The sequence below is a fragment of the Sceloporus occidentalis genome, unplaced genomic scaffold (genome assembly GCF_023333645.1).
Source record: "Sceloporus occidentalis isolate IW3139 unplaced genomic scaffold, rSceOcc1.0.p SCAF_12, whole genome shotgun sequence".
Taxonomy (NCBI): Eukaryota; Metazoa; Chordata; class Lepidosauria; order Squamata; family Phrynosomatidae; genus Sceloporus; species Sceloporus occidentalis.
In genome coordinates, this window is record NW_028316992.1 from 4,301,194 (window position 1) to 4,373,282 (window position 72,089).

Here is a 72,089-nt window from a genome sequence, read left to right on the forward strand (position 1 = left end):
TTCCCATCCCTGCTTTAGCAAGGAGGCCCCACTTCACGTAAAGTTTTATGTAATTAAACCAAGTACTTTGGACTGAGCATGAAAATGAATTGGGAACTAATTGCAATGAAAAAACCCACTGTAGTATGTTGATAATGCCAAATACCAGTTAATTTCTTAAGAATTATATATTCAGCTTCACAAACATAGGCTGCATCTACCCTTCAGAAATAGTGCAGTTTGACAATGCTTTAACTGCCATGGCTCCATCCTATGGAATCCAGAGCTGTGTGACAAAGGTGGCTAAATCTCTCATGAAACCTACAAATCCCAGAATTCCATAGGGTGGAGCCATGATAGTCAAAGTGGCATCAAGCTGTATAATAATTTTCCAGCGTCTATGCAGTGATAGACAAAGTACAATGTGCCAACATGGTGTAGTGGTTTGGCTGTTGGACCAAAATTTGCATCTTCTCTCAGCCATGAAAATTCACTGGGGGGACTTTGGTAAGTTTTACTCTTGCAGTCTATAAAGGCAATGACAATCCCTTTAAATAAATCTTGCTTTTAAAAAATGAGTGATTGGGTCACCCTGAGAGAAAGTTGACCTGAAAACACATCTCAACATGTTACGAGAATAGTCATGGAAGTTAAAGTGCTTTAATTCTGCAGTGTGGTTGCACCCTCAGTAAAGCTTACTTCTGAACAGCCATGTGGGGGATTAGACTGTGTGTTTCACACTGGTATGCTGTTTCCAAAAAGAAAAGAAAATGTAAAATGTAATGGTGTACCTTTAGATATATACTTACTATTAAGACAGCACTCTGATATACACTTAGCTGAACATAAATCCACTTTGCTCAATGAGACTTACTTCTGAATAGATACACAAAGACAGGCACTGTGAAAGATTTACGATGGAATCAATACTTGAATTAAGTGACTGTATTCATCAGGAAGAAAGATGAGGAAGAGTAAAACATTCTTATATGTGAGAATATGCTAGGGAGGGAAAGAACATTTGAAAATATTTGAAAAAAGGGATTGAAAAATCAGGTGTCACCAACCCTTGATGGGAAGAACCCTGGACTGATGAGAATCTCCACAGTTCAGCACCTATTCCACACACACACAAAAATGCATGTGGGGGGTTTTCATGTGTGCACATGAAACAATGGTGTTTCCTGCACAAAAATGTGCAAATTTTGAACAAAGTCCTGAACTACAAATAGGCTTCAAAAACTATGCAGTTTTCACAGACTTTCTTGCACAGGGAAGAAAATTGTTAAAATCATTTCTAATTTCCTTCACGAATGGAATTAACCATTATATTCCTAGCGTATGCATTGGGCATAGTGATGAATAATAAGGTGTTCTTTCAGGATGTCTATGGGCATATGGGAGGTTTAACCTGTTCCAGCAGACATACCCCTAACCCCCCTGAAATACTTCCCCCCTCCCCTCTCAGCAGCATTGGAAGCTGGCTTGAGATTTTTCTTGGGTGTCAATGTAAACTATGTTTTACGCTTATTTTATTGCTGATTTTATTGTATTTGGATGTTTTAATTATGCTGTTAAACCGCCTTGATCCTTGGAAAGGCGGTATATAAATAAAGTTTTATTATATTATTATTATTAACAAAAGATTGGTAGGTGTTCAAAATTGAGAGTGCCTTGAAGAATTTGTCAAGAATTTGACTTCACTTGTCTATCAATATAGTTTTAGATATGTAGATATGCATACTCTTTCTAATCTCATAATACTCCCCATCATCCCTATGGTTAAAAAAATATTGTAATCTCCTTCAGAAATTATTAATATTATCATACTTAGATTATTAAGTGTTTAATTTTTTTCAGTTGACAAAAAGGAAAGCCTCTTCTGAAATACTGTGTTGTGACATGTGTGCCAAATGACTTTTTCCCAGAGCTGTGGACTTCCTTGGATGGAACATTATATTGAGACTAACATTAATAATTAGAAAACAGAAAGAATAATCTAGCAATCATAGGCTAGCCCTAGAAATATCGTACAATATTTGACTCATATGGAGTACAGATGCAGTTTGCATTCCTCTTCTATAATCTGCTCCTCTGTAGTCACAGAATCTTCCCCTCACAACCCTGAACTGCCACTGTTTACTCTTAAAATTTTGTTCCATATTTTAAATGTTTATATACTGCTCAATGACAAAGGTTGTCTGGGTGGTTTACAGGTGGAAGAAGAAGTGGTAGATACAATTTGTTTTTCTTGTTTTTAATTACTGCATCTGTTCATTTTGTGAATGCATGCACCAGTACTCTCATTCATAAAGTCTAGTTTATTGAAAGTTGATGCAAGTCAGTTGATACTAAAACAATGCAGTATAAAAATGTATCTATTTGAAAATAACAAGATATATTCACAATTTTATTCTTACCGATAAAAATGTTGACATGTGTAATATTCCATCTATCAGTTCTCTTTGTCCACACACTGTTGTATATTTTGCTTAACTTTTTCTAATAGAGTTGGCATTCTGTACTATAGATTTATAAACTCAAGTTATGGGTCTGTAACTGCTCCATACCCAATAAGGCTACACAGTCTTATTGTAACTGTATTTTTACATAGTAACTGCCACCTTGAATCCCACCTTAACAGCCAGCAGCCACAGAAAGCAAAGGAGTTCTGTTCACCTGTTGATCGGGGAGCAAAAGACTGATGTTTCCAGTTCAATTCCACCAACAAGTGAGGCTGTGATATTCAGAAGCACAACCTTTGTTGCAGTTCTTTGTCACAGCTCCACTGGCTGGTGTAGAGGGACTGGATATGTCATCCTGCTTGTGCCCTGATCAGCAGATGAACAGATCTTCTTTGTCCAGTGCAGATAAGGGCTGTTCAGGTGGGCTGGGGGGCATATATAACCAAGTAGTTGTTAAATACGTTTGTATCTGTTATAAAACTTGCTTGAGTGCATGTTGGGGGAAAGGCAATATATAACAATGGGACAGAACAAATTAAATTTTCATTTATTTTTATACATGTGTATTTCACTAACCATATTATCACACCAGAGGAAGCTTATATTTATACTTAAATATAAAAACATACATGTTTCATTACATTTTTGAATACAAAAACATGAGAATGATGAAACCAACTCCTATTTATATAGAATTCATAAATCCGGGATCTGCCTTCTTTGGACAGAAGGACTAAGCTTATTAAAGGCACCTCCATCATGCCAAAGTCACCCCATTCAGCACAGTTTCCTAACCTCTGTGTAAAGGCATGCTTGAGGGAAATACATTTCTGCCACTCCAGTTACCAAATCCTAAATCTGGATCCAATTTTTTTTTACAAGTAAACAAGGTTCTGACAAATTCTCTGATGAGAAAGAATTTACCCATCTAACATAAAGTTTCTCCTGTTTACACTGATGGAGTTCAATCATTAACTGTAGTCAGTTCTGCATAACTGCTGGTGATGCAACTATCAGTTAAAGAAATGGAAAAAATAATGAGGTCTTTCAGGATGCAAACCAGCAGGGTTACCTGTTGGGGAGAAAAACACCAGAGAATTGGATGATCATACATATTGTCAGAAGGTGGACCAGAACTTGTTGGGAGAAGGTAATTTCTGTAACACCGATTCAGTCAACCACAGTACTAGTGGCACATTGTCAGGAGATGGGAATTATCTTGCTTTGGCCAGAGGAAGTGCACATTCTCCTCATATCATGAGGTATCACTGGCTAACAACCTATGTGAGGGGGTTCCCATCTGGTGGGATGCCAGATTGCATTTGTATCTAGCAGGTCCTCCCTCTCAATACAAAATCTGGAGCGAAGTAGAATATAAACCTTTCAAAGCTCATATTCTGCTTACCAATCTATTCTTCAGGACATATAGTATGGGCTTGCATTCAGACCCCTAGTTTCCTCCTCCTTCCCCCTGACCAGCCAGATGACTGGACAGATTTCAACAATTTAAAAAGGGCTTTATATGCTCTTATCACTGATCTGTGCACATGTCTTTTGATCAGAATGCCTATAACTGGATATTATTTTTTCATGTCCTTTTTTCAGTACTGTGCTCAGAAAGTAGCATCTGCATAATTATTTTATGCATAATGTAAGTAGACTTTCCATCTAAGTGTAAAATGCCAAAGAGAGAAATTAGGTTTTGTAAAACTAGTGCTTATTAACTTTGGTTGCTGTCACAAAATTATTTCCTTTAAGAGCCCATCACCATCTCCAAAATAACTAAAAACAGTTCTATGTATATGTATAAAACTGAAGGATGCCAACCTTATGAAACAGAGAGGACTGTCTGTAAAGTAAACAAAAAGAACGGCAGGGCAGAGATTGTACTGAAAACAGTGTTTTTCCATATTGAGGCTATTTTGAAGAAATGATTCAGATTCTTTATATAGGCATGGACAGCACATTAAATTGGTTTTATTTTAGGGATTCGGCCTCCCTGTAAGCATCTTAATAGGGTTTCTAAACATTTCAAACCACGAACAGTGTGTTATGCATACCAACACAAAGGTATTCTCTATGATTAATAGGCTACTGAGCTGTGGCAGAGAGGGCAGAAGTTGTAGTTGCTGATTTCTTGGGCTTGCACACAGTGTTTGCATATATTGCACATCCAGAACTGATACTCTGTAATCGGTCTTCCTGTAGCAACACATGTTGGAAGCTTTCCTTCTCCCCTGTTAAACACAAGAAAGAAAAGCAGTTTGAAAAGTGTCTCTTAGCGTGTCAGCACTATAGGACAGACCTACGACTAATGAACATGGAAGCAGTTATGTTCAGACTTGTGAACAGAGTTGTGAATCACATAATATTCCATCTGTGCTAGAGCTCTACATTCTGTAAATATCTTAACACTAAGCGTAATACATGCTGATAGTTTCTTTTAGCAACACTCAGTTCAAAGATGCAATATATAAAGGGCAGTATCCAATACCATATCAATGAATGTTCACTTCTGTAACAGCTTCCCCATCCTCTCCTCTTCCTACACTCCACAAATCTTCATGTGCAGATTTTTAAGGTGTGCTGGGAAGGGGAGGTCTCATTCAGCAGTGGCAGATGGAAAATGTTGCATTTCACCCAAACAAGGGATATTCAATTACAATCATAACTAGAATGAAAAAAAGGAAACCTACTCTTCAAGAAGGCTATCCAGTTCTGACTTTTTGTTATCTTTAGGGTAGTGTTTCGTGAATATCTGCAGAGCAAGTTCTTCATACTGCTGCCTTTGCTCCTGGGTAAGGTTTTCTAAAGATTCCAGTTTAACAAAAGCTTTTGAACAGGTACCAAATGCTCTGTTAGCACATGCACAGAGAGCCAACAGGGAATAGATCTCCACGGCAGGAATAATGTCTTCATAATCCCTCAAATGAATGGCTGTAAAGAAGAGGAGGCCACAATAAATGCCCTTATTACAATATTCAATTATTAATATTTTACACTCAGTCAACTTCTTCCGCACTAAGACGCACATAAAGTTCTGTCCACTCTTAAAGAAATAGTTTTCTGCAGTCAGAACAGGCCTAGTAAATGCATTAGCCTGAAGCAGCTGCTGTGCAAAACAGAGGCCTCAAATTTGCATTGCACTTTAAGATTGGATTTTCTAATATGCATACAATATGCCCTGAGTTAGAAAACCTAAAAGGGAAACTGAATATGTTTGCTTAAGAAGCAGCTGTCTACTTCAATGCTACTCAAATTGGTATTCCATGGATTCCTGTTGGACCACAAGCCATCAGCCTGTGGAGAATTTTCTGGAAAAACTGTGATCAACGTGCCCAAACGTTGTATTAGTTCCTGGAATATTTGAGGGAAAAGTGCCAGTCTACATGAGATAGTTCAAGAAACACTGATCGAAAGCATATAAAGACTGAGATTAAGCTTTGGGAACATAGTGGGCTGTGAAGCTGAAATAGTAGTTTTTAACACCATGTAATCCCACCTGTCTTCATTGCAGTATCTACATAACCTTCATACAGCTGTCTCTGGGCAAGTATAAAAAAATGGTAAGCTTCAGCTCCTCGCCAAGCATGATCAATTAAACGACTGTCTGAAGAAAGAACATCTTCCTCCAGCAAACCAGCCAATGCTGAAGTAGCCTGGAAATAAAATATAATAGAGAAAAAGCATGAAAGCAAAGTAGTTTTTTTCTATTCTTAAGCAGAGCTTGGGAATTTTATTTTTTGGACTACAACCACTGGCTAGTTTGGAGGATTATAAGATTTATAGTTCAAAAAAGTGATTCCCCCAACAACTCTGCACTTTAGTACCATGCCTTTCATCTCCTTCATTAAGAGCTTTGGATAGTCGAAAAATAAGTTTCATACACTGCAATAATGTACATTTTTTCAGATGTGTGGAGTCAACTTTATAGCAACAGAATACACATAAGAGGTAAAGCTTTCAAAAGCAAGTACATTATCTTTTCCAAACCCAAATTTACCAAGTTATGTGCATCCTAAAACAACACATTTTTTCTCTAAAAATGTGCTGTTTAGAACATTGCTTATATAATATTTCTACAAAAGTATAAGGCAAAGGTCTTAATGGTCTTAATAAATGTGGTGCTCTGATGCACATAATAGCTCCCTTATTTATTCCAATAATGGTAAGCCATACTAACCAAAACTACTTCCTTTCACCTCATATATTTTAGTTCTCTTCCTTTCACCTCATATATTCCTAAATGTTACTAGCGGAGTTTGATTTACTATTCTTCAAAAGTTACATGACACTTTTCTTAGTAATACATTAAATAGTGTTACTGTTTAAAGTATCATAAAGAAAAATGTAGTGTTACTTTTTAAAACGCTGTTTAATTAACTCTGTTTAACGTGTTACACTTTGTTAATTTAAAAGTAGTGCCTTAATAACATGGTTCAAATGTATTAGTTTTTAATTAATTAAAAAAACCCTTAAAATAAATGTTAAAAATCCCCCAAATGACTACCCAAATGTTTGAAAAGTAACAGTAAATGCTACTGAACTTTTTAAACTTATGCCACCCCCCCCCCCCAATATTAGACGTGACAATATTTTTCAAAAATATGTTGCGGCTCCCTCTTTATCCTTAAGGCACTTGAAGATACTATTCTTACTTCTAAAACATTGCTTCCAAGCTTTCATTGCTGCAAATCTTTTTAGTGAATTTTGTTCCATTTTTAAAGGAGATTTAATCAGAAGAGGAGGCTGTGGAAGGCCTATGAGATTACTGCCTACGATTATTAAGACCTTTGCCTTGGTCTTATACTTTTGTATAAATATTTTATAAACAATGTTCTAAATAGCACATTTTGAGAGAAAAAATAAATTATTTGTTACCATCTGTACTATGAGAATTTTCTGTAACATCATCTCGAAAAGTCCGACTTGATTTCATGTTGGTGAGCGATCAAGCATTACAACAAGGTACCTCTGAAGTTTTTCCTTTCACTTTTCCCCTCTGTGCATTTTTCATTTGTTCGTGATACTGTTCCACAAGTAAAGCTGACATAACATACAGTTTTTTGACACGCAATGGTTTGGTCCTTCTTTTAGCTTCCTCATCTGAAATCTTTTGAAGATAAGACAGAAAATATGGTAACAGAAAAAAAGGAAGATGTTTTCTGTTTACAACTTGTGGCTCATAAAATAGAACAAAAACAAAACAAAATACAGTCGCATATTCCATTAATATAATCAGCTAGTCTTGCTACGAATCCTTTCTCTCTTTGCCGGGAACTGGAAGATAGACCAAGGGAGCAGTTGTATTAGCACTGGTGTTTCTCTGCTGCTGAATCAAGGCATCTGGCCAGCTCAGAGTAGGAACAAAGAACCAGGACAAGAACAATGCTCTATTCCAAGTTCATTCATGTTGGAGTGAGGATTCGCTAAGGTATGGATTGCACATTTGATCTGTGGCCACCTGCAGCTTCTGATAATAACTACAAGGGTATGAACAGCCTTCCAATTGTTTGATGGGGGAGAGGTCTATAGCAATGCATGAAGGTGCATGGCACAACTGAGTGGATCATCTCTGTCAAAACACTATGTTCTCCAATGGTGTTAGCCAAACTTCAAAGTAGTTTAAAGGAGTCAATAGGCTCTAGCCAGCTGATGGATGCTATACTAGACTCCACTGAGATCCAAGGTGCATTAAGCAATTTCCTTTTCCTTGAACAGCCACATCATTGCCAAGAGTTCTCTGACTCTCAGGAGGCTTTTCAAGTGCAGCAGAGTACAGAGAACAGTGGATTCCCTAGCATTTGGATTCCTCAGGCTCACATTAGGTCAGTTGGAAGCAACCCATAACACTTTCACCCAGAATTCAAATTACTGTCTTTTTGATACAAACTAGAAAAACTGTTTGAGAAAACACAAATGTGCATGCTTGAATAATCAGAAGAAGCTCATTACTACATATTAAATTTCTTCACTGGGTGAAAGATGCAGTGCATATACATCAGTGTAACAATACCTTGAACATGAGCTTAGCAGCATCAAAAAAATAGTTGGCTTTCCGATACAACTCAACAGCATCAAGAGGTTTGTTCTTTTCCAGTAACTGAGAAGCATATCTAGCTAGAAGGGAACCAATCTCTTTCATATTGTGTTGCTTAGCTAGTTCAACAGCTTTACTCCACTGGAAAAAAAGGCAACAACCATTAGTCAATTAGATATGAGATAAAATATAAAAACTTAGGATCTTGAGCTAAAGTATGTTCTTCATGGGAGAGGATAGTTTAGGCCTTACAATTTCAAGGCCACTAATAAATCCCAATTTGTACTGATTTACTGAATTCAGACCTGGCAGAGAAAACTACTGATATTTGCACTAGCAAAATAGCATGGGCATAAATGTGGTCTGCTGCTGAAGTTTTAATTTTAGTTCAGGACTGAAGGAGTCCTGACAGATAGAGCTTTTGGCGGAATGAATATTCTTTACCCCTTGTGCAATATGATGACTAGAAACTGGAATTATGTTCTTATTTAAGAAATGACCAATTAATACAATTTGTAATCGCTTGAACAAGTCAGTATTTACTATGGCTTGAATCCTATCCTTCCTTGAGTTAAGAAGAGCTCACGTAAGATGGCTTTCCATTGCCTCATTTACTCTACAGGCAGAGCCTGTTCCTTGGCACTGGACTTTTGGGACTGTTGGAGATGGGGTTTGTAGCCAGATTGTGAGTAAACACAAATCCCTTGAAGTGCGTATGAAACAACTTAAACCCAAGACAATGTTGCTAAAGACATATAATAGTAAATAAAATGATAATAAACACTATTTTATGTTTTCTTAAATCTGTGCTAAGTGTGGCTGTAATAGAAGAAAAACTGATCAAACCTTGGAAATATTTAATAAATGTTATCTTCATCCAGCTACTATTTACTTCTTAGGACCAAACTGTATGTGAGACAGGACAGGACACCCGTTTCTGGGATTTCTTTAACACTACACAAATATAGCACTAGAGCTCTCTGAAAGAGAATTCTACAAATCCCAGGATTCAATTGGATGCAAGCCAAGAAATAGTGTGAAACAGATCAAGGAATCTCACCTCCCAGAGCTCCTTACCCATGTTTGTTCTCTGACTAATGCTTGTGTGTTGCCTTGTTTGGTTAATAGCAGCTTCAGAACGTGTGTGATTTACACCTGGGATTCAGCAAAGAGGGAAAGAATAATGGATGCTATGGCCGTGATCCAAATTTTATCCCCAATGTACTCTCTGCTTTTAGGAAAATAAAAAGACACTATGAGATTCAATTGCAGATCTCTTATATCATTTGTGGTTTGGCCCTCAGACTCACAGTACAGGAGGATATAAACTGCTAGGTTGCAATATAAACCCCTAGGTTGCTATTTTATAATAGCTCTTTTGGCTACCAGATAAATGATCGTTAGAAGGGCAAAGAGAAAATTATATTAAAATTAACCACTGAAATAATATGGAACAAATTTCCAATGCAGCATCCCCGGCGCTGGGCTTATACTTTTACCTGGTTGAGATTTACGCAGATATCTACTGCATCCTTTGGTCTGTTACATTTGAGGAAAGCTGTTACAGCTTGTTCGCACATACCCACAGTAACAAACTTGTGGGCTATATCCTGCAAGAGACATCAAAGGTACCATTAATCTCTAGAAGAATGGCATCCTTAATCATTAGTATAAAAACAATAGAGTTATTTTGCACCTTAAATATTTACACATTTACTGTGGTATGTGCTGAATAACAGGTTACTGTGACAGGCATCAGCCTTATCAGATGCATGCAGAAACAAGATGCTGTCATGCAGCGTAACTATTGGAAACTGTAATAGCATTAGCATCTTTTCCATATTTTACTGTTCATAGTTTTGACATATTGATCAAATGGTAAATTGGAATATGCTATTTTATTCTATGATGTACAGTGTGGCACTTTCTTTTATACCACCCCCATCATTCTTCTTACTTGCAGTTGACATTCTTTTGCCTTGAATTTGGCATTTAAATTTTGAAAATTTAGCATTTAAAAGAACTCTAGTTACATCTAAGGTTATTTTTGTCTTAAAGACCATATGTGATGAAAAGAATATTCTTGAAGATGTATATGCACTGTCACTATTTTGTAAAACTTGAAACAGAGTTTAGAATGAATAAAATCCAGGATCTCTTTTCTATAGTAAGTGACTAGCTATTGGATGACACTAGATTATTCTGAGTTACTCTAAAAAGGGATTCCTTTTGGCATGTGGCAAAAGACTGTCATCTTTCTATAGATGTTTTCACTATTGCTATTTTCAGTAGAATCAAATCAAGGGGAATATCAAGGTTTTTTCACCCAAAGGGAAAACTTTATTTCTGCCTATTTAGCAAAGTAGATACAATACAATCTTGCATATGTCTCATTAGAATTAAGTCCCAATCTCATTTATCCCCAGCTAAGTGTGTGTAGGACTAAAGCTGAAAATGAATAATCACAATGAGGAACTTTTTGTACTTACAGGAAGCAATTTGTTGTTTTCTGGAAGTGAATTAGCCAAATCCTCTAATGCCTGATAGTCTTCCAGCATATAGTAACATTCAGACAAGCGTTCATGATTTCTACCTTGTACATAATAAGGAACAGCATTTGCCCTAAAGAGAAGAGAAAACCGGAAGTAAGGGGCTCTACAGACCGCTCCTTTTCACGCCAGATCAGGGCTGCAGCAGCTGCATGCCACAGCCCCAATCAGGCCTTTCAAGGGTGCGAAAAGGAGCTACAAAAAGCCACGGCGGCGTGCTATATGGCACTCTTTCAGAGCTGCATCACATGGACACAGCGCTGGAGGAGTATCATGATGCTGTCTGCCGTGTGGAGTGGTGTGCAGCATCATGGCACCCTGGGGGTGGAGTCAGGGCATGCGTCATCTGAACACGATGCCCCAACTCTGCCCCCAGACCGGCCTCTGAGGCTGGTCTGTAGAGAGCATCAGTGTCTGAAAATCTGTTGATATTACCACCTTGCTACAGACATAGAACAGTAACTGTACAACTCTGTAAAATGGCAATTTATTTAATCTGCTAATGTCAATGCTGCAAAAATAAATAAATAAATGTTACAACTGACAAAGTGACAAAACAGTGGATAATGTTTCTGCTTCAATTATTAAAAAGAAATAATTCTTTGTTTCACTTACAAATCAAATACAATTATTAAAATTACAAATAAAATTATATGAAGGTTTAATGTTATAGGAGACACCTATAATCATTTCTGGTTCCAAGTTATGTCCATACCATTTCTGTCTGTCTGCAAAGTAGTCCCCAATTTCATTGTGTGCTTGCTCAAGAAGATTATCATCTCCATGTCCTGAGCCTGTCTGCAACAGCTGCACTACTCGAAATCCATTTCCTAGCTTGAGTCGCAAGTCAACAGCAAGATCTCTACAAATGTCATCACAAACACACAACTTTAGCAGACACAAAAGAAAGTTACTTCTAAGATTCTTGAAAGCTAGTGTGGTTAATTTGGTAAAGGACTGAACTGTGAATCAGGGTTTTGTGGCTGAAATCTTACCCCAACCATGAAGTCACTGGACAAGTTACTATTGCTAAGCCTTAGCACTTATTTGCAAAATTAGTGTCCTGTCTTTATGGAAGTGATTTAAAGATTACTAAGATTATGGCTGAGATTCTGCCCCACACTGGCAGACTGTAAAGTTCCACCAAGTGTAGCTATGTGTCTTTCTCCTTCCCTGAATACTTGATGCACTCATCTGCAGTCTTCCCACAGCCACTAAGCAGCCAGGGGAGGATGATGGGTACCCAGGTAGCCACGTGGCTCTGTTTCTCCAACCAGCAGCACTAAGAAGATGTCATCCTCCTAGCCCACTGATGGACTCCTGGGAGATCCAGAAGGATGGGTCTCCCACCCCCTTTCTGTGGATAGGAACAGAGGCAGCTGGCTGTGTGGCTATCCCTTGTCCTCCCTGTCATCCTTCCTTGGCCATTGAATGACCACAGGCAAAAGTATCCTGTCAGAAAACAGTTAAGTGGCTTGGGGAGGGAGCTGTATTGGATGGAGGCACTGAATCCTTCCATTCACCATAACCAAAAAGGGTACATATAGAGGCATAACTGTCAGTTATGCCTGCACATGTCACTAACAGGCTGCCAGCCTATATTTGGAAATATATTGAACATTCTAATTCTTTATATAATGCAAACCATCATTATATTTGTTTTCCACTTTTGAACTGTGGACTTCAACTTGGGAAATAAGAGCGATTAGTCTGGTACTCAAACGTCTAAACCAAACCACTCAAGAGAAACACTTCTCTCCACTATCAGCTGTTGCTACCATGCACTTAGGATTTTCCTAGTAGTTCAAAGGAATGCTATGCAATTACCTTCTGTCCATATCCAAATACATTCTTTCAGCCTCTTCAAATCTCCCAAAGTAAACAGCCACTTCAGCTTGCCGCAGTAATTCGCTTTGAAGATTTCGAAGACGCTTTACAAACTTAATGCCTTGATAATTTTTGTAGCGCACAAATGCTTGCTCAGCAGTATGGAGATCAAGTCTCTGGAGGGCTGTTTCAGCCAACAGACGCCTGAATAAAGAACACATGTTTTGCCTAGAACAAGCAGCTTTGTTAAGAGACAGGGATGTCAACTTCTTTCATGCTTCCATAGCAGAGGAACTGCTAGATCTCGCCTTCTATGTGAGGGAAGAGTCTTCTGTGTAGCAAAGATGTGTCAGCTTTAGATCAATTTCTAGGGAGGTGAGAACTCCTAGAGCTGCATTGTTGTCTACACCTACCCTTGCAAGGAGAGAGAGGCTTTTGTGTTTGTCCACATTCCTAGATGTAGTACAGGTAAGGGAATAGTGCTTCCTATAATAATTACCTGACAGCCAGTGTGGGATAGTGATCTGAATGCTGGACTAGGATTCCAGAAAACCAGGGCTCAAACCCACAGAGCAATCTCAGTCAAATCACACTCTCTCAGCCTAAGAGGAAGGCAATGGCAACCTTCCTCCCATGTAAATATTGCCAAGAAAAACTCATGATAGGTTTACCATAAGTCAGATCACCCTAAGTCGGAAACAACTTAATGGCGCACAACTCCTTCCTTGGAGGTCTTTAAGCAGAGGCTAGATTGCCATCTGCTGGGGATGCTTTGATTTGGATTTCCTGCATGGCAGGGGGTTGGACTGGATGGCCTGTGAGGTCTCTTCCAACTCTATGATTCTATGAACTATAAAGAATGATTGCCTATTTCTCAATTTGCCCCTGTAAAGGAGAGAGAGAGAGAGAGAGAGAAAGGAAGTGGACTCTCATTGAACTATTCTTAAATTTCACTTTAATCCATCCAGGAGTTTTGGATTCTTTGACAAAGGGTGAATGGGAATATGTTTTAATTCCAACGTATCCTTTGTGGTGGGAAGAGGCATCAGTTTTCTAAATCCAATACTTTGGGTTTTTTAGACTTAGCAGGGATCCATGCCCCAGTTTAACATCTTTCCAAATAAGCTAATAGAGGAAAACTAGGTTGCTGCTCTTTGGTGCTTCAGTTGGTGGCAGGGGAAACAGCCTAAATGTTTCTCATAACCCTCCTGGCTTCCAGGGAACAGGAAATAGCCCCTTCAGTGACGAATAAGATGCTTAATCTACAGCTTCTGTCTCTGATTTTTATATATTTGCTCTCTCCCTGGGCTTATTTGGCTTGCTGAAGGATCCTGACTGTTTGTGATCAGGGCAAAGAGCACACTGTGAATCAAAAATTGTGACAGCTGCAGAATGGTTTTACAAACAGAAATTCTGAACTCCAAAACACACTGCAGAAATAATCCAGTTTGAGACTATTTTAACTGCCTTGGCTCAGTGCAAGAGAAACCTGGGAATTGTAGTTTTTTGTAGCACCAGAACTCTCTGACCAAGAAGGCTTAATGTCTCACAAAACTACAGTTCCCAGAATTTCCTAGCACTGAGCCAAGGCAGTTAAAGCTGCCTCAAACTTAGTAAGCAGTCAGACTTTCATAGGTGAGACATTTAACTAACAGCTCTTGGAACTTCTATTAAAACTGCTCATTGGCTAGTTTGTTTTCCTATGTGATGGCTACTGATTTAATTATTTTTGCTACAAAAAATTGTCATATTAACCCAGGAATTAAACCAGAAAATTAATATGAATAAATGCATTTGTAATACACATAAACAAAAAAAAGTGACATTTTACCAGAGTCTTGGATGTGAGTTTTCTTCAATGAATTGGGTAGACTCTGCAATCCCAGCTTCCTTAAGAATTGCTTGAGCATCTCGTAGTGATCTAATTTCAAAATTAAGTATATCATCCTTATTTGGATGTTCTGGATTCTACAAAATATGCAAATATAAACTTATTTTAGCTACTGTTCATTTTTTTTTAAAGAAAAATTGTTTTAAAAATTGCAAAGAGGAAATGTTCTTAGAAGAACAGATCATTATTTACCTTAAATATGTCGTCCAATAACACTGATTTAATTTCTAAATCTTCAAAGTTGCAAATGTATCCAGATGTTTGAATGGGTTCCTTAAAATAAATTTAATATGTGTAATTTAATATGTGTAAACTTTTTTTTTGTATTTGAGGTTCTTCTTTATAATCCTCCCATAAAAACCTGTTTATAAATTTGAATATGAAATATAGGAATACTTTTTTATACCACTATATGACATATAAATATTATTTGATGATAGGTTGGTTTCCCTAGTTCTCTTAGGTAAGGCTAGAACTCAGAGAGCCCTCTCAGTGTGCCATGTTTGTTATGTTATGCAGAATGTGCTTGCAAAAGGGCAATGGTCAGCACTGGGAAACCAGGCCTGAAAAGGAGAGACAATGCAAGGCCCTTTAGATCCATGTCAAAGGACTTATCTTTATCTTCTAAAATGTTTATTAATAAATGCATTTTATTTAATTACAGTGAAGCAAGAAGAGCTTTACCCAAAAACATATGGAAAACGTTATAGAATTCTATACAATTAACACATAGTGATCTTTCCCCTGGCCTCATTTTGATTCAATTTTCCAAGGTACTAAACCATTTACTCCAGTCCTATGCTGCATGTTCACATTCCCATTCAGTGTAATTGATAATCATTTATCAATAAATATATGACTGAATATATGACTGGTCTTACTTATACTGAAACCAGAGCACCACTTGTTCACTCAAAAGCAAGCTCCACTGATTTCAACAGCACTTATGTTGTGTGTGCTTTCGAATGCTTACTAGAGAGTGATAGGGTTCTGTTCTCATATCCACATTAGAATACAGACTGCAGACATGGGGTACAACATCAGTGACTCTCGTGCCACCTTAGCTGAACCCAACTATCTGTGCATCCTTCTGCAGTCCTGCTCTTCGTCTTTGTTTGAGGAATACAGAAAGAAACTGCAGATTTCCAAAACCATCATCCTATGTTACTGTGTTTTTTTACATCTGCAACTTAAATGCTCGAGAGACGACAAAGAAAGTAACTTGACCCTCTATATCTTTGCACTTTGAAAGAAGCAAGACAGAGAGACAGAGAGAGAGTGTATACAAGAGACAGGGAACAAGCAAGTAAGCACAAGCACTTCATTTAGACCTTTGTAACTAAGGGCCTGAACAGACAGGCCAAAAGAAAGCTGCTTCGGGTCACTTTGGAGGTATGCTGTTTAAATGACACATGCATCTTAAGAGACCAGAAGCTGTGGTCCAGTCCTTAGGACTGGAGTGTGGCTTTGGCGTGGCTTCCAGCATCTTAGGACACATGCATCATTTAAACAGCATACCTCCAAAGTGACCCGAAGTAGCTTTATTTTGGCCTGTCTGTTCGAAACTATATTTCTAAGTTGTTTCTCTCTACTCCTCTTATGCCTGAAGAAAAGGGCTGTCGTAGTATTAATCTTTGTTAGCTGTTCTGAGAATCTTTTTCTGATGAAGAATTCTGTGTGAATGTCTAAGCAGATACACATATCTGGTTGTCATTTGACTTCTTTCCCACCCTGCTACTAAAAGATACAGAGAACAGTGACAGAGTCCATCTTTTAGTTCAGCTAAAATACTCTTTATAGTTATTGCTTATTGCTCTTACCTCAGGATCCAGGTTTCTGAACACATACATTCTTGTTTTCTCCATCATAGCAAATAGGTCCGGATTATCTTTGGCCCATTTCATATCCCAAACATCTTTGCGTTCCAGTTTGAGTTGTTCACCTATCACTTGGCTTCCTGAAGCATCTGTTACTCGACTCTCCAAGTCAAAGAAAATCAGCATTCCTAACATGTCTATGATAGCAAGACGACTAGAAACAGAGTAAAAGAAGAAGGATAAACACACACACACAAGGCAGGAGAGCAGTTCTATTAAAACTGTGGTACACATTAAAAATAAAATAACGTACTGTGAAGACCTTTCTCAAAATTTCACCAACAGTTTTACAAGCAGTACTTGGGCTTCCTTTGTAAAGTTGGTGTCAAAAGGAGCAGTACTTATCCCAACTTCCATCGTTCCCCACCACCACCTACAACTTCTCCCCTGATTATTGTCCCATTCCCCATTTGCCTAATACCTATTAAATCCTCAATACAATATAATGTTGTCTGTTATTAACTGCGTTCAAATAAGCTCTGACTCCTGGCGACCTGTAGATGAGACATCTCCAAGACCGCCTATCCCTCCTGTAGATTCTGATCCATGACTGTCCTGATTGAATCTAGCCATTTGGCATTTGGTCTTCCTCTTTTTCTGTTACTGTCTGTCTTACCTAGCATTATTGTATTTTCTAATGCCTTCTCATGATGTGAACTAAGTATGGCAGCCTCAGTTTCATCATCTTGGCTTCCAGGAGAGTTCACACTTGATTTGTTTTAAGTTATTTGTCTTTTTGGCTGCCCATGGTATCACACTTGCTCAGCCTGAGAGGAAAGCAATTCCAAACCCCCTTTGAACAAATCTTTCCAAGAAAACCCCAGTTTGGGGTTGCCATAAGTTGAAAATTATTTGATGCATGCAACAACAACCAAAAGTGCATCAATTTATAAGATCTGGCAATCAAAATTGAGAAGCTATTTTATAATGCCTTACCTGGATGTGCAATTCAGAGACAGTTGATAAGGTCGACAGTTTAGAAGATACTTTCGAATTAAGCCAACATTAGGAAGCCTGTAACTCTGAATGGTGCCAGATTCTCGTCCCTAGAAAACAAACAACATTTTCATTGAGGCAGTGAGAGCATTCTTCCCTTCCTAATAGCAAATGTTTAAGACAATGTTCTTTATAGGTTAGGCTAATAAAAATGACTTCTAACAGGAAGAAGCAGAAGAGGTAAGGAAAGCACATCAACTTGGGCATTTTTATTGGTTTTGATGAAGTGGTATACTGTAGTGAAATTAGAGACTTTTGATTTGCTTGCTGCAAAGTGAGAAGAGAAAGGACTGTGGGTGTTGACAGAAAACTTGTGTATATTTCAGCTTCTTACTCTTAGATGTGATGGCCTGATTGTGTCAATAATTCTCTCTATGGGGTTTCCACTATGACCTCCATGTGAATGGAAATGATTTATAGTTCTACCTCTGAATTTCTGAACTGCATTTTTCTGCACTAGGAGAAAGATGTGTAAGACTAGTCATTTATGTGGCTAAAGCACCGGACTGAACAATGTGTCACTTTCTCCAGGTTAATGATCCCATGCCTGATATTTGTTGTCTTGCTGCTTGATATAGGTTTAACAGACAAAATGAACTCAGTTGAAATCCCAAACTGTCTTACTTTAATGTTTCCAAAACTACCATCTGTTTTCATTGCATATCACGATTTCACTGGCATCTTTTCCACTGCAGAATGTCATCCCACTCATTTCCTTCTTTATATATAATTGTACAAAGTCATGTGACCATTACCTTTTCTGCCCGCAGATATAGTACTGATTCAAATATGGTACCAAAATATTATTATCCTATTATATTTGACTACTCTGACTTTCTGCCTCAGATACTGTGTCCAAAACTGCTCTGATGACAATCCGTACTAAACTGACCACAATCCGTACTAAACCTTACATAGCAATATGTAGTGAATGGAACACTCCATTGCTTATACATGTATTACTTACAGAAACATAAAGAAATTACTGCTCTGGAACCAGTGAAGCAATAGTAGTTGCAGGATGATGGGGAATATTTTTGAAAAACAGGTTTTTTTTTATAGTTCTGAGAGTGATAAGAAAAAGAAAAGGAGATATTGTCTACTGAGAGAAATGGCTGCTGCAGCAGGAATGCCTGCTAGATAGGACTGTTAGACATAGGTATTCCTTACGACATGCACTGCTCTGCTGTTGTTCCATCAAGGAAACAGAGCCAGAAGCCATATGACATTACACTCTGATATTGTTGAGAACACTTGGTGTCTTACATATGTCACTGGAATATCATCTAACTATAAATCTGACTTATGTGAATAAAGAAAGTCACTGTGCTTCAAAAGCATAATAAAAATATTGCAAAAATATATTTCATTTTTGGTACTTACAATAATAAGTATCTTATCAGATGCTGTTATTGTACAGATTGGATCCCTTGTTCCCTGAAACCACGTAAATGACATTAGTTTAATCACCAAAATTAGTTACCCCCTCCAATACAATTGCAGAGCAAAACTACTAGCAAAATACACATTCCAAAGTGAAAACAGTCCTTAAAATATATTTATTGTTACATCAAAGTATTGTATAATTCCAGAGCTTACTTGTAAGACTTTAGCATAGTCAAGGATTCCATCACCTGCTCCAGAAGGGCTATCATCTACATGATAAATCCTGAAAGAAAACAAATAAATATTACAGCCAAAGACGAATGGAAGAATTACCTGCTGTTTTGAAAAGAGATACAGTACAATCATCTGACTGGAAGAAATTTTCAAAGCAAAGCAGTTTTGAGCTGCAAGTATTATTCTTTAAACTAGCATCTTTTTTGTAAAAAGATGTAATCTAACATAACTTGATTTATGGAAGAAAATTATTCTGTTCTCTCCTTTCCATTGCAATTACTAGAAGGAAAAATATGGGGTGAATTTCCTTCCATGAATTTCTTTACACTGACATATTTGATCCACTCCTCTTTCCATCACCACCCCACATCCTGAAACCTGACCCAGAAGTCTTGGAAAATATCTGTAGCTGGTTTTCAGAGCTATGGGGGTGGGTGGGTAGAACGTTCTATCACCTTGGAAGTTGAGCAGTAGGATAATGTTAATTTTAGGTGGAGGGACAGTTCTTTTGGCAGAAAAGAAAAATTCAGGAGACACTGACTGATTATAGGGGTGTGTGAAAATTGTGGCAGAAAAGTAGCATCATAAAAATTAATTACCCACATTTCTAGGAATGTGACTAATACTTGTGTTGTACTTCACAGGGAGAAGAGAGACATAACTTGCAGTCCAAAGTTCAAGAAGCCAAGGAATCAGTCAGTAACTGAGAAAACCAATACAGGGAAAGGGAGGCACAAAAGAGTAGCCATGATCCAGTTCTAAGTGTCCATAAAGCAGGACACAGTCTCTGAGCTGGCCAGAGAGTGGGTTTCAAATGTTGCTTCTAGAGGCTCTTGAGTGTTTGGTGCCTTATCTTATATAGGCAAGGTGATTGTTAAGTGAAAATGGCAGAGGTAACACCAACTGAGCTGAAAGTGTGCTGAGCCCCTCTCCAAATATACTTGTACTGCTGCCATCCTGGAGGGAGGCATGACAACTTGGGCTTATAAACTAAATATTAAAGAGATTGGTATGAACTAAGCAATTCAGGAAAAGAAACTACAAAATCAGGAAACAAACCTCTCTTTGCCTTCTTTTCTAGTCCTTGCCACCTGGTTAATTTCCATTGCTGTGAGCTTCTTGTCTACACGATACTGCCAGATATAAAATGCTTCCTTTGAAGCTGCTATCACTTGGGTTTTATTCATCGTAACAAACAATGGTGCTATTATAAAATCCAAAAAAGAAACACAGTTTGAACAGACCCATTAAATGGTTTGATATAAGCTCATTTTCCATGGTGCAAGATGTCACTGGATCTCTTTATATCAGAGACACGCACACCTCATGTACCTGTTATGCCATTCACTTCAGTGCAAATATACCATCTGTGTATCTTGCTTGCTTTTGTATGGAATAGATCACATTGGCGGGTTACAAACGGCCCTCAAGGGGCCGTTTTCCCACCGCTGCCATTCGCTGCATAGGGAAGCCCCAGCGGCCAGACCGCGAGGCTTCCCCGCGCAGCGAAAAAGGAGCGCCAAAATGGCGCTCCTTTTCGAAACGCGGAAGTGGCACCGTGAGGGGCGGAGCGTGCCCTTGCGGCGTCACTTCTGCCGCGACACGTCTGGACGCACAGTGTCCAAGACATCAAAATGGCGGCGCCCATGTGGATGGGCGCCGCCATAAAGTCCGCGCTCCGCGCGTACTGGGAGGAAGGGCCGTCAGGAAGGTAAGAACCTTCCTAACCCTAATACGGCCCTTCCTAACCCTAGTACGCACGGAGCGCGTACTTTATGGCGGTTTATAACCCGCCTTAATTTTTAGATGCGAAGCTCTTGAAGGAAGGGGAAATTTATGCACCTTTCACAATTCTCAAGTCTGCAAACTATTGCAATATCCCTGTATCGAACTATAAGTTTCAAGAGCATTTTGTGGGATTCAAAAAATAAAACAAGCAAACAATAAACTCACCCCGACAATCAGATTCTGAATGGTAATGATAAGTAATTCAAAAGGAATGTAAAGCTATATTAGAAGCAAAACAGAGAAAAGCCTTGTATACAGGACTAATCTGGGGATGGCCACATTGTGTAAGCCCTGTCTCAAATGATGACATGTGCTTGTAGCTCCGTGGATTTCTGCACATTGAATATGAAGGTCTTTATAGGGCTCTGAAGATGGTTATAGAGCCACTGCTAGATTACAGTATGTTTGAGAGCATGTACCCACATTCTTGTTCCCAGTTTAGACCTACATGTGCGCATGTGGACACCTGCATAGGTCTATAGAGACCATGAGAAGTAATGCAGAATATTATGCAAGACTGATGTTAGAAAACCTATACTGCACACTTGGCTTAATTATCTTGTATTACTTCATTTCTTGTTTTGCTTCCAGTCTTTTTATCTTTGGGTTAAAGACAAATAGTGTATAGTGTGACTAATGGTGTAATGAGTGACACATGAAGCTTTTAAAATTGAGGGTATACTGTACTACATTTCTTCTGCTATTATGAAAACAAACAACATACTAATCCCTGAATCTTTGAAGAGATGTTGATGGCTGCAGTGGGGAAGACAGGACAGAAAACATTCTTTTTAAAAACTTCCTGCGTTTCTGAAAATTCATGCATCAAAATGTATATACCTCACACACAGATAGTTACCTTTAAAAAGTTGCTTATAATGTTGAATTTAGATATGAGTATTATTCTGTCCATTTAAATTATCCAGTTTGACATTCATTGTTACAAATTAATTTTAGAATGTATAGCAAGCATTTCTAATAATGGAAAATTATATTAGTGGAAAATTTTGCATCTCTAGACTACTGTTTTTAAGCTATTGTGTATGAGTTAATGAAAGATAAGTGTAATGCTACAGTAATTAATAAGAAGCTTTGATATTTGAATCCCTTTTTTGATCTGCTGTTAAGACTGATGGCCAGCTTTGGAACTGTCATGTATTTTGAAAATACCTAACAATCTGAAACTGTCATGTATTTTGAAAACACTTTAATATCCACAGGAGATCAAATAACAAACCAGCTAGAGAACTCTGAAATCAAAACATCAAGAGGGAATTGTGTTTGTACTACCTTAAAAAGCTCAGTTGCTAGAAGCAACTAGCATGTGAAATACATTTATATTCTTCCTATAGAAATGAGGAAATATTGGCTTTTAACGAGCCTGTATACAAGCCCATCATTAAAAATAATTGAGACTTGTGTTGGAAAGTCAGTTTGGGAATATGGCTCAAATACTTTGCTGGACTTTGGAAATAAGCAATTTTGAAAATTTAAACTACATGAATAAAATAGCCTTAAAATATTAGGGAAAGTTAGAAAGATTCCACATTGGTCTGGTAAGTATAGTTCTATGAGCTCTTTAAAAGATCAGCAAAAGTTAAGAACTCTGTATGCTTATATTACTGGCATATAAACAGATGTTTTGGTACAGTTTAGGAACTAAGGGACTAAGCTGTGATCTAGAACATCAAAGTTTCGTATCTCATCTCAGCCAGGGATTAATTAAACAGGGGCAGCTTGTGCCCTGGATAGGAGAGGCTTCTCATCTTGAAATGGTGGCATGAAGCATCCCCTCCCTGACCACAGTCTGCTGGTGCTCATTAAGCTAACTACCATCTCTTAGTCTCATCCCTTCATTTTACAAAAGGGTATAAAAATGTTGGTCTGTATTAAAGACTGTTGCAATAGTAGCATGTGGAATACTGTGATCAGGTATACGTGGCATCTTGAAGTACAAAGTATTATTCATTTGTTCATGCTGTTTTTTATATTTTCAGTACAATAATTTATACTGGACATTGCTTACTACTTACTGGCATGTACTGTGTCATTTTTAAAAAAGAACAAGTGGATTTAGCAGTCAATAACAGTTTATAATTTGAAAATGTTATAGGACATTCACAACAAAAACATTTTGACTACTCTGCAAAGTAACTGTTATTTGGCAGTTTGATGAGCCATTACAGTGCAAAATAATCTGAAAGCAAAAAGCGTAAAGAATGAACATATTCTTACCAATGTCAATATATTTTGGATCCAAAGGAGTACCAATGGAATTGCAAAGTACAAGGACGTACTATAGAAAAAATAAAAACACATATATTTGTCAAAAGGAACATCCACAATGCTATATTGCAATCTAAAAACTCAACATATATGGATTAGGTAAGAAAATATGTCAGAGATTTAAAATTAGAAAACAAAATAATACAGTAGCTCTTATCTTTAGAAAAAGAAGAAGCAAGGAAACATCTTTCATTAATAACATAGGCCTGGTACAGACTGCCAAAATAAAGGTGCTTCGGTTCTCTTTGGAGGTATGCTGTTTAAATGATGCATGCATCCTAAGAATTCGGAAGCTGCACCAAAGCTGCACTCCAGTGCTTAGGAATGGAGTGTGGCTTTGGCGCAACCTCCAGACTCTTAGGATGCATGCATCATTTAAATAGCATACCTCCAAAGAGACCCGAAGCAGCTTTATTTTGGCAGTCTGTAACAGGCCATAGAGACTATATTTATCATGAGCAAGAAACCACTTCTTTTCATAAATTTTTTTTTAGTACTTATGGGAAGACAAAGAATAAAGCAATGTGCTATTGAATGCTACCAAGCAACTTCATTTATACTACCTAGTGGCGGGGAGAGGAAAGCCTTGGTGCTTTCATGGACAAAACAGTGCTATTGAGGAGGGAGAAACAAAAGAGGAATTGCACCAGAGCCAGGGCTGGTTAGAATCTGGAAAAAAAATTTATGGGTTGTTTTTTCCATGACAATTTCCAGAATCCCCCTTGCTGGCTGGAGCGTTCTGGAATTAAAAGATTAAAGCTGTGATCTAAAAAACAGGTTTTCCATACTCTCAGGCTGGTGTACTTCGACCCTACTGCACAGGAATGGTGTTTTTTTTTTTTTTTTTTTTGAGAAACATTACATTTTTGAATCTAAAGACCTTCTTGATGTCCTCTTGGACGTTAGGAACCGAAACTTCTCAGAAGCGTTAGTTACAGACCTTCCCACAACTTCAAGAAGGAGGTTTATGAAACCAGGCCACCTTCTCTGCAGGTGGACTTCTGTCTCCTTGCAGAGGGAGAAGGGCTATTCAGTGAGCCCTTGGTCTAATAAAATGGTGCCCCTCGTATAAAATGGCAAAACCAAGATTTGCTTTTGGGAAAATTATATATAGTGTCTGTCCCATGGATAGGGAAGGCTAACTGTATTTCTCCCAGGAAGCACATTATTGTACACTTACATGGCAAGATGGAAGACCAATGGCACACATAGATTTTCAACTTGCAATACCTTCTTTCAAATGATCTGTATTTTACCATTAGATATCTGTACATTAACAATTCCTTTTACCATTAGATATCTGTACATTAACAATTCCTCATTTTAAAAAAAATAAAAAACAAATTGCTATTTAAATTGTTTAGAAAGAGGACGCCTTTCATTACATTTGAAAAATCTGGCATGGATTATTCTTCATATAAAGCATCAATTTTTAGTTCGCGTCCCAAGATATAGCTTGGCCAGTGTTACAAGAGAAATAAACAAGGATTGTGCATTAAAAAGGAGTAGAAACAAGAGGGGCATTTTCAAAGAGTAAGAAATAAATGTTTACCGGTAAGTCACAATATCACAATACTCAACTCACATGGGGTAAATACACACTGACCCTCCCCATTTAAAACTTTCTATGAGTCTGTTAGGGAACACAGACTTCCCTACCAATCTGCCAAGATGTAGAAATTTACTAGTGAGGGCCTTCTGTAGGTATTCCCATCATCAGAAATAAAGCAGGGATTGATTAGGGAAAGCAGTGGCACTCTGTTGGTATTAGGAAAAAATCTTCCAATATTTCTCTGCTTATATTTGCATTCTTTTAAAATGCTAATTTTATTGCATATCCTTGTATTTCTAAACACCATTGTTGTTTGTATTTACCTTGTTGTTTTATTATATGTGGTTGCTTATAATTTTTCCTGCAAATGACTCTGGGATATACATATGTTTGTGTTATGAAAGGTGGTTCTCAATAAAATTAAAATGTGTGCATGTGTGGACGCATGAATGAACTGTGAAAGAGTGGGGTAGGCAACTCTCTTTTGCTCCTCATGTGAAAAGACATATTTTGCTCAAGGGATCAAGCCAAATACTTCATTTATTTATAAATCTTCCTAGAGCTCAGATGTACTTTCTAGAGAGTAGCAGAGAATAAAGATGCAGTGAAATTACAACTAAATGAAACATTAGTAACAAACAGATGGCAATAAAACATAACATACACAAAAGGTAAATCAAACAGTATCATACCATGATCAAACCACTAGTTATGGGAACATTAAAATAAATGATTTACCATTGCGCCAATAGTTTCTGTCTCATGTTCCTCCTTTGCAAGCATTGTACAAGAGATATGGGAAAAAATGAATCCATCCAAACAAAATCACTACCAATTCAACTAAACATACACAATATCAAAAAGCAAAATACAGGCTCCCAAGATATTAAGAGTGTTGAATGAAAGGCTATTATTTCCTCATACTCCTTTTATTTAGTGACTGCATTACAGTGAGCCTCTTTTGAAAATATTTCTTCGCTGTATCCAATTTAATAACAAAAAATCATGTTCTGGACATCAAGAGATGTTGTGTTCCTTAGAATTAACTTCTTTATGTAACTATGCAGAAATAAAGAAAAGGTTCCCTAGCCCTGCTTGATAATAGTCATAATAATGTATCCTATCCCAACAGAGAGGGCATTCTTAGGGGCTGCTTCCAGGTTTTAGAACTCCCTCCTTAGGGAGGCTAGGATGCCTCACTCCTTGTTCCATTTTCTCCAGTAAGTGAAAGCATTTTTATGCCATCAGGCTTTTAGAAAAGGACTGAGATGGGCTCTTAATAGTGTCCTGTGCTATTTACCTGGTTTTTATACAGTCATGTAATTAATTTTAATCGCTTTTAACTTTACAAATTCTTTAATTGTTATAATATTTTTCTATTATACTTTTGCATAGTTTTTAATAAGTTATAAGCTGCCTTGAATACAATTCTTGGGAAAAAAACAGGATATGAAATAATGATAATAATATTAATAATAAGTAGCAGCAGTAGCAGATTATACTGTATAAGCGAACTGGCAAACCATCTGCCCGAGGCTAGATTTGGCCTACAGCACACTTGGTTCTACTTTTGGCCTCTTGTCTTCACACTACAGGTACCCTATCCTCATCTGCAAGTCTGAGGGAAGTGAGCTTGAGGAGGTCAATGGAAGTGTTTTCTGTGATGCATTCTCTTTTTTGCTGTCAGTTTGCTGTCTGACTGAAGCTGTAGTTGTATATCACTGTGGTTGGGATAGAGAAGTCTGGAGAAGGCAAAAGAGAAGTTGTGTTCTGCCTTGTTCCTTTCTTTTCTCATTGTAAAGGTGATCTGGTTTCTGCAATGTGGAGAGCATTATTTTAATGATTGGTAAAAGCTGTGTAGTGTGTGAAAGAGCTTTTGTTGATGTTGTGTGCCTTCAAGTCATTTCTGACTTATGGAGACCCTATCATGGAGTTTTCTTGGGAAGGTTTGTTCAGAGGAGGTTTGCCATTGCCTTCCATGAATGGACCTATATGAGTGAATGGACTGAAGTAGAGAAAAGAAAAGGAAAGAAAAGGGGGAGGGGGGAAGAAGGACAGACAGTCAGAGAGAGAGAATGAGAGAGAGATGGTTCTCACTGTCAACTGCTGGTGTGTGCCTGTGAAAGATGACCCTGAGGTAATGTGGGTCTCAGTGGAAAAACAGACTCACCACCCCGATTTATAATGGTAATAACAATACAGCATATTCCAATAGTGTTCATTTTACTATTAATGTCAAGAGGGAAAATAAATAGAAGGCTTTAAACAAGTATGAATCAATGTACATTTTAACATATTACTTAATAAGTTTACCACCCTTCCTCCAGTATCTTTCTATGCTCATCCCTTTCCTTCCTCAATGTGACAGTTGAATTCTATTGCAATCTATTCTATTTTGTGTTACATATTTTACATCACTGATTTTTGTTAGTACTTAAAATATTAATAAAAACAACAAGTGCAAGTCTATATTTTAAGACCTAAAGTTCCAGCTGCGGTTTCAACAATAACTTCAGACTAGTTTGTGCCAGAAGAACAATGTCAAGCTCCCATTTTGTTTTTGGTTTTTTTTAAAGAGTACTGAATCTATTTTACGGGAATCTTTTATACTGACTACTAAAGTCAACAAGAAATTCCATTTCATAATTCAGAGTGCTTCAGATAAAGATAGCCAGTTATACCTGAAGTTGATTCTCATCTGCTTTAGTTGCCAAAATGCAGAAGTCTCCACAGGTTGTTATGGAGATCAGACTCTTGACAAATTTCAAATACTTTTCATTGTTTTTTATATCCCAGAAGACCACACAGTATTCTGGACGATCAGGTCGGGTATATGCATAGACCACAGTATTAGTGCAGTAACCCCACTGTAACAAAATAATTAAAGAAAGAAAGAAACAAATCTTAATGGTATAGAGTAATTTACAGAAAACATACTCCACAGACTAAGCGCTCATAAACATCAGTCATGATTTTAGGAGAAAAAGTGATTATGTATTGCTCCTCTGAATCTCTGAGAGAATACAGTTGTCTTTGCATTGTGCTGCAGAAAACATGTCTAGGCATCAGGCTGGCTTTCTTGGAGCGTAAGAGTGGGATCCCCAACAGTTTCACAACCAATCTGTAGCAGGTCTCCACTGAATGAGGCATCACACTGTGGAGACAGCAGGGCAAAAATACAATAGGGGCTGAGAAGCATTGCCTCCTAGAGATCAAACAAATTCTGATCTGCTGGGAGGAGGTTCACAGCCACTGTGCCACCTCTCAAAGTAATCTCCACATTCAAAAGGGAAAACATAGCAGGAGCGCCAGCTATGCCAACCAAAAACTCCCCAAGGGATCTCAGGAAAGCACCTGAATCCACAGATCTCTAGAAGATCATTCGGATTGGTCCACCACACCTCAAATCATTGGCTAAAGTTATTTCATCATGGACCATCTTAGCATTAAACAACCATTAGCAAATGTACTAGTAGGGCAATTTGGATCTCTCACAGTCAGGGGGTTGGATCTGAAAGGGGGATAGGCTTTACATTTCTGGGTTCCCTTTCCTATCACCTGAATATTCTACTCCCTCCCCACCATACCTCTTCATATCCAACTTGTCTTTAGTATGGGCAGTCCTCCTTTATTCAAGCTGTTATAACCCTAGATTCCTAGGCACTTAGCAAAATCAACAGTTTTCTTATTAAATACTGCAATTGTGTGCTCTCTCTGTATCCACACATACATATACATGCACAAACTGTATTATGTATATATGTAACAGTTAAAAGCATCAGCATGGAACACAAAAGGAGGATAAGGAATTCCTTGTGACAAAAATGTTGTTTGGTATATATACTACTATTGAAAGCTACACAGACATACAATCTTTCTTGAAAACATTTTTACTGTTTTAAATGATCCAGGATGATGGAAATCAAACTGGAACCATAGCTGTCACCTAGTCCTTTCCAGCTGCTATCAATCTCCTGCGACCATCACATTCCTCTTTCTTCTTATCAGACATTTCTACAAGCCTGCATCACCTTTCGAAATAGAAACTATTCTTTTGACTTGTTTCATATTCAAGACATAATATTCTTTTTGGTATCAGCACTTCAAGCTTTTCACAGATTTAGAAATTACACTTTAGGCATTCCACCAATAGAAACTGTGTTCCATAGTTACTCACCTTATAGTCTGGTCTAATATTTGCAAAATAAATACATTGATCAACAGCTAGTCCTATTTTTAGGCCTCCTCCTTCCCAAGAGAGAGCTGCTATTTGTTTGCCTGGAACCTTTAGTGTACGCAAATGCTGGAATGACATCATATAGTTATTGGTTATAAACTATTAGTCATTTGCAACTCAGGAATTACTGAATATAGTACATTCAATGTAACATGCAGGTATGACTCAAAGAAAGTAAACTCGGGAAGGTTTGTGTCCTCCTGAAAATGTAATAAAAGGATTTGGGAAAAGTCTTACGATTGTATTTTCCATCTCATATTTCACAAAATTACATTTTTGAATAATTTTTCCAGTCACAGGTAGTAAATCATTTCATAATTGGTTACTATTTAAATCATTCTTACACTGTAACACCTGCCATTTAAAATGAATGCATCACTTCAGGTAAAGCAAAGATACATTTTATTTTGACATTGCTGGGTTTTTTCTTCACCGCTCATCTTGAAATCCCAAAGTAACACAAAGGAGACACTACTATTGGAATCATATATCTGGTTGTAGAAAAGCTGGTGGAGTGACACTGACATGCTAAGATGAAAATAAAATTCATTATCTAACAAGGATAAGCAAAGCAATATTTGAAATACTAGATCTAAAGAGAACCTTTTGGAGAGGTTTCTAGTCACTTATGATGTTTTCCACTATCATGTACTGAACTGTATTATAAACATAACAAAAATATACATCTTAACAGCAAGGTCACATTTTAAATTTTCCTAGGCTGACACCCACCCTTTGTGCTGGCCTATAACTCCAATCACCTCCAGCCCAAGATGCTATTTACATAGGACACTAGCTACGTATACCTCTTGGAGTACTACTCACACTTCCATCCCAATGAGAGTGTAACCTAGAAAATACCCAAAATGTCTTTCAGAGAAGCTTGTCTGCTACTATCACTCCTGAACTTTGGTTTCAGTCAAAAATCTTTATTTGGGTCAACCACTGTACAGAGGGTCAATCAGAAAAACAAAAGATATTACTTTACCTCACCAAATGGAGAGTAGAACTGCACAACATTTATATCTTTCTCTTGTGTGGCGTTCTTCTGGAAGCCTGCAATAGCCAGCACATTTCCACAGTGGTTCCACTGGACACTCACAACATTCAGTGCACCATCGATCAAGACGGGATCTAGTTGTTAAAAATATATATAGGTAAGTTTCATGACATGGAGAACACACACAGATACTTGAATGAATAATGGCTTCATACATCAGCCCTGTACAGAACTTTCAAGCAATTGAATTTATGGCTTTATTTAGAGGCATTCCAAGGTGGTGCTTACTTTGATCATTCTCATGTCTCATTATTTGGCATCTTCCATTGTCAAAACAAATAGCAAGGCAAGGACAATCTTGTTCAACGTAGCCCTCTGTTCCAGGATACCACTGTATTCCAGCAATGCTGAATGCTCCAGTTACATTCACCAAACAGTTCATTTTCATTTTCATCTAAAATAATAATTTAATATATATAGGTAAAATGAGCATAACAAATCTATCACACAAGTGACTCAAACATGTTTTTACTGATCCTCTTCATGTTCATTTGAAAGGAAAACCCCTTCTGTTAAATGAGATTTACTCCCAAGTAATGTAATAAGTTCAAATGTAGATGAGAAAGTGTCTGCTTAAATGTTTTTATATTAAATAAGATGTTCTTTAAAAGTCAATTATATCATAGTTTTCTGCTTACTGGGAGCTAAGGATGGAATGCTTTTGTAACAAAAGTACTATGAGAAAAAAAAATGAAAAATCTGCCTACACACATTGGCTGCAATCCACAAATCAATTAAGCATGGTATGTGCATGCAATACAATTTAATGTATTTAAATTTAAATCAGTTAAATTATGGTCAAATGGGTGCGTGACCTGGGATGCAAAACTGAAATTGAGGAACGGCAAAATGCTTGGAATAGAAAAAACAAATTTATGGTTGAGCAGTATTTAAAAGAAAATCATATGAAAATAATGAATAGATGGTATTATACCCCATGGAAACTTAAAAATATATACAAATCAACACAGGGTAAATGCTGGAGATCCAATAGTGAAAAGGGAACCATTTTTCATATCTGATGGCGTTATGAGGTAATACAAAAATTCTGGAAGGTAGTACATGAGTCAATTCAGCAAATATTTGGAATAAAATTCCCTATGAATCCCAAATTGTACTTATTAAATATGATATTGGTTTTAAAATCTCAAAACGAAGGTCAATGTTGGAGAATAATATTATATTTCATGACAGCAGCCAGAACAGAAATAGCAAAATTGTGGAAATCAGATGCGATCCCAATTTTGGGTAAACTGGATGCAGAAAATTAATGAATACAGGGAATTAGGCAGACTATCTTGTAATGCTCAAAATTGTAATATGACTAAAAGGGAAGACGATTGGAAAAAGGTTTTAGTCATGTGAGAAAAGGAATGGGATCTGAACCTAAACCTTATTGAGGCATGACTTCTCTTTTGATTGGATAATAATATAATGAAGATACTAAGCTTCTCCTTTATTCTGTCTGTTTATATTTTTGGTGAATGCAGGGGAGTAGAAGAAATAATGAGTCTCCTGCTTAAGATACAGTAAGATAGGATAGGAACCGAGAATTGGAGAGTTATATATGTATTATACTTTAATAAGATAGATGGGAAAATTGGTAGCTTTCGATGAACAGTTGTATCTTGCTTTATCTATGTCTGTTAGCTTAATATGTAGTTGTTTAATACAGATCGGAGAGTATGGGTCTTTTATTTTAGAAGAAAAGTGAGTTCTTTGAAATTTTAAGAAGACATATAAGAATCGATATGGGTCTATGAAGATAAGAAGACTTTAAAGAGCAGTAATTGATATTGTATTTGTATTGTTATTTGTTTTCTTTTTATACAAGATAATAAAGAATATATTGGTAAGACATTTAGGCATAGTGTGGTCATTGCAGAATAAAAAAATATCAACAACTTCAGGTTACAGCAGTGAAGATCATGCAGAAATATACCTAACTGTGAACAACTGGGCAGGAACCACACAAGACTATGCAGTAGAGTACATTGCCCAGATCTCTGAACTTACCATAAAAGTCCCATGCTTGTCATAGATGTGTATTTCTCCATTTGCCATTCCAAATAGTAGAGTTCTGCCATCTGGAGACCATGCAACATGATGGAGTTGCACTTTCAGATCTTTTCCCCAAATCCGATTCCCTTTCAACAGAGAATATGTTTACTACAACCCACAATTAAGAATAAAGCTTTACATCACTTAGAATAATGCAGGAAGTTTAGTGCAACAGTTGGGCAGCAGCAGCAGCAGCAGCAGAGTGTGTGTGTGTGTGTGTGTGTGTGTGTGTGTGTGAGAGAGAGAGAGAGAGAGAGAGAGAGAGAGAGCAGGGATGTAGCCAAAGGGGGGGGGGGTCCTTGGGGTCCAGACCCCCCCTTTCATTAGAAAAATGAATGGTGCATGCTGCTGTGCCGTCGCACCCAAGCCCCATTATAATGGTGGCACTTAGTCTGGATCCCCCCTTCCTAAAATCCTGGTTACGTCCCTGGTATGTGTGTGTGAGAGAGAGACTGGCAGAGGATCTTTCAGAGACAATGGCAATGGCATGGCTAACACTTGTTAGTACTGCACAAAACCAGGCATGGTACACCCCTTTTGAATGACTTTTACCATGAAAACCCTATGATGAGATAATCCAAAATGAAACAAAAGTTAGTGCCAAAAAATGAATCTCCCAGGTTGGATGGCTCTACTGGTGTAAAGAAGAGGACAACTGTGGCTGATGATGAAACTGGGCTCAAGTTGAAAGGATGTTCACCTGTGCTCAGTGGTGAAAGAAAAGTTTGAAGCTGCACACACATAGGAATATGGAATGTGAGAAGCATGAATCAGGTAGACAAAAACAAGAAATAAAATGTATAAACATTGCAATATTTGCAGTGAAATGGACTGGAATAGGACATTTTTACTCAGACAATTATTCTTTATAATATAGTGAGGAGAGACTTAGTAAAAGCAATCAAAGGCTATAATGCAAAGTCTGATCAAATCATTTCAATAAGACTTCAGGGAAAACCCATCAAAATAACAGAAAAGACGACATGTTTGTGCTCCAACTACAGAGACAGAAGAGGTAGAAACAGAAAGATTCTATTCCAGAGTCCAGGAGGAAACTGATCATACACCAGAACAGGCCTTCTTGTTAATCATAGCATAGGCCATGTCAAGGGAATGCAAAAGTAGGAAAAAGAGCAAAATCAAAGATTATAAGAAAATTAGGCCTAGGGTCAAACAATGGAATTTGCAAGGCTACATTCTTCATGCAACCAAACAAGCAACTGTATACATGGATATCACCAGATGGCCAATACAGAAATCAAATAGACTATATAACTGAAAGCAGGAGGTGGAGAAGTTCTATTTTCTCTACAAAAACAGTACCAGGAGCACATTGTGGCGCAGACCATGAATTGCTGATATAAAAGAGTGAAAATACAACCTGGAGAATACTGTAGAATTTAAAGATAATGTAAAAAATAGATTTGCACTATTAAGCCTAATTGACCAAGAGCCAGAAGAACAAAACATCTCTTCCACAAGATCTAAGGAATTAAAATGATTGTTCTCTTTTAGCAAGAATTTGGATGCTATGGGATAAGCATTAAAGGAAGAACTATGTGAAGTGGAAGCTGCACTCAGGGCACTTGGGAGAAATAAATGGTCAGGAAAAGATTACATACTAATAAAGCTGCTTCAAGCTACAGAGACAGAATCTACTCTAGTTCTAATTAAAATCGGTCAACAAATATGGAAAACGAAACAATGACACACAGATTGGAAATGCTCAATATATGTAGCAATTCTCAAGAAAGAGGACACCAGGGATAGCAGTAAGCATTGCATTAATCTCCCATGTAAGCAATGCGAGGCACAAAAATCTACAACAAAGACTTTTACCATCTATGGACTACGAAATGTGGTGAGGATAATTCTAAATGTACTCAGCATGAACATTCCCCCTTCACTTCTTCCTGCTCAACTAATGAAGACCGGAGGGAGGGAGGTATACAGGCCCTGCTTTGTTTCCAGAAGTTCTCTGAATACATGGTGAACAGGGGGGAGAAAGATTTCAAGAGTCTTTTCTTTCATGAAATCGGTGCCTAATACTTTTAAAGCAGTGTATGTGCTAACAATAAAGCTTAATACTATTAACAACAACAACAGCAGCAGCAGCAGCAATATAAGCTAACACAATATAAGCTAACCTTACCATCTACAGAACCAACAATTACGGCACCATCTTCATATATAATGCAGATCTTCTGTCCATCAGCATTCCATCTCATACTTCGAACAACAGATTTATTTCTATTGTTGATCATCTCTTCATACCAAGCACCTGAAGTCAAGAATGTAAATTCAGCCAAACTTTGAACATGGATATTCTTCACCTTAATTAATTGTGTTGGACATAAACTAGATATATTTGAGTAAAGGTTAACTGGTATTTGGTTGGATTAAGAGTTCTGTTTGGTACTATGACGTCTGAAACACTAGCAGGTTGAGCAAGTGGTAGAAGGGAGAATTGATGACCTTCTTTTCCACATCAGAAGATTCTGTTATATTTTGAATCATTCCCTTTGTGGAAAGTGTAGCTGAAATCCATTCAAGTTTACTCCTACTGACTGATGTGATCTGAAAACCATCAAAACAATTAAACATGCTTTAAGAGGTATTCTATGGGATCCACCTAACACACACAGTTCACTAACAGTGGGCCTGAACAGACAGGCCAAAATAAAGTTGCTTTGGGTCACTTTGGAGGTATTTTGTTTAAATAATACACACATCTTAAGAGGCCAGAAGCTGCGCTCTAGTACTTAGGACTGCAACATGGCTTTGGTGTGGCTTCCGGCCTCTTAGGACGCATGCAGAATTTAAACAGCATACCTCCAAAGTGACCCAAAGCAGCTTTATTTTGGCCTGTCTGTTTGGGCCCTCATATTCTTTTATCTGGGCTAGTCATGTCACTAAATCTCTGCATTACACATTGAAGAATAGGCAACCTCTTTAGCTTAGCTATGGTTGTATAGGTAAGACATGGGACAGAATGATTCTAAACAAGGATTTCAGATACAGTCATCCCTGCTCCAAGGACAAATGAGTCGAGAGCTGTGACAAATTATATAACAGTTCCCTCTGACTATGAAAATTATATTAACTGTGAATGCTGCTCAGCCTTATATAACTATATGCGTATTTTTCTATATTTGGATGTATCTTATCTTTGATATTTTATGTTTTATCTACTCCGTTAATAACATTAAAAACTGCTGACGTAGTGTCTTAGCTCTAGCTTTGACTCAGCAGTTGTGATGACAAAGAATGGCCGTAAAACATTTTAACCATTTAGGGTAAATCTATTAGCATAAACATCCAGAATAAGCATTTAAAACATAAATAATCCTACTTAGAGCTTTCAAGCTCCAATTAAAGTCTAACAAAACATAGTACAAATCTCAAAGAAACTGAAAATAGTCTCTCTTAAGCAAATTTCTTACCTTTATACATCATCCAGACAATGATAAGACCATGCTCATCACTGCTGGTTAATTTTTGATACTGTTCATTCCATGTCACTACTTGCACAGCACCTAGAAAATGCAGAATCTTATACTGCTGGATCAACAATGACAAATTAATTATACCTAATTAAAAAGTTCTCAAAATTTTTGAATATATTAAAAGCAAGCAACACACACATAACAATACTATAGTGGAATCTGAACTCATACATAAAAAACAAAAAACATAAAAAATAAATAAAGGGTTGGATCCAATGGTACTAATTTATTTATGGGAGAGGTGTCTTCAGTTCATTGGGCCAAAACAGATGGGCCAAAAGAAGCGGCTTCTAATTGCTTTGAGGATGCGGTGTTCAGATTGTGCACACCCCTGAAGTGGCTAGAAGTTGTTCTGAGGCTGCCAAAGGCGGCTTGAAGCCACAGGGAAAAAAGGGGCAGATTTAATCTGCTCCTGGCAGCAATCCATTTAGGACCACGGCAGCGGCCCACTTTGAGAGTGGGTCAGGTGGTTACTGCTGCCTTGGGCTGACTGCAGCCGGAGGCTGCTCGTTGCCACCCATCTGCTTCGGCCCACGGTAGGCTCCCATGATAAGAAGCGGGGGAGAGAACACAATTTTTTTTTTCTGATTCTCTACATTCCTGCAGTTGCCCATTTGGTTTGGAGAAGCTTGTTTTAGAAGCTGCAAGGTGAATTGGCCAAACTTTTCTCTTCCTTTCCATTTGACAGAGTTTCCAATGAAACATAACTATTGGATTCAATCCTAGGTGTACCATGTATCAGTAATTTACACAGTATGTATTTTCCCAGTAAATACATTTTGATTTCTATACGTAATGAAGTACTTTGCTGCATATTTTCACCAAATTCTTCAGTCACCTTTTACATACAATTATGATTATTTCCAAATACTCCTCTACAAAGTCTCCTCTTCTTGAATATGGTATGGAGGTAATTCCAGGCTCTCAAAGGTTATGGAAGTGGAAATGTAAACTTTGCCCTGTTTTACTGGTAAGGCTTTGAGTATAGCACCAGAGACAGACTGTGTGTTTCTTATTCAAGAGCCATTTGAATTAGTTTTGGAGAGGCTTACAACCAGAAGGATGGTTACCAAATAACCAGCTGACCATAGTAATTCAAGGCATTATTTCAAGATATTGATTATCAAAGTACACTTTTGTTTAACATTTGTTAAGATTTCAATAGTTTACTATATTTACAGCCCCCAAAGCCTCTTTTATTTTAGGACAACTGAATCAAATATATGGACTGTAAATATAGTTTATTATTGCTGCAGCTCTGAGAATGTGCACTTTTTGTTTTATAAATATCTCTAATACTTTCTGACATTAAAAAGCATTGACATACTTTTTTTTTTTTTTATTAAACTGATTTATTTAATAAACTGTTGAACAGAGGTACAATGGCTTAATCTAAAAGAGGGAACAACATATTTTACTCAACAACAACAACAACAAAAACCCAACACAAAACTCCAGGCATATTGATCACCTTTATCACATGTGCCATGAAACACCACATTTTGAAGTACAAACATGTTATTTAGATGGGACAAGGAAACAAGAAAAGGTGTGTGATATCAGATCAGCACTGAAACACTCAGCAGGCAGCAGCAAATACTAAACCACAGTGAACTGAAATAATTGTTTTCTGCACAATTACATGCTAGAGGAAAACAAGTATTTCAATAATAATACATATCTAAACTATTTCCTTTTTAAAAAAAACTTTTTTCACATATAGAACAATTTTCTAATCATAAAATGAGAATAGTTTCTCAATGAAATCATAGCAGTTCCTGAGCATTTTATTCCAAAGGACGTTTTATACTTGTCAAAAATGTATGAGCTCTAAAATATAGGTCTATAGAAATGCTTACCAGTGTGTCCGTCAAGTGACTGATTCATTGAGAGATTGCTAGGTACTGCAAGTCCCTTTAATTTGCCTTCATCTTTAAAAAATAAAGTTTAAACATGATTTTAAGACATAGCTTGGTACAGTAAAGTGCTCTTCCATAGGCATAAGAAACTCCCTCCTCTGTCTGCACCCCGGTCAACATACCTCACAACATTCCTACGCTTAGGAACAGGGGCTGCAAAGAAAACAGGAAGGTGGGAAAATCCTAAATTCACTAAAAGAAAGAAAATTAGAATCTAACCTAAAATCAAAACTAGTGTATTGAGAAAGCAACTGTCACTTCCTTTTCCATTCTCCTGAGTAGCTATTCTACGAGTCTCTTAACCCTGTGAGGATAGTGTCATTATATGGATTTCTCAGTAAGCAACTTTGAAATTGATTGAATCTGGGTGGTGTCAGGAGTTTTAGTTTAGGAGTGACAATAAAGTTCTTGTCTGGATTCCTCGGTGGTGAATCCTCTAAGACTATTTTACATGTAGCCAGAAAACAATAGTTATTAATCCCAGGGCTTTATATTATTTCTATGGTGACTGAAGAATTAAAGTTTGTGTGCACACCAGCCACCATCATTCAGAATAGTAATGATTGCCATCTCTAGCTGATGGGAAATCTGCATATTCTGATGAGTAATGTGGCAAGGGATGGCACAGGTTGGCAATTGACAACATGGCGTTTGCCAGTGCAATTTGATATTCAGCTGCTTGCAAGGACACAACTACCATGTGTTCTATATGAATAAGGTAGTGGCAAATTACCTTTCGCTGTGTCATTTTTAAAAGTAAATAAAGTATTTTTCAAATTCCTTCTAGAATGGCTGCCATATCATTCAGGTTTAAAGGCATATGAGAAAGGGCTTTCCTCTTGTTAGCCCCATAAGCCCATAAGTCCCTGTTGTCTTGGGCCCTGCTACTTCTCTTTAATTCTGCCTTTAATTAGAGACTGTTTTATGTAACTATTTACTTTACGTTTAGTTTGTGTGACTGGGAACAGCTTCATGAGGTAGAATGTTTGCTAATTTGGCAATTTTCAGCTTTGTTTTCTGCCTTTCATCTTCTACAGGAAGGTGCCGAAAATGAGCCTCATGCAACCCCTGGACCTCACTTCTGCAGCCCCTGAAATCCCTGTCAGTCCTCCAAAGCCTCCCCTATACTCCCCACTCAGAAAAAAAAACAATGGTGTGGACAGCCCCTGAACATACAAAAACATCCCCAATACCACATAGAAAACTCCACCCAGAGCCACAACATCAAGGAATGGTAATAAAAGTGCTGGTTATTTTCAAAGATTGGATGGACCTACTATAGGAGTATAATTTACCTGGTTTCATCTCTAATTTTAAAACTTTCAGCAGACCATTTTGACCACCACAGGCTATATAGCCCTGATCCTTGCTCCAAGAAATAGATTTCAATCTAGAATTGCCAGGAACTGTAATCTGAAAGAAATATAAATTTTTGTTAAGAACACAGAGCATTGAAATTAAACAGGATATTGTTCACCATGAACTATGGACTGTTCTAGCATTTTAAGTATACATATAAACAGATTTGACAGTAACACACACATGTTCTTCATCATATTCTACAGAGTAGTGTTGTTGTTGTTGTTGGTGATATAGTAAACATTAACTCACTTAGTTCAGCACTATCAATGCTGACCAATGGTACTTTTTAATTTAAAAAAACAACCCTGGTATTTGTAGATGCTTACGTTCACTTAAATTATATTCAGGTTATCTTAATATAAATTAAGTTTATGCAGTATTCAACCACATGTGCCTGCAGCCTCCAGCCACTTTGGCCATCCTAATGTAAACTTCATTTATATTCACTCATGAATATAAATTTAATTTAAATTAAGATGGCCAACGTAGCTGGACGCATCTGTGGTAGCAAAGAGAGTCATCCTTCAGGTTAGAATGCCAATCATTTGCCAACCATTATTTAATTATCCAAAGATCTTACTACTTTATCTGATTTGAACAGTGCAGCAGTGCTGAACAGTGCATCAGTTTTGGAGCATATAATCTGCTAACATTGGGGGAGGGGGGCAACAGTGTAGGGGATTATTTTTGCCCCTGCACCCCGCTGATGGACCACACCAAACATACCTCACACTTCCAGTTTCATTTTTGGAGAATCATTTTCCTTTTAAAGATGTGTGGGGAGGCTTGGAGCAACACTTTGGAAGGTTTAGAGGGGGTAAAAAATTGGCCTTAGACTGTTTTTAAAATAAAAAAAATTGGAGAATCTGTGCTCTTTGGGGGGGCTTCAGGGGCTGCAAATTCGACCTCAGCTTTCAATATCTCTGTCTTACCAAATATTAATATGTTTGCCCAATCCATTATTATATACAGTCACTCCTTTCTCGTCCCTACATCCCCCCCCCCCCCCCCCCGTATTTGCACTAAACAACAGCAGCAGCTTATAGGGTTTCATAAAGGATTCTTTTTCAGCCATGCCTGAGAATCTTGGAGAGTAAACTAGGACTTTCTACATACAACACTATGGTTCCTCCACAACTATCCAAAACTTAAAAGTTGGTAGGACAGTGGGGAGATCTGTCATATGTACAGCCAGTGGTGGTTTGGATCAATGAGGCAGGCACCTTGCTCCAAATGGCAAGAGGGAACACTTCCCGATTCGTCCATGAGCCATGCAGGTATACAAACTATTCCCCACCCACACACAGCTGCACAGCTTATTACAGCAAGCCATTTTGAATTAAAATAGATAATATGCTGTTCCCAGTCAGAGGCATAACAGGATTTAGTCATTCCCCAAACCCTCTAGGTACCTCTAATCTTCCTCTTATCTAACCAGGAAGCCTAATTCCCCCACTACCCATCTTTCTGTATGGAGACACAACTGTTGCAACCCTATGGTTGCTACAGTTGTGGCTCCATTCAGAAGATGATACCTTTCCTCCACCTCAACATTAGGAAGAACTTCCTGACGGTAAGAGCTGTTTGACAGTGGAATTGCTCTCTTGGAGTGTGCTGGGGTCTCCTTCTTTGGAGCATTTTATACAGAAGCTGGATTGTTTTTTGTGGGTTTTTGGGCTATGTGGCCATGTTCTAGCAGAGTTTCTTCCTAGGAAGAAACTCTGCTAGAACATGGCCACATAGCCCGAAAAACCCACAAAAAACTATGGATGCCGGCTATGAAAGCCTTCAACTTCACAGAAGCTGGATCGCCATTTGTTGGGCGTGTTTTGATTGTGTATTGCTGCATGGCAGAATAGGGTTGGATTGAATAGCCCTTGAGATCTCTTCCAACTCTATGCTTCTAAGGTATATGGCACTCCTGCAACAGCAAGCCACGCTTATGGTGAAGCCAGGAGGGATGACAGAATCCTTCCCCTCCTTTTGCTACTGAAACAGCAAGGTAAACAGATGAGATGGAGGCAAGCAGGAAGATGGTAAAATCTCCCCCCCCCCCCCCCCGCTCTGAAGAATTCAGGAGATTGCAGAGACGTGAAAACTGGGTAACATTTTTGTTATTTGGCCAACACTAACTATGCTTCAGAATCCGAAGCACAATTGCATAGGTAACATTTAAATTTTATGATTGCATGAAGTGGGCATCTTGTATTTGAATTATGAAACTTTAAACAAGGACAGTTAATGACAGTCCCTCTAAAGTAATGTTGCCCAGCCTCTACCCCCACCCCACCCCACATTAAGTGCTTCTGTTTGAATTATGTAAGTTTGAACAAGGACAGAGGTGTAGTATAACATTAAAATTAAGCTGAGAGAGATTCTACAAAAGGAGCATTTCCAATAAGAGGACCTCTTACACCAGTGACGAGAAACACTATGCATTTATTCCATCTTATTCTCCCTGGTCAAAATCACACTGCAGAAACAGACTGCTTTAACTGCCCTGGCTCAATGCTAGGGAATTATGGGAATTGTAGTTTATTTTGGCACTAGAGTTCTCTGACAGAGAAGGATAAATGTCTCACAAAACTACAGTTCCCAGAATTCCTTAGCACTGAGCCAGGGCAGTTAAAGCTGTCTCAAATTGGGTTATTTCTGCAGTGTGTTTTGGGCCCTTGTTGACATTTCTTCAGTAAATAAAAAGACAGGAAAAGGAATGGGAAAACAAAGGACTGCCATGAGCAGACCACACTCCCTAAAACCTCTGCAAAATTCATGGTAGCATGATAAAAAAATCTTGTCTGGAGGTGAACTGGGTTTGATCCTCTTGCTTCCTGAAGCTGTACCTTGACTGCCTTAGGTGAAGATTTCAGACATCACATGCTACGTAAATAAACTGGTTAGTTAAAAAAAAATAACCTATGACATTAATGAGGCCACCATAAATTGATAGGCGACTTGAAGGCACATAACCACACAATACAGTGAAGGTGGAATCAGAAGTGATAGATAACGTTGGTACTGATGGATAGAGATGTGTACAGTCTGTTGCAGCCCTAAAGGCGCCAGAAGATCCATCTGTGAGGATTCCTTTGCTAAGAACACCTTATGAAATTAATGGGGTCCCCATAAGTCAACAGGCAAAAATTCCTATATGTACATAGGCTCAACTCTGGTTAGTACTTGATGGGAGACCACCAAGGAATGAATACCAGGCACTGCAGGCTATATTTCACAGGAAGGAACTGGTAAAGCCATGTTTCACAATATTCTTTAGATCCACATATGCAACTGATATACCCTAAAGGCACCTAATCCCTTCTGAACTAGGGACACTAAGCAGATCAGCTCTGGTTAGTACTTGGATAGGAGGCCACCAATGCATCCCAGGCTTTATTTCAGAGGAAGGAACTGGCAAAACAACCTCTGAGCATTCCTTGCCTGAGAAAACTTTATGAAATTCATGAGGTCTCCATATATTCACAGCCAAAAAATAATAATCATGGTGTTGGCATAAGCTGACAGGTGATTTGAAGGCATGCATGTGTGTGTGTGTGGTGGGATTTTGTTATCCACTGGGGTTTGGTTCCAGCGGATCCCCCATGGATAACAAAATCCATGGATGCTCAAGTAACATTAAATACATAGTAAAATGGTGTCCCTGATAGAAAATGGAAAATCAAAGTTTGCTACTTGGAATGTATACTTTTTTGGAATATTTTCAAGCTGTGTGTGTATGTGTGTGTCTATATATGTGTGTGCATCTATATGTGCATGTGCATGTCTAAATATATATATATATGTGCCTATATGTATGTGTCTACATATGTGTCTATATATGTGTGTGCATCTATATGTGCATGTGTATGTCTAAATATATATGTGTGTCTATATGTGTGTGTCTATATATGTATGTGCATGTGTATGTGTGTGTCTAAATATATATGTGTGTGTCTATATATGTGTGTGCATCTATATGTGCATGTGTATGTCTAAATATACATGTGTGTCTATATGTGTGTGTCTATATATGTATGTGCATGTGTATGTGTGTGTCTAAATATATATGTGTGTGTCTATATATGTGTGTGCATCTATATGTGCATGTGTATGTCTAAATATACATGTGTGTCTATATGTGTGTGTCTATATATGTATGTGCATCTATATGTGCATGTGTATGTCTAAATATACATGTGTGTCTATATGTGTGTGTCTATATATGTGTGTGCATCTATATGTGCATGTGTATGTCTAAATATACATGTGTGTCTATATGTGTGTGTCTATATATGTATGTGCATGTGTATGTGTGTGTCTAAATATATATGTGTGTGTCTATATATGTGTGTGTGTATTACACACACAAAATCTTATCATGCATTTCGCCATCGTTTAACCCTGTTAGCCTAAACACTTTAACCTAGGCGCCAGAACTACGTCTGGCTTCTTGGAAGCTAAGCAGGGCCAGCCCTGGTTGGTACTTGGAGGGGAGACCACGGATGAAAGACGCCATGTGCTGCAGGCAATGTTTAAGAGGAAGGATCAGAGGTCCAAAATAAGCACACTGGAGATTTAACTCGGTTTGGAAGCGCTTTAACTCTTTCTTTGGCTCAAGGCTATGGAATTCTGGGAGTTGGAGTTTGTTGTGGGGTCCAGAGCGGAGCTCCGCTCTGGACCCCACAACAAACTCCAACTCCCAGAATTCCATAGCAACGAGCCAGACAACAAGTTAAAGCGCTTCCAAACCGAGTTAAATCTCCAGTGTGCTTATTTTGGACCCCTCTTCCATCCCGGCCTCTCAGGTCCCTCACCTTTTTGCTCAAGTAGATAAACATCTTGCCCGGCGGTTTGCTTTCTTTGGTCCCTCGCAGGCCGGAACTTCAAGAGGCCCTCGTCGCCATGGCAACAGAGGCCTAGTCGTAGTCGTCATCCTCGTAGTAGTAGTCGTTGCCCTAGCAACCGCCGCCCCGGAAGTGGAAGAGCACTACAGAGCATTCAAGTTGTGCTTCCGGTTTAGACGGAGAGTTTTGGGTGTCTGTTTCTCTTCCCCTTTTCAGTTTCGCTGTGCTTTCTTCTTACACACACACACACACACACACAATGAAATAAAATGGTGTCTGGATTGTGTAAATGTGTTGTTATTGTGCGTTGCAAGAGGGAACAGGAGGGTTGTGATGGGGTTTTGCAAGTTACTGTCTCAGGGGAAAGGCATGTCAAACCTCCTCTGAGCAAATCCTGCCAAGAAAAACAACTCAGGATAGGTCTGCTCTATGGTCACCACAGAAGTCAGAAATGGCTTGAAGAGACACAACAACAATAATTTCATGTATATGTGGAGTCCACACACACACACACACACACACATATCCTGGTTAGCCCTTGTGCAAACTCTCAGCCTGTGTGGAGAAAACAATTGAAACCATTCACTCTTTACTGCAAGAATGACTCAAGTGAAGATTTGCATCCCAAACTACACACACAGATCCTGATTTAAGGGATGTATCTTAAGGAGGCTGAGAGGCAGCAATTTGCCCAAGGTCAACCAGTGGGTTTCCATTACTGGTCTCTGATCTTAGAATCATGGAGTTGGAAGAGACCAGCAGGGCCACCCAGTCCAAGCCCCTGCCATGCAGGAACTCACAACCAAAGCATCCCCGACAGGTGGTTATCCAGCAGCGTTGCCAATTTCTGGAAAATTCCAATTCAAGTTAAGTGATGGTCAAAATTTTTACAACAAAGGCTTTTGCAATATATGGAGTGACAAATTCCAGATGTTCAAGCTGGTTTCAGGAAAGAATAAAATGAATGGAACAAGTGATGTCTGAACTATCCCTAGAGGCCAATAGGACTTAACTGAGACTGTCATACTTTGGACACATCATGAGAAGACATGATTTATTAGAGAAGACAATAATGCTTGTCAAGGTAAAAGGCAGTAGGAAAAGAGGAAGACCACATTACAGGTGGATAAACTCACTCAAGGAAGCCATGGCTCTGAGTCTGTAAGACTTGTCAGGGGCTGTTGGTGACAGGGTGACTGGAGGCCTCATTCATATGGTCACCATAACTCAAAGTCAACTAGGTGGAAGTTAACAACAAAGTAACCCTTATATGCATTATTGAATGCAGAAGCTACAAGCTTCCAAAAGTTTCGGTTCCGTACTTCTCAGGCTAAATTGAAATCTCCAAGGTTGCAAATGTATACATCAGTAGTATTCAAACTTAACAGTAACAACAACAACAACAAAAATAATTTCTTACCCGCTTCTTCCCATGGATTGAGCGGGAACAACAACAATTTACAAATACATGACATCTGTTAAAACACACATCAATTTCAGGACTAACAAGAAGTACCCATATTAAAACAATCCACATTTAAAATTCATCATTTAAAATCCACAACTTAAAAATCATCTGTATAAATCTGCCAGACGAGACTGGTTTTTAATGCTCTTTTAAATTCAGGCGGCATATTCAGTTGTCAAACCTCTTCTGGCAGGTCATTCCACAGTCTAGAACTTTCCAAAGCCAGTTCTGATCATGGTTGAAGGTCTTCTCATTGGCATAAAGCAGAATGATGCCCATGAAAGCATTTGGGTGTCCTATGTAGCCTGTTTTTGGGTGCCAACTAGTGATCATCCCTTGTATCAATAAGATTCCCAAACTTTGGTCCTCCAGATGTTTTGGATTTCTGCTCCCAGAATCCCTGAACTTCATCCAAACCGTCTGGGGGGCTTCTGGGAGCTGAAGTCCAAAACATCTGGAAGAGCAAAGTTAGGGAGCCGCTACTTTGAATCAACCAACTGATGGACCAGCTCCATTCCTTTCCTTGAAATCCACCAATTCTATGTGGATAAATGCGCCAAAGGCACCATATCCCATCTGATCTTGGAAGCTATTTAACTCAATGGACAAGTGAAAGGATTAATTTAAATGCAGATTCTGCAAGGGTTTGTTACTAATAAGGTACAATTTTAAGCATTTAGAGTGTCCTAGGAATATTTATTTACCAATGCAGAAAACTACAGCCATAATTCACTCTCAAGAGCTTGAGGACACCACGCAAACAAGGTTTCCCCCCTTAATTTCAGCCCAATGGACATATGAAAGGATTAATTTAAATGTAGATTCTCTCAAGGTTATATTGCTAACAAGGTACAATTTTAAACCTTTGGTGCATCATAGGAATATCTGTCAATGCAAAAACATTTGCAACCATATTTGACTTCCAGAAACATTTCAGGATGCTCATCTGACTGTGGCCTAAACTGAGCATGGATGATGCTCCATGACTGCCATTGTGATGCGTTAATGTTCTATAGCAGTTAAGACTGTTGCCGGGTACCCAAGATGAGGCAGGTAACTGCTGATACATGTCAAGAAAAGACAGCTAATGGCTGGTTATTTCAAGTCTTCGCTATTTAAGACTTCCTTCTGGGAAGCACAGAATTTTTGGCCTCGGGTACCACCTTGTCTTCAGTGGCAGGGTTATATTTGCTCTAGGAAATGGAGGAGGGCATTTGTTGTTCATCAAATGTCTTTGGTCAGCCTTGGCTGGTACAATGGTATTTGATCCATTGAGTGAGCCAATTGGTGTAAAGGAGAAGGAAAGGCTGGTGGGACAGAATGGATTCATGTTGGAAGATGGGAAGATCCAGAGGTCTTCTGCGAGAGGTGCTTTGCACCACATGGGAGATGCCCTGACCCTCCATGTGACCTCTTGCAACTTGAGCAGCGTGGGACATTGACAACGAAGGATAAGTTTTTCTTTGCCTTATCAGTTATTTCTGCCCCCTTTTTATTACTTCCCTGTTCTTTCCTCTCCCAAGTCACCTGGAGAGATCCCTGTTCAGGGACTAGGTGTAGGCGTGCGGCAGCTAGTCTTCCTGGTCAGCTGCTCACATCCATCCCCAGCTCCCAACCTCTTCAACAAATCAGAGGTTGCTAACAGGCGTGTGGTTGATGCTTAGCTCAGCTCCCAGCGGGAGTGGGAATCTCCCCCTTTCGCCCTCAGTCCCCCTTGGCCGTTGCCAATTGGCATCCTACCCTCTCCCCTAAGCTTTCCAACATTCCCGCAAGCCTACCAGTTTACCGGGGGTGCAGAGAGGGCACGTGGGCATTGCTTGGCATTGCCTTGCCTGCACAGCTCCAGTGCCTTTGCGTCTAGCCTTCTCCAGCCTACTGGACTTGTACAGGGGCCTTGGGGGCAACTAGCCACCACCGCCATCGCACCCAGCTTCTCCGGCCTTCCAGGCTTCTGCAGAGGCCTCAGGGCACGCAGCCCCCTGTGGAGGTCTTTACTGGATCCCTCATTACCCTGAAGGCCAATTGCCGGGCCCCTGGTTTTTGCCCTCCTGTGACCCTTCCCACCTGGTCTCTGTTCAGTGAAACTGCGTGGTCCCCTTAGAGGGGCCTTCTTGCTGGGCCACTCTGCCGCATCTACCACAGGCCTCTCACTGGGGCCTGGCCTTCCCCTTTTTTCTTATTTCCCCCCTCTCTCTTTTTGGTTGTTGTTATTGTTGGACTCACACCTTCCCCTCTTCCGGCCACTTTTCTCCTTCATCTCTGGGTCCTCTACACTAATTCTGTTACCCTGCCCTTTCTTTATTGCTGCTTTGTTTACTTCTGCCTTGCTCTGTGGGTGGCATTCACCCCCTTCCCCCCATTTAATATGGCACCTAAGAAGCCGAGTGGTACAGCCAAATGCAGGGCACCATCCAGGAAGCCGCGTGCAAAGAAGGCCTGTACTCAGACACCTGGCCAGGTGGAGAGTCACAGGGAGCAGGAAGAAGGTGGGGACATCCTCACTGGCTGGAAAGCCTGGAATCTTTGTATGCCTCTACCAGTCAGGAGGCAGGTAGGACACAGCGAAGTAACACAAAGGCCCGTTACACACGGGCCTTAAAGTACGGACTGGGTCTGTACTAGGGTTAGGAAGGGGTGTCCCTTCCAGACACCCCTAACCCTAATACGGACTCAGTCCATACAAAATGGTGGCGCCCTATGTAGACGGCGCCACCATTATGGCGTCACGAGCATGCTGCCTCTATACGGGGCAGCGCGGACATGACGTTGTGTGCCCTTTCCCCGGCCATAGTGCGCCCTTTACTTGGCCGCAGAAGGAGCTCCAAAATGGAGCTCCTTTTGCCATTTGCATCGCTGGGCGCAGCCTTTAGATGGCTGCGCCACCGAAGCAGAGGAGAAAGGGGCCAAGCAGCCCCTTTCTCCTCCTCCCCGTCGCCGCCGGGTGTCCTTGGGGCTTCAAGCCCCAAGGACAAGACTTTCCAGGCCGCGTGGAAGCAGCCTTTTGCTGCTTCCCTGCGGCCTGAAAAGCAGCGGATCGGGGCCCTGATACACAGGTGAAAGGGACGGGTGCAGGCCGCCCCAAACGGGAGGTCTGTAAACCGCCAAAGAGACAGCAACAAGAAATAGAGTCAGATTCCTTCAACCAGCAAGTCTCAGCAAGCTCGGAGAGACTTGAAGAGTATCTGGGGACTACACAGCGACCAACAGCAACAGAAGATGGTAATAGGGCCATTTAAGAATGACGGACAACGTCACAATAGAAGTTAATTTCAAGAAAATTGTCACAAAGTGAGTGGTTTCCAGAAATGAACCTTGTGGATGCAGAACATATAAAAATGAATGAAAACTGCCTGAGGTATTCTTACACCTCATTTCTTTTGATTGCTTTTCCTTCCCTTTCCGTTGTAGTCACTTTTGCTTGAAAGACAGAGGTGAACTCCATCATCTATCTGTTTTTGCTCTGCAGCATCCATTCAGATCTTCAGAAGAATGCAAAGTATAGGATGAAGACATTTCTAAGCAAAGACTAGGAGAAAATAGTGAGCAAAGAAAAGCAACCACATAATCTGCAACCCAGGCCTGGAACAAGGACCACATCTGTAGGTCATGTCTTGTGCTGCTGGAGGGAGGGAGGGACGACTGATGTCTGTGTCATCTGTGATTACCAGGGCCAGGAAGGGAAGCCTAAGCAGGATCTCTTCCTCTGGGCTCTTCTCCATACAATTGCCTACTAACAGTTTATGTTCAAGAGCTATGCTCCCTCCAGTGAGACAAAATAGCTGATGAGAATGTTTGTTAACACACAGGGGAGTATTTCTTCCCCAGTCCCTTTCACTGGATCGATTTCATGTAACATCCATGCATGATTTGTGAATATGCCACATCTAGCAAATGGAGAAGATGGCAACACAGCAAGGTCAAGCAGACAACAATGTCACATTTACCAAAGCACTGCAAGATGTGACTTGGTACAAGCTCAATCCATTTGGTACTGTTCAGTTTTTAGGAGTTCTCTTCTTTCCTGTGTTAACAGGACTTTGAAAGATATTCAAGGAAACAAAACATTTCATAGTTGGGGATGCATTGAAGATAGAGCCCACAAACCTATGAAAACAAATGACTGGAAAATATTTGTGGGATCTATGAAAATTTTGGCAGAATACATCAGAATGGTTAAGAACAATAACCATCAGCCAAGCTTTGACTGGACTCAATGCCAGTAAAAAAACATTTCCACGTTTCTTCAAAACTGTCTTCCTTCTTATTACCTTAGTGATCTCTTCCACCATAACTCCTTTCCTTTCAATTCACTTCTTCCAAACTATGCAGCCTTGTTTGCTTGGTGGTTGGCTTCATTATAATACCTCAGAGGAATATGACGTCAGCCTGTTTTCATGGACAAAATGCATCAGCAAGATGTCTAGAAGAAGAGAGGAGCATCCAAGCTTGAAAGGACATTATAGTACCTTTAAAAAACTCCCTGAGGTATTCTTACACCTCTTCTTTCTTGATTGTTTTTCCTTCCCTTTCCCTTGTAGTCACTTTTGCTTAAAAGACAGAGGTGAGCTCCATCAACTATCTGCAGCCTATTTTTCCTCCTCGCCGCGCCTGTCAGGGTGTCCGGGGGCATGAAGTGAGGTTACCCTGTCCCCAACCCGGCGCGGAAAGGGGTGGCTGTACCACACCAAAGTATCTGAAGGGAAAGTCCAGTAAAACACAAGTGAATATTCCTTCCCCTGACCTGAAGACCCTTTCGTTGGATCGATCTTTTGCAATAGTCATGCATGATCTGTCATTATGCCACATCTAGCAAACAGGGAAGATAGCAAGAAGATGGCAAGGTCAAGTAGACAACATTTGTTAAAGACAGAACTCCACAAACCTATGGGAGAATGACTGGGACATTTTTGCTATATTTATGAAAAGTTCATTAGAGAAAATGGATCAGAATGACTTAAGAACAGAAACTATCAGCCTAGTCTTGACTGGTCTGCGTGCCAGTAAAAACATATTTCCAAGTTCCCTCCAAACTGTCTTCCTCCTTACTTAATGCCATTGTGACCTCCACACCACATCTCCTTTCCTTTGGACAAACTTCTTTCAAACCGGCTCTGAAGCCTGGTTTGCTTACTGTTCTGCATGACTTAAGAGATGACTCCAATCAAGTGAAGCTGCATAGACCCTTCCCTCTTTATGGCCAGTCAATATGAACGGCTGAAGTTATGTTCCTTCATATGCACCAGCTGGGTTGGCTTCATGATCAGGGAGGGAATTTAGCTCCCAGAAACATGTGTTTTCCTTAATCCCAAAGATGACAGCTTTCCAGGTGGACTCAGTCCTCCAGGTGAGTATTCTCCACTTCACATCTGGTTCCACCTGCCCTTCCTCCATTTTTTTCTGCAAACCAACAGCTGTGCATTGATGCTTCTTCTCCTACATCTTGCAGACTTGAATACTCATACAAACATCTCTGCAGATGTTAACTTCAAAGAAACTATCAGAAGTGATGTTGAAGGATGCAACTTGTGAATACAGAACATTTAAGAATGATGGAAAACATCTCAACAACATTTAACTTCAAGGAAACTGTCACAAGGTAAGTGATATGCAGGAATGAACCCTGCTGATGTAGAAAAGGGCTTATTCTGTGAACCTTAAGGTAAGAAGGAATAAGTTTGGCCTGAACAAGAGCTGGGAGGCTGGTGGTCTGTGGTCCTTGCTGACATGCCGAGGGTAGCACTGACCGCCACTTTTGGGGTCGGGAAGGAATTTTCCTCCAGGGCAGATTGGCCTGAGATCCTGGAGGTTTTTTGCCTTCCTCTGGGCATCCAGCAGCGTCCACCAGTTAGGATGTTTGAAAAATTAATGTATTTGGTTACTGTTGTTGTTAAATGCCTTCAAGTGGACATGGACTCAGGGTAACCCCATGAATGAAACACTCTTCAGGCCCCTCCATCCTCAACCACTCTGCACAGTTCTTTGAGGCTCTGAGATTTAGCCTCTTTAGTTTATCCATATGGTATGTGGTCCATGTCTTTTTCTCCTGTCCTCTGCCATTCCAAGCATTATTGTCTTCTGTAGTAAGTCATGCCTTTTCATAATGTGACCAAAATATGGCAGCCTTAGTTTGCCCATCCTGGCTTATGAGGGGTGGGCGGGGGGACTTGGTATGTTCCCGTATCCATGTCTTCCTGACCATCCATGGTATCCTCAGCACTCCTGATTTCTATCAACTCTCTTCACGTCCATCTCCCACATTCATACAGGGCGATGGGAAATACAATTGTATGGTAGATCATTTCTTTAGTATTCAATATTATAGCTTTGCATTTGATCATCTTGTCTAGTTCTTTCATAGCTGCCCTTCCCCGTCCTAGTCTTCTTCTGATTCCTTGAATGCAATCTCTGATTGTTGGTGGATCCAGGCTATGAGAAGTCTTTGCCTTTTTCAGTGTCATCGTTTTCTAGATTGAGTTTATGTAAGCCTTCAGTGATCCTGCTGTAAAAGCCTGCCAAGTTAACCTCAGCAGAGAACTATAAGCTTCTGAAAGAAAATTAATAATAGATATACATATGGAAGTTTTGAAATATGAAGCCCACTTTCGAAGGGAGAAATGCTACAAGGTCTTCAGAGATCCAAATAAGAAAACTCTTATGATTTGGAAATGGGGTATAGCAAGACGTCACTGCAAAATGATACTCCAGTAAGATTTTGCTGATCCATTTTTTTAAAATCCTGCTTCCTAAAATATCATTAGATACAGCAGCAGCACTGTTTACTAAATTTAAAATAAAATTCAGAAGAAACATGACGCTGTCCAGACAGGACAGCTTTTCCTTGATGATGAGGATGGACCCTGGAAGATGCCAGCATGCCTTCTACATGGAGAGATGGAAGGAGGGAGCTTCACCCTTTGCTTGCAGAAGGAAGGCTCTTGTCGACATGCCCAGGGTAGCACTGGTCGCCACTTTTGGGGCCGGGAAGGAATTTTCCTCCAGGGCAGATTGGCCTGAGACCCTGGAGGTTTTTCGCCTTCCTCTGGGCATCCGGCAGGGGCCACCTGTTAGGCTGTTTGGGAGATTCATAGGAATCAAATTAAACTTATAATTTGAAAACTTGCCAAACCAAACTTGGCAAAAATAAATAACAATCATAATGCAAAATTAATAAAAATCAGAACCTTGAAAATAGTAGTTCTTTCTCTTTTGTTTCTTCATTTTTGTGTTTACAAATACAATTGGTTGTGTTTCTCTTGGAGTATCAGAAGCTCCGTTTAGCTGAAATTTTATGTCCCTTCAGAAACCATAGGGCTCCCCATTTGTCAATTTTTTTTAATTCAGAGGCAGCCATTCCTAGATAGGAACCTGTACATGAGCATAACGGAGGTGTTTAATCCCTTCACCCAAAGACTTTCACACTACACAGTTACAACACTGTGATTCCATGGTAATTGTATGGCTCCATCCAACGGACTATTATTCTTGTCTGCTGAGGATCACTCCAGTGGATGAATCCAGTGGGGGAAAAAATTCAGCCCCCTCATGGCCCCACGTTAACCATATTTAGGCAGAGGGCTGGGCAAATGGATGTCCTTGTTGTGGGGAGGGAAGGCATTCTGGATCCCTGGAGCTGGAAACTGAAAAGCCCATGATGTGACTCTCCAGGCAGCAGCTCTTCCAATTTCCCTGCTTCCTTAGCAAAATAGGTATTCCAGCCATGAGAGTGGAAGAAGTTGGTTTCATATGAGTTTATCACACGGGACGAATCCCATGCAGAAACTAAATTTAAACTGGGAAACAATCCACATTTGCAGGTTTTTCTTCAGACTACATTCAGGGTTAACCCAAACAGCAAGTTGAAAAAACCCACATTTGCGGGATGTTTTTCAGATGACATTTCCATGAAAGAGAAATGATGCGAAAATGACCTGACGGCCAATTTGTCAACACAAGCTACTTTTTACTTTACCTAAATTTCCAAAGTACAAAGGAGCTTTCCATTTGGATGATTTTTGTGTTATTTCTCTTTCATGCCAACACATCTGACAAAGAACACCCAGATTTTAAAATCCTGTTTCTGCATGGGATTTTACCAATTTGATCTCCATGTGATAAACTCCATAGTTATTTATTTAAAAATATCCTTAATGTGCCCTTGGGTGGTAGTGGCACCTTGACCACCTTGTTGGAAACCTCCTGGGGAGCCAGCCATGGATGTTGCCTCGCCTTGGTGCCCATTGCTTTGCCAGAGATCCCATTGAACCCCCCAGAAGCAATTTTGGTAATGGACGAAAGAAATAAAGATGACACACAGCGGCAAACAATAAAGCCCACCCTCAGTGTTTGCCTATCTGCCCACCTGCCCTTCTTCTAGAACAGCGGTTCTCAACCTGTGGGTCGTGAATCCTTTCACAAGGGTTGCCTAAGACCATTGGAAAACACATATTTCCAATGGTCTTAGGAACCGAGACACCACAGTTTAATGGTTTGGGGTCACCACAACATGAGGAACTGTATTAAAGGGTTGCAGCATTAGGAAGGTTAAGAACCACTCATCTAGGGGCAGCTGAAGAAAATGTCATCTGACTGGCAGTTGCCAACTGAGTCCTGACTAAATGAAGGAAATGTTCACCAGAGGACTGCCCCTTTACATCTACATGTGGACATCATGCCCCCCCTGCATGTAATATATAAACAAAATATTTTGTTTATTTAGTGTGCATATTTTCATTTTGCACATTCATGTATATACATCTTGTAATATTTTATAGGGATGAGGTGGTTTAGTGGTTAAGACACCAATTCTGACAATCGTAAGGTCGTAAGGTTAGCAGTTTGAGGCCCAAGTGCTGCATCATGGGGTGAGCTCCTGTCATTAATCCCTGCTTCTGCCAACCTAGTACTTTGAAAGCATGCAAATGCAAGTAGATAAATAGGTACCACTTCTCAGTGGGAAGGTAACAGCATTCGGTGCTGTCATGCTGGCCACATGACCACCAGAACAATCCGACTGTTGTGTCTGATTGTAAGGTGCGGTGCTCATCTTTGTTACTAAACCGAAGGACCAGCATTATCAAAAACAACTCTGTGATCATGTAGCCAGTATGACTGCACTGAACCTTGTTACCTGAAGTGGTACCTATTTATCTAGTCTCGCAATCGTCAGAGTCAAGATCTTAACTGCTGAGCCACGTAAATCATCTTAAATCATTTTTGTAACATAGAAGTGAAAGGCATAACAGCCTTTGTCCTCACATGCAATGGCGAAGTTAGAAATGAGAAAATGAGCTAATTTAATGCTCTTCTGACTGAGAGAAAACAGTAGGCAGTATGGTTACAATAAAGCCACACTACATACAGGTACACTGACCGTTACATAACATGCAGCCTCTACTTTTCCATCTCTTCAGTTTCTGTGGTGTTTTCTGATTCTCAGTGGAGATAGGGTTGTCATTTTCCCATTTATGGTGGGGCAATCCCAGATTGGAGGGTCGAAAAAATGTCCCGTCCTGGCTGGGCTTTTTTGAGCCTTCAGTCCCAGATTCTTGGCTTGCTCCGGCCACACTTTGTCAATCTACAGTCTACTGGAGAAAATGTGGTTGGAACAAGGCAGAAATTCTCCTCCTCCTCCTGCAAGATTAATGTTGCCAACAAGACTCGAAGTTATTCCCTGGAATGTTTTACCAAAATCCCTGGAATTCCCCAATATTTACTGGAATATTGATTCAAAATACCCGGAAAGAAATTAATTAAATTCCTCGGATTCTGCGGAATTCCCCAGAAATTGGCAACACTGTCCAAGATGGACTCTTGGTCCTCCTCCCCAGAAGACACAGCCCAGTTGGAGGCAGCACCATACTTGGGGCCGAGGCCCCAGAAGATACAGCGTGGCCGGCTAGGTCTCCCCGGAGCTGAAGGAGGCAGCACCAGTGCCGTGCTCAGGACCTCGGCTGAGGCCCCAGAAAATAAGGTAAGTGGGCTCAGGGTGGGTGCTGGGCATTCTGCTGCCGCCTCCACCTCCCATGCCACATTTTCAGTGTGATGGGACAGGGAGACCTGGGGCCTGGCAGGCCTCCCTGGGGGCTTGGGGTGGAGGCTTAATGTTATTTTTTTATTTATGTTTTTGGCCTTTAGTTGGGCGTGTTCTTCATTATTCTTGAACGCCCTACATTTTGTCATACATTTTCCCAGTTTTGTGGTATATGATGGCAACCCTAAGTGGAGATCTAGCTGCATTCTTGGTGGATAAAGAACAAAATTTGCTGATTATCTAGAAGGCATATCTCTGAAATTGAAAAACTGACGTTTTTTAATATCTCTCCATACTGCCCTTCTGAAAATATTTTGGCTAATGTTTCCATTAAACCTAATACTAAAGCTCATCAACGGCTAATGTTCAGTATCTTTGGATAGTTTCATTTAAATAGATTCATTGGTTCAGTGGCTGCTATTGAATTTTTCCATCATGTATGCTTCAGAGGAGTGAAAACTAAACTGTGACTTTGCTTCTGGAATCAAAGGAAACTCTGCTTTATGACCCTCTCACAGAATTAATGTACAGGCACCCTGTTTCCTTTGTTTGCTTAACAAAAATGCCCCTAAGGATTCAAGCTGATGTTTAGGTGTTTAAGACACATCTTAAATCTGGCTGCTGTGGATTATTCATTCTCTAGAAACAAAAACAATGAGCCCGGATAATTTATATATCTTAAAGTGAATGATAAAGACAGCAACATAGTTCTATACAGTCAGCCCTCGGTATCCATGTATTCGAATATCTGCCAATGGGAAGCCCGTGTTGTCCCCAGTGGTGGCATATGCACACAGCCTCACTGCTATTAGGGACAATGGGACTTCATCTGGTTCTAATGCCAATGCGGCCATGTACATGTGCTGCAATTGAAGTCCCGTTGTCCCTAATGGTGGTGGAGCCACCATTGGGCACAACGTGGCCTTGCTATTGGTGGATACATTGCCATTGGAGACAATGGAACTTGAGCATTCATGGATTTTGGTATCTGCAGTGGTGTCCAGAACAGATCCCCCATGGATACTGAGGGCTGACTGTAATTGGCTCAGTCATTAATCACAATGGAGACCATAGTGAAGAAATCTGAAGAAGATTCAGGCTTGGAAGAGCAGCTGTGAAGGAACTAGATAAAACCTCACATGTAAAAGAAGGTGATGGTGATGATGATGATGATTTTATTCATTTATCTCCCGCTTTTCTCCTAATAATGGGACCCAAGATGGCTAACAATATATTTAAAAGGGAGATACTGTCCTTCAAATAGCCTAAACCCAAGCCATTTAGGGCTTTATAGGTCATCATGATAGGCTGATCGTACATCTCATTTTAAATGAGACAGTACCATTTTTTTCACATTTCCAAATTGTCCCATTATTCTAATATATGTCAATTTTGACTCATTTTCAGTAAATAAATAAATAAATAAATTTTAAAAAATACCTGTTATGTTGTGGAAATGGTTTGAAGATCCCTGTTTGAAAACTGTGGTTGTCAAAAAAAAAATTGTCATGAAGTGTGAGAAGTTTTATGATAAGTTGTTGAAAGACTGAAACTTGCTATGCAAGATTACTTCATCAGAGAAATAGTCATGGTATGAAATACAGTACCTCTGTACATCTACCTAAATCTTTGCATGAATTCTATCACTGAAGAATATTTGTCAGTTCAGTATGTTTATGTAATAAAACCTTTGTTATCATTTTACTTTTTAATGAATATGCAATATTAGATAACCTTATCCTGTTTTTGCCATCCCAATGTCCCATTTTTGACTCAAGAAAATATGGTCAGCCTTCATCATGAGCACTTTGAAATGTGCCCAGAACTAGAACAGTAGCCAGTGGAGTTGTTGCAGCAAGGGAGCACTAACTGCAAAACTTTGGTTGTCCTAAAGCACAACTAACAAGAGAAACTTAGGAACAGCCACGTAATTCAATGCTAAGTAGTAGTGGTTGTTAAGGTTTGCACAGATATCCCCCACTCCAGTCTGCAGATACCAGGGACTGAACTGTGGACCTTATCAATGGAAAATATGCCCAGATACTGAGCTTTGGACCCTCCATTCCATCACTGACCTTAGATTAGGATCAAAGAAATGAAAAAAAAAATAGTTCTAATGGTTTAAAATCATCTGTCAGTATGTTGTGTGACATACTCTCTTCTTCTGGCATTGGGTTTATGTTGTAGTGCTCAGCAACCATAATAGATATAACATCAAACCATGGTTTGCTTCAGGTTAGACAATGAGAGGGAGAATCAAAGCATATGAGAGAGGAGAAGAAAGCAGAGAACAAGCCCAGCTGCTCACATACTACCAATCCATCTTCTAGAATTAAATGTGAACTGAATCAATGTTTCCCAGCCATGGAGACTGTTGGAAAAGTAGGACATTTGTTTTTAAAAATTCTATTTGACTATGAAAAAGTTGGAATGTATAGGTTAATGCACCAGTAAAGATGCACAGATGCTGACTCTTGAGCTTCATGCTCCAAAGCCTTCAAAGATTTGTTATACATATTGAGTTGTGATCTGGAAATGAAGTGTAGCAGATTCTTCACTCTTCCATCTGCTTGTGAAATGACGATGGGAAGAAGTGCTCAGAACTGTGTAATTAAGTTCTACAAGCCAGTGTACAATTTTCTCATAGCATGGCAGTCTCAAATTCCTGCCTATGTATGCATGTTTGTATGCCACATTTAATGTCAACTTTGATGGCTGTTTATACACTCATGTATAAGTTTAGAAATTTTAGTCAAAAAATGTGTTGACTTATCTATGGGTCAGTGTAAGTAGTGTACTTTAACTCCTATAAAGGAGCCATCACCTTCTCTGATTAGAGTGGTGAAAGGCAAGAGATTTGTCCATCCCGGGAGCAACTAAAAGAAGCATTAACCCACTCTACTTTCTCCATCGCAACACTGCTTCCAACCTTTTTGAATGCCTTGCTGGGAAAATGGCAGCGGCAGCTCTTTGGCACTTCTCTGAAGGAAGAATTTTAATAAGACACATGTGTACGTTTGTCAGCTTTTCTGGTTTAAAATCAGGCAAAGTAATCACATTAAAGTTAAAGACTATAATTGTTGCTAAAGTAGTCACCATTTTCTTTGCTTTGTCTTATCATCCTTTTTGACATGTCCATATTTTCTTAGTCCCATCCATTCTCCACACATGGTACAACCATGGTTTAATGTAGTTTCCTCCTCATCCATTCAGCCTTTACTATGAGAACAAACAGTTATTCCTGCTGGAATTTTGTAAGTTCTTTGGCATTGTCTTCTTGTACTTCATCCTTTACATCCTTTGTTACATAATGAAATAATTTTGCAATCCAGCTCTAGAGCAGTGACCTGTATGGAATATCCCATTTGATAGGTGTTTCTTCTGGTCAGTTCTGGAAAGATGTGGAATTTATAAGATGAGTGCCTGAACAAGGAGTTCGTAGGTATGTTAGGTAACATGGAGTAGGATCATCATTTCTCTTTCAAGTGTTTTGTAATCTTTCAAATAGAAACACAAATCAGCCCCCTCCTGCTTTTAATCTCTTAAAATATATGATTCTCACAATCCATGGAAACGTTTGGAACAATATACTTGGGTAACTGATAATTTTGGATGATCCTCTGTGTGTGTCTGTGTGGATTGTGATATTCTGTATAGTTGGCCCTTGGTATCCGAGGGGACTGGATCCAGGACAACTCTTCCCCCACAGATACCAAAATTTTCCTACACTCATGTCCCTTATATAAAATGGTACAGTAAAGGCATCCCCTGCCTTTTTGACAGCCAGGCAGCCTAGAGCAGCAGGCACCAGGAGGAGGATGGGGAAGTAGTTGGAAAGATCCTTTCCCAAGCATTCCACCAAAGACACAAGTGCAGGCAGTAAGGTCGCTCGATTACAAGACAGAAGCTTTGTGCACAGCTCATCCATCCATAGCCAACAGGGGCCCCCACCAGATCAGGGCATCTGATTACTGGAGACACAGAAGGTTAGAGAGGCTCTGCTACTGAAGCACAGAGGACCTGGCAGAGACATGTATCCAGCTGAGGAAGAGGAGAATGATGCATGATTGCCCATGAAAACTTTGGGGATTCCCCCCCCCCCCGATTGTTTTCAACCTGTGGTCACTCAATTAGTTAATAATTTATTACAGTGGTAAATAAGCACATCAATCTGAAATCGGTTGAATATGCGAATGAGAAAGCCATATATACCAAGGGTCCACTGTACTCTGTACACAGTGGTATTGATTCTACTTTCTTATTCAGTCTTCATTAGTATTTTTAACTCTTCCTTGGTTATTCAATGTTTATTAAATAAAAAATAAAACTATGTGAATAATTCATGGGAACATAGGGAAAAGCTTCGTACTGAGTCAGGACCATTGACTAATGCTAACTCAAATGGGAATAGGTCTCCAACATTTCATGTAGGATTCTTTCATAGCCCTGCCCAGAGAACTGTGGTATTCCCTGGTAGTCTTGCATTCAAGGAGTAACCAGGCCTGACTCTGCTTAGCTCCTTGAGAAGAATCAGCAAAGACTAGGTGTGTCCTGAGTGTGCCCATCTTTTCTATGATCAGGAGAAAGGTGTATGTGGTCTCATTCTCGGAAAAGCAGAGTGTAATATCTAGAAAGACATTTAGTTTACAATATTCTAACCACATGGAGATGCTCTGTGGCTGTTGGCCAATGTGCACTGAAGTGGCCATTTTGTGCTTCTAAAGAGTTATAAAAACCAGAGAACTGAAAGATACAATAAGGTTAGATATTGTGCAGCCAGAGGCTACTTGGAACCAGATCTTAGAAAGTTAGTAGTTACAAGTTACAACTAACAGATATAGATATATTTTCATGCCCAAGACTTAGTTTGCTACACTGTTATTTTTGCAATTTTTGTTTATGTCCCCTGTTTCTCAAAATTAATTAAAATGGCTTCCCTTTTGCCATTAAAACAGCAGCATCTGAATGCCATAAGCTTGTTGCCCGCAATATAAAAAGCACCATTCTTTTTGTCCCTTCCACATTCTCTTTGGCTCAACACCCACAGCAGAGCATGATGCAGCAGTAGAACTTACATATGAGCCAGCATTTGAACTATGTGATCTTCCTTCGTCACCATTTAACTATAAAAGTAATGATAAAAGTTACAGTTGTACTACAATAGGAGTTATGTTATCTTTTGTTACAACTTTTTTTCTTACAATTAATACAAAACTTTGTTGTTAGAATAGGAATTAATTACAAGGAACTTTCCCTGGAAGCCAAGATGACAAAATTAAGGCTGTCATACTTTGGTCACATCACAAGAAGGTCTGACTCACTCAAAAAGGTAATAAAGCTAGGGAATGTAGAAGAAAGAGAGGGACTGCATAGCAGATGGATAGATTCAATCAGGGAGATCTGAATTTATAGGACTTAAGGAGAGCAGTTAATAATAACAATGGCATTATATGCAATGAGTTATTTCCATGCTGTGTCTGGACCCACCAATGTTTCTAAGCAGCTGCCCATGTATTGCTGTGATTCTACCCTCAGCATGATGTGACCATCAAACATGTCCTCTAGGCTACATTGTAAAGCAGAGCTGCAATTTTTAAATAATTAATCCAGATGAATGTAACACTATAGCACATTTTAAAGTTGTGACTAGTCTATGACGATCATTTATAGGAGTCCAGCTGCTACCGCTTGATAAGTAATTATGGTTTTTCCATAGGATTGTCATTTTGCATTGCTAACCATTTTAAACGAGTTTTGTAATTTATTAAGTTTGGTCTAGCTGGTTTTTTTTTAATTGGTTTCAGTTTGAAGAACGTGTCTATGTAAATCTTTGTTTTTCATGTTCATGTTTGAATTCTCCTTAGGGAGATTTACAGTAGCAAATAAATATATTTAGTTCAGCAATTAACATGAAGTTCTTAGGGACAAAACAAAAGGAGAGGATGGTCTTATAATCACCCTAATGGCTATAAAATGCAGTGTGTTGACCTACTCTGACAATCTTAGAGGGTTATTTAATGTTTTTAAAAAATTAAGTTTCTGATAATGGGGTTGAATGCATCTGGGCAATAACAAGTGAAATCTCAGATGTCCCATAGTAAGTTTAATGGAAAATGAATGCTTTGAATCTGCACCTGAGGTCTTGTTGAAGAACAAATTAAAGGAAGAAAGTTTTCTTAAAAAAAACCTTTGTTACAGGAAGTCAGTTCTAAAGATAGGGAAAGAAGTTTAAGGATGCAAAACCAACAGCCTTCTAAAGCTGCAAGAAGCCTGGCATGAAGAAAACACCCTTAAGAGTAGCAGTTTTCAGCATAGAGATGTCACTCTAGATCTGTGGTCACCCAACTTGATTGCTGCCCCCCTTTTCTCTAAAAATGTCCTGGGGGGCGTCCCGTAGAAATATAGTCCTCCAAAGAAAAGTGGTGGAACAACAATAATGATTGTACTCTGCCGTCTAAATGTGGGACATCTCCAGGAAATGTAGGATGGGTCCAATAATTCTGCGACATGTCCTGGCAATGTCAGACATGCCCAGGAATTGTGTTGGCCTTTCAGTCCAGAGGCCCATTCTGGGTCTGAATAACCAACAAGTGAAAAGGCTTTCTATAGCGAAGAAGTCCGTCATTCCCAAATTTTGGACCTTCAGATGTTTTGGACTTCAGCTCCCAGAACTCCTGACTCTTGTCCAGGCTGGCTGGGGCTTCTTTGAGTTGAAGCTGAAAACCCCAGGGGGAAGAAAGAAAGATGTATGAAGAAGAAAACAGTAATCTGCGCCTAAGCCTTGCAGGAATTTCCCTACTGCTGCTGCCTTTACTAGCAAAAGAAGCTGTTCAGGGAGTCAGCTTGCACAGGCAGGTGAGGAGTGTGGGAGGTACCACCATATGAAGTAATCAGCAAGGTTGCATGGTAGTTTTAAGGGTCCTGAAGAGAGAAGTTTCATGCAATACTCATCCCGACCCTGGTCCTAAAGGCCACTGATTCCCCTTGTCTTTCTTGTACGTTAATATTTGGACTGAAAGCCCCCCTGCCACCTCCTTTTTCTTTACCACCCTTCTGCAGCCCTCTTTTCCCTCACTGCCCCCCTGGATCTTTCCACCATCCCCGGGAGGATGGTACCATCCACTTTGGGAATCACTGCTCTAGATAAACAAGAAGGGAATACAACTTCAGACCATGCTCACTAGCTACCGGTAAGTCTACTGACGATGCCTTTTGTAAACAGTTGAGAATATTTTGTGCTAAGTGCAGTGTTGCACTTCTAACAAAATGTGACTGCTGTGATTTTACCAATAAAGATAATTAGACTTCTGAGCCCAAGGAAAGAGGCAGGATTCCAGAGAACAAAGATAGCTCAAAGCAAGTATAACTTTCATAGTTAACAACAACAACAAATAGCATGTTCGTAATGTAATTAATTGGATATCTCGCCTGACCACCTCCTCATTACAGTCACATAGAGGAGCTTCAGAATAGTTTTATAGCTTCTTAGCCTTCATTATGACTGAAAGATTCAGAATATATTATGCAAAATAAGCGGACTAATCAAAATTGCTTAATTTGTATATTTTATTCATATTTTAGTTTGCATATCTTAGGGATTTCTGTTTTTCTTAGGATAGGATTATAAGGATATGGAGTATGCACAGTCCCATATAAAGACTATTGAGTCTTTTGCTGCTACAGCAGTAGCTGCCTTGCTTTAATAAAGTGTTCACACCACTTGAGTGCAAATCCACAATTGAATAAAAATTGTTTGTATTTTTAATACCTGCTGAATTCAAGAAGGGATCTATCCAAAATTGTAAGTAAATATGATTTAACAAAGACTATTATATAATAATGACTATTATTATTATGTGATAATCCGTGTGTTTTGGGTTTAATACAACTGGATTCTAGAATTGCTGAGACTCTAAAATCAGTCAGTGTGATGTAATGCTTAGCATGTTGGACTGCAGTTGTTGGGAGAGACTAGAATATTAGCCACACTGTGTTGCCTCAGGTTACACAAGGGGCTGTGATGAGACCTGAATCTGGTTAGAAAGTAAGAAATACACACACATATACACACACGGACCAAGGTGTTCCAGTCCCACCTACTAAGGCTCATAATCCAACCAATAGCTCAGAGTGCTCAAGATGGACAACTTTATTCTGAAAACACTGAGCATTTATAGAACTTTTAGTCTTAAACAAGCATTTGTAAAGTATATGTCAAACATGAAACCAACACGTTCCCCTCCTCGCTCCTTCCACCTCACCCCTCTGAGAACAGTTTCTGCTTGACCTTTACAAGATGTAGCACTTGCTTGCTTTGTTTTAATTTCAGGGCCAGGAAAGCTATCACCACTTTTTTTGTTTAGCTGACTCTGAGTATAAACCTTTTCAGTTGCAACAGTATCTGAAATATCAGGCAACTTAGCAAAGATTAATAAATGTAAGAGCAAACATTTCTGGTGTCCCTTAGGAAACTAACTGCAATAAAATGAAACCTGGTTAAAATGTAGGATAAAAGACATATTTCATGCTAACACAGCCAGTAGTAAGACATAAGTTCAAATATTTCCTCAGGTCACTGGCTGCCCTTGAGCTATTTGGTCTTTCAATCTATTGTTTTAGGGATGGTGATGATCAATCAACCACCATCACCAATTTTATTTAATTTTATTTACTAATGTGGCAAAAACTGTTCCTACATGGTAACAATTGAATATCAATGTGTTATATTAGAGCAGTGGTTCTCAGCCTTCCTAATGCCGCAACCCTTTAGTACAGTTCCTCATGTTGTGGTGACCCCCAATCATTAAATTATTTTTGTCTCGGTTCCTAAGACCATTAGAAATATGTGTTTTCTAATGGTCTTAGGTGACCCCTGTGAAAGGGTTGTTTGACCCCCAAAGGTGTCACGACCTACAGGTTGAGAACCACTGTATTGAAGCATATTGGATTCCTGGAATCAGTTATTCCCTCTCAGCCTGAAGTGGAGTGGGTGAGTTACTTTATCTCACAGAATGAAAGGCAGAATATAACTGCAACTAATTAATATATAAGTAACAAGTAACCAATAAATACTTCATTAGCCTGCAGGGGTGGGAGTGCATCGCTGAAACCTTGCCATGAAAAATAATCCCACCCAAACAGAAAACTCACAAGTCTAGGCTATTTATTTTCTATCTTGTCATCTACTTAACAAGAAAAAAAATGGAAAAAGATAAGCAGAGCAAGTCATTTTGCTACTTAAAGCAGAGCAGTAAATGTAACCTTTCACTGCCCATGTCAAGGTACAGAGTATGTTGGGACAGCCAAACACTTTGGCAACTGTAACTGAAAACCTCACAAGAAGCTTTCTCAGAAGAGCCCCATTTTGATTTTTATTATTCCACAACTGTTTGTAATTGTCAATAGAAATTCTAGTTTGAAGAGCAAAAACTTGCATCTAAATTATGCCCACAGCATGGAAAAAACAGTCATTATTTCAGTCAAATGATACTCCATTTTACTTTTCCATATAATCTTGTGTAACATTGCTTGAAGAGAAGTGATTTGAGAAAATGGCTCCTTAATAGTTTGGTAGATGTCGGGAATGCTTGAATTGGAGCAGTTTTACACTATGACCATGATTAAATCAAACCGGAGAGTAAAAATATTCAGCAGCCTCGCTTCATACAATGAAAGCACAAAGTGAGAAATAATGAAGGAGCATGAACTGATACATTAATCAGTTTCTCAAGTACAAGTCAAGACTGATCTCACCTTGTTTAATGGGACTGGGATAAGCGAAAGGCATTAGTACTCTCAGCCACACTAAAGTAAAAAGAAAATAGAAATCATTGGCGAGCAGGAGGCCAGATTAGATGGAAAGGCTAATTCTGCTATTAGGCAGACTAAGCTAGCAGCTTCAGGCAGCAGATTTGTGGTGTCAGGGGTATACAGGAAAATGTTAGTTTTGTTATGATTGTATTTATAAATTGGGGAAGGGGAAAATTGCTTGTAGGAGCCCGCATCAAATAGGATAAAATAATTTGTCTGAGTACAAAGTACCTTGACTTACCTGGGTAGGATATCTGGGCATCATCTGAAATCCCAGGGGTTATGACTCTCTAGGTCTGCAGGCAGGGAGTGAAATCCCCAGGAGGGCAGTGTTGAGGATGGAAAAGCATGATTTTTGTTTGCATGTGAGCTTTTTAATTTTCCACTCTGGCTAATAACATTTTTTGGGTCAGCCCAGCATGAATGTGAGAGACCATTAGAATAAGTGCTGGCAACAAAATGCTGCAATGTAAGTCCCCCTGTTCAGGATTCTAGTCAACCCTGGCCATCATATTGCTTCACACTGAGGGTGCACCTACATTGTAGAAATAATGCAGTTTGACACCATTTTAAGTGTTGTATCTCCATCCTCCGGAATCCTGGGATTTGTAGTTTTATAAGTTCTTTAGCCTCTGCCAAAGAGTGCTGATGCTTCACAAAACTTCAGATCCCAGGATTCTGTAGGATGGAACCATGGCAAATAGTGTCAAACTACACTATTTCTACAGTGTAAATGCATCCTGAGATATTTTTCATAAGTAATGTTAACCTTAAAAAATGTCTATGCAAATACCCACACTTTGGGTCCTTGATGTATTGAATACTATTAGCACATACTCAGAAATCTCACCTAACATTCAGAGTTGGGAAAGGACTTCTGGGAGCAACAGTGCTCAATTTGTAGTGCAAATGAACTGAATAAATTAATTGTTCAACAGGAGCTAGATACTTATCATCTATGGTAATGTCATTACTTTTTATACAATTCCCTACATATTTCTTAACATTAATCCATCTCTTATTTATATACAGCAGCTCACTCTTTGGAGTATAAGTGTTTGCTTTATACTAAAAGCAGACAATTTGGCAGCTTTATACCAAATCCCCTAATCTAAGTGTAGACAACTTCAATGATTCCAGGTGTCTTTTTTCCACCAGGACCTGCTATGGTCTCATCCCCTTGCCCCCATGTCAACCTATTTTGTCTCAATAGAAGTGACTGGATGTTCAATTCCCTTAAAAAAATATTTTCAGCAATGCAAACCATGCAAATTGTGTTAGAGGAGAATCATACTTCCTGGAAGCTTGCAAGAATATGATTCTTGTTTTTAACATATGACAGCATAATAACATTTTCCCCCAGCATTACAGGTCTGGGGGCTCAGGAAGGTCACAAAAGTGGGCTGGAGGACAGCAGTAACCCATGGCCATCTGTTGCTCACCCCTGCTCTAGTTTTATTGTGACTATATTGAATGTCAAACAGATTTTCAGGTTTTCAGACAGCCAGGTTCCCTGAAGGAGCATTCCACTTGTTCTTTCTAATCTTTTAATAAAGGTAGCTTTAATAAAGCCGTTCGGATGAAGGTATTTTATGACTCTTTGCTAGACTGTGCGAATACATAAAACTATCTTAACTATGATCAGGGAATGAAATGACTTGTATTTTATTGCACTAGTGAGCTGGCACAGAATGAGTTCATAAAACAGATGATCTTTTGTTCTTCATGAACACCAGAAATGGACACTATTCTGATTCACAAGGCATTCTTCCTCCAAGAGCATCCTGACGGCCATTGAGACACATACTGCATAATGCCACACCATCCATGATCAAGCAAACAATAAGTGGAACATAAAAAGGAGTGGCATAGCATTTGAATAGGGCTACCATACATACAACCATGAGAAAGAATGACTCATTAGAAAAGAAAATGATGCTGGAGAAGATAGAGAGCAGTAGAAAGAGAGGAACGTTGCACACCAGATGGCTAGACTCAGGGCCCTATCGCATGGGTTAAAACCCCGGCTTACCTTTTCCAAATTCAGTCCTAATTCAGCAGGAAGTGGGGTGTTATTTCAAAGAAATCATTGCCAAATCACCACCTGAGTCTGTCCCAGATGCCGCCTGGGTCTTGTAAGCCACTTCAGCAGCCATTTTTAGAAGTCTGAAGCTTCTGACTTCTAAAAATGACCGCCAAAGTGGCTAACAGGACTCAGGCTGCATCAAGGACAGACCCGGACAGTGATTCAGCAGTTTCTTCATGATAATACCCACCTGTTTCCCGAATTAGGACTGAACTTGGGAAAAGTAAACCAGGGTTTTTACCCCATGCAATACAGTCCTCAGTCAGGGTGGTCACAGGCTTGAACCTGCAAGATCTGAGCAGAGAGATTGAAAATAGGGGGTCATGGAGATGCCTCATTCACAGGGCCACCATGAGTCGAAGTCAACTTGAAGGCAGCTAACAATGACAATAAAATGATATGTTGAAGAGCATAAATGAGAACACATTTACTGACTACTTCAGACCACTGATCACTATGACAGCTCTCAGATGGCATCAGTAGGCAGGAGGCAAAGCAGCAGCAGCAGCAGCAGCAATCTTACAAATCCATGGACATTTTAAAAATTCATTCAGACAGAAATTGTAGGTCTGAGAAATCCAATTAAAGGTTTGCTATTTTCATCATGTTGGCATTTACTGCCACTAGAATATTGCATAAAAATTATCCTGGAGTTCAAATGTGAAATTCTAGCCTCTCAAAATGAACATCAAGTAATTATTGACTTAGATTATTGAACCATTTGTTCTGTCTGTCTGTCAAGCAAGAAAGCTACTGATCATCCATTCATTCTATGTCAGCACTGCTAAAGGAGAAGGGAAAAGGGTCATACATTAATGTCTGTGTTTTGGATTTCAGATTATTATTATTATTATTATTATTATTATGGATTTTCTTATTGCTAGTAATAAAAGAAAAGCCATAGTCCAATAGATTATAATTGTATAAAATATTATCTTGGCATGCATTTGATTATAACCATTTTATTTATTTTTAAAATGTACATTGTGGTCTAATGTAATGGCAATTTATCTGCAGAGGTTACCAGAAATTTGGCAATGGTACTGGCAGGAGTCATATCTCTGGACAAGGACAAGGCACACTTTGCTATTAAAATAGAACGTGAATAATTGCAGTTATAAAATGTAAATATCTTGGAGAAATCCTATATTCACTTTCCTTCAGCTTAAGGCTCTGTCAAATATGCTTTCACATTTCCCTGGGCTTGTGGCAACCCAGCTATAAAACCAATTAGTTGTGGGCAGAAGCTAGAAATGTATCTCAGGGAGCTCTAAATAATGCAGTGTACCAAATTATCGTCTATAAGTTTCCTCTGTTCTAGAACATGGCTTGAAATTAAAAAGTTACTCTCATGAATTTTCTGACAATGTATTGAGTTCCCTTCAGACTTTTCAAAATATGCAGGGTTCATCACTGGAACCAAAATGTGTTTAGTGTAATAATAGCCTCACACCACAGACATGCTTGCAGATATACCAAAAAAGTGAAGCAGCCAGGTATCTTATCACTCAAATGAAAATTATAATAGCTATTTTTAATACTTATATTTATATTATTTAATTATTTTTATTTCCAAGAGTTATATTCCACCTTTCTCCCACAGTGGGATTCAAGGTGGGCAGTGGGATTCAGTAAACAAAAGGCAATATATATATAGTTTTTCTGCTTCCCACATAACAACTCTGTGAGGTAGGTCAGGGTGAGGGAGTCTGACTGACACAAGGTTATCCAATGAGCTTAATAATTAATTGGAATTATAGGACAATCACAACCTTTTGAAATAGCAGACTGAATGTGGTTCAGTTTAAATGGGGCAGAAGTGCTTCTCTACCAGTGGAAAGAAACTTTTTATGATGTAGGGTTGTTGTGGAATAAACCGGACTGGCAGCTGATATTACTTTTCAAATTCTGCACTTACAATCCCACAGCCATCATAGGTGTTGGCTATGCTGTCTAGGGATTCTGGAAGTGTGACTCTTAAACTTTCTTCATGTGCCTTTTAAAGGTGAAAATGCACATGCTATCTCTGATTTAAATATTTAGATAGCTCTGGTTTATATGGCCCAAAACACACTGCAGAAATAATCCAGTTTGAGACCACTTTAACTGCTCTAGCTCAATGCTAAGAAAATCTGGGAAGTGTAGTTTTGTGAGATATTTAACCTTCTCTATCAGAGAGCTCTGGTGTGCCACAATAAGTGTCAACTCCCAGGAGTCCCTAGCACTGAGCCAGGGCAGTTAAAATGGTCTCAAAGGGGATTATTTTGGCAGTGTGTCTGGGACTTTTATTTAGCTCAGGTCTTGCAAACTTAGGGATGTGGTTTCCTGCATTGAATCTATCTAAGTGTAATGCAATGTTCCTCTTTTCCTACTGCATTTTACCTTACCATGATAACAATGACACTCAGGGTAAAGGTATGGGATTGTGCCCCAAAGTTGCAGCCCTGTATACCAGGGTCCCATCAGCCTGGTTTCTTCCCAGTGTCTTGGACTTCAACCAGTGATCATGCTCACTGGGGATCATGAATAGATCCTGAAATCCTGAGGTCCTGCAGAAGATGTCGACTGGGACTGGGACTCTGGGCCTGAACAGACAGGCCAAAATAAAGCTGCTTCGGGTCACTTTGGAGGTATGCTATTTAAATGATGCATGTGTCCCAAGAGGCTGGAAGCTGTGCCAAGGTCATCTCCAGTTCTAAGGAGTGGAGCACAGCTTTGGCACAACTTCTGGTCTCTTAAGATGCATGTGTCATTTAAACAGCATACCTCCAAAGTGACCCAAAGCAGCTTTGTTTTGGCCTGTCTGTTCAGCCCCTCTGTCTCCTATCTGTGGTGGGGTGTGTGTGTTTCTTGCATCTGATTTAAAGAATGGAGACTAAATGGAAACTTCCTGACAAGAACACTTATATCTAATCTTCCACAATTGATATGTGCTGGATGACAACTGCCATTCTTTGCCCTGTTGTCTGGATATGATGGGGATTGGTGTCTAACATATTTGAAGGGATGGGGAAGGCTGCCATTACACGTTTGATCACAGTCTGTTGTTTATTGTTCCTACAATGGACAGTAACAGTGGGATTGTCTGTTCTCCATCTATTGGAAATTCATGCATCATTTATTTTGCTTGTCAAAGTTTTCAAATATTCATCTTTCTGTCCAGCAGGTGGAACATGACTGAGCTGGTTCCAAAAATGACTGGGTAATTTAGCCTGTGTATGCTTGCTTTTTTGCCTGGGCAGATGTTAATAGCATTCCACAAGGAAGCAGTCAAATATTTGCTGGCCTTCAGACCTTAATCTTATAGTATAGAAGTTATTTTGTGCATTCATTCCAGTCTTTGTTTTTTTTTAAGGGTGTACGAGAATCTGATGACTGATATGAAAATGAAAATTGTTTGTACACAACAATCAAGCAATGCAAATCAAGGGCCTGGAAAGCTGCTGCTAATTAAAATTAGTCACCTTTCACAGTTTGTTTTGAGTTTGCCATGATTTAGATTTGAAAGATGCATAAATTATGACTGATTATGACATTGCAAAGGTCATCACCTGTAAATTGGAAGAAATTCAAAGGGCATGAAGCAGAATCCAGGAGGCTGTGGTTTTTATAACACCACTTTGGTAGAACTCAAAGGGAACAGGCAGTACTTGGAATGTTATTTGAAAAGTAAATTGTCCCCTTTACTCATTACAGCTGGGGGGAGAGGCATGCATTGCTCATTTCTCTTATTTCTTTCTTTCTTTCTTTCTTTCTTTCTTTCTTTCTTTCTTTCTTTCTTTCTTTCTCTTTTCCCAGGACATGAACGTAACTCTGCTGCAGAGATTATTGCACCACAATTCACCCATGGGATAGATGCAGGATTTAAAAGTCAAAGACAGATTTTTTTGCACTGCCCCGTAACTGGGCGGTATGCAACCCACATGCAACTTCTGCTGCTCTGGGCTTCTTGCACAGTTTTTCAAACACAGAATTTTCCTGAGTTTGAAAAACTGTGCAAGAAACCAGGAGAAGCACAGATTGCATATGAGTTGCATACTGCCCAGCTTTGGGGCAGTGGGATAAAATCTGTCTTTGACTTTTTAATCCCACATCTATCCCACGGGCAATTTGGCTGTGCAATAATCTCCTGATCTACACTGCAAAATTAATGCAGTTTGACACCACTTTAACTGCCTTGCCTCAGTGCTATGGAATTCTGAATTTTGTAGTTTTGTAAGATATTTAACCTTCTCTGCCAGTGAAGTCTGGTGCCACAACTACAAATCCCAGGATTCCATAGGATGAATCCATGGCAGTTAAAGCTGTGTCAAACTACATTAATTTTGCAGTGTAGATGCAGCCTATGTTTGTGTAACTAAATATGTAGACAGTGGGCCCTTCCCTTATGTGGAGGATCCGTTCCTGACGCCGCTGCGTAAGGGAAATCTAGCGTATGCTGGAACCCCATTAGAAATATTGGGGCTCATGCCTGTGGCATGGTGTGACGCGCGTGCCCATTACTTCTTCTGGGGTGTGCAAGCGCTTTTTCCAGCACGGCTTTCAAGGTATGCTGAAAGCCGCATAAGGCACACCTGCATATGAAGTGGGCGCACTGTATAATTCTTTAGAATTCTAAACAGATTATAGTAGTTCTTTTTCATTGCCATTAATTCCCAATCCATTTCTATGTTCAGTCCAAAATACTGAGTTTTTCTTATCCACTATTCTGCTAATGTGTAGATTAATCTGCTGAATGGTGCCAATGTGTGTTAGGTATGTGGCTAGCAGATCTTCTGCCATTTCTTGTTGTTTGTTGTTAACTGACCTTGATTCAACCTCGACTTATGGCAGCCCTGT

General features: G+C 39.3%; 1 protein-coding gene across 3 annotated transcripts; it reads right to left on the minus strand.

Moving 5' to 3' along the window:
* Window positions 1-2,325: 2,325 nt before the first annotated feature.
* Window positions 2,326-44,068, minus strand: LOC149305215 (WD repeat-containing protein 35-like). 3 transcript variants are annotated; one of them, XM_089477731.1, is made up of 29 exons: window positions 43,827-44,068; window positions 38,949-39,066; window positions 37,594-37,665; window positions 35,672-35,764; window positions 34,381-34,509; window positions 32,184-32,314; window positions 30,396-30,561; window positions 30,096-30,241; window positions 29,048-29,173; window positions 27,552-27,737; window positions 25,609-25,641; window positions 23,268-23,328; window positions 20,304-20,448; window positions 19,224-19,293; window positions 19,008-19,061; window positions 17,565-17,674; window positions 16,572-16,782; window positions 14,944-15,024; window positions 14,692-14,828; window positions 12,861-13,064; window positions 11,749-11,895; window positions 10,974-11,106; window positions 9,984-10,094; window positions 8,461-8,625; window positions 7,417-7,557; window positions 5,947-6,103; window positions 5,141-5,381; window positions 4,505-4,681; window positions 2,326-3,516 (listed from the first exon to the last, which is right to left on the minus strand). In XM_089477731.1, the coding sequence occupies exons 1-28, from the start codon at window positions 43,848-43,850 to the stop codon at window positions 4,528-4,530; spliced, it is 3,546 nt and encodes a 1,181-aa protein (XP_089333857.1). In that variant the 5' UTR covers window positions 43,851-44,068; the 3' UTR covers window positions 2,326-3,516; window positions 4,505-4,527. The 3 variants fall into 3 exon arrangements, with proteins under 3 accessions (XP_089333857.1, XP_089333856.1, XP_089333858.1); XM_089477730.1 differs by having other exon boundaries at window positions 2,326-4,681; XM_089477732.1 differs by lacking the exon at window positions 25,609-25,641 and having other exon boundaries at window positions 2,326-4,681.
* Between the last annotated feature and the right edge of the window lie 28,021 nt (window positions 44,069-72,089).

Bases quoted from the DNA above. Each gene is read 5' to 3' on its own strand.
- LOC149305215 (XM_089477731.1), bottom strand. From the start codon at position 43,850: ATGTTTATCTACTTGAGCAAAAAG. The intron at 35,765-37,593 runs GTAAGCATTTCT...TGCATTTTCTAG, and splicing joins GTCACTTGACGGACACACTG to GTGCTGTGCAAGTAGTGACA. The intron at 19,294-20,303 runs GTTTGTTTCCTG...GTTTTCTTTCAG, and splicing joins AGAAAAGAAGGCAAAGAGAG to GATTTATCATGTAGATGATA.